Source organism: Somniosus microcephalus, chromosome 4, assembly GCF_052327205.1.
Source record: "Somniosus microcephalus isolate GS21.2 chromosome 4, FLI_Smic_1.0, whole genome shotgun sequence".
NCBI lineage: Eukaryota > Metazoa > Chordata > Chondrichthyes > Squaliformes > Somniosidae > Somniosus > Somniosus microcephalus.
The window spans coordinates 68,393,727-68,465,815 of NC_140990.1; the positions used below are offsets into that span (position 1 = coordinate 68,393,727).

Genomic DNA, 72,089 nt, shown 5'->3' on the forward strand with positions numbered 1-72,089 from the left:
CGTTGGTACCAACATGGACCACGACAACTGGATCCTCCCCCTCCCACTCCAAGTTTCTCTCCAGTCCAGAGGAGATGTCCTTAACCCTGGCACCGGGCAGGCAACACAGCCTTCGGGACTCTTGCTCTCGGCTGCAAAGAACTCTATCTATCCCCCTAACGATACTATCCCCTACCACTACAACATTTCTTTTAACTCCCCCCACTTGAAAGGCCCCCTGCTCCACGGTGCTGTGGCCAGGTTGCTCATCCTCCCCGCAGTCCCTGTTCCCAACCCCACAGGGAGTAAGAGCCTCGAACCTGTTGGACAAGTGCAAGGGCTGCGGCTCCTCCAACACTACCTCCTGGATCCCCAAACCTGCCTCACTTCTAGTCACACCATCCTGACCCTGGCCACGGACTACATCTGAATTAATTAATCTAATTGGTGTGAATACCTCGTGATACACAGAGTCCAGGTAACTCTCCCCCTCCCTGATGTGTCTCAGTGTTTGAAGCTCGGACTCCAGCTCTTCAACACGGAGCCGGAATTCCTCGAGCAGCCAACACTTACTGCAAATGTGATCACCGTGAGCATCAATGGTGTCCACCAGCTCCCACATATTGCAGCAGCAACACATCACCTGATCTCCCATTCTATGTAATTAATTAAATTTATTAATATTATTCTTAAATACCCTCTGCCCCGATTCTAGATGGTGAATATCACACCTTAGAAACTATAAACCAAAGAGATTTAAGCTTCAAAAGGGAGAAATACTCACCAACCAATCACTTACCCGCTTTCTGGTGACGTCGCACTTGGATTACTTTTTACCTCTCTTCTTCCCTCCGAGTTCCCAGACTGGAGACTGGTAGGCCTTAGCTGGTCTCTGGGACTTTAATAGCCCCGCTCTGCCGCTCGAGATTCCCGCCGACACTGTGAGGCCTTAGCTGGTCTCTGGGACTTTTATAGCCCCGCTCTGCCGCTCAGGATTCCCGCCGACGCTGTGAGGCCTCAGCTGATCTCTGGGGCCTTTTATAGCCCCGCTCTGCCGCTCAGGATTCCCGCCGACGCTGTGAGGCCTTACCTGGTCTCTGGGGCCTTTTATAGCCCCGCTCTGCCGCTCAGGATTCCCGCCGACGCTGACTAGCCCTCACTGACCTAGCCCTACTCTGACTCTCCACTGCACACTCGCCTCCTTCATCCGTCAGTGACCTAGCCCGTCCCTGAATCTCCACTGCACACTCGCCTCCTTCATCCCTCAGTGACCTAGCCCTACCCTGACTCTCCACTGCACACTCCCCTCCTTCATCCCTCAGTGACCTAGCCCGACCCTGACTCTCCACTGCACACTCGCCTCCTTCATCCCTCAGTGACCTAGCCCTACCCTGACTCTCCACTACACACTCGCCTCCTTCATCCCTCAGTGACCTAGCCCTACCCTGACTCTCCACTAAACACTCGCGTCCTTCACCCCTCAGTGACCTAGCCCTACCCCGACTCTCCACTGCACACTCGCCTCCTTCATCCCTCAGTGACCTAGCCCGACCCTGACTCTCCACTGCACACTCGCCTCCTTCATCCCTCAGTGACCTAGCCCTACCCTTAATCTCCACTGCACACTCGCCTCCTTCATCCCTCAGTGACGTAGCCCGACCCTGACTCTCCACTGCACACTCGCCTCTTTCATCCCTCAGTGACCTAGCCCGACCCTGACTCTCCACTGCACACTCGCCTCCTTCATCCCTCAGTGACCTAGCCCTACCCTGACTCTCCACTGCACACTCCCCTCCTTCATCCCTCAGTGACCTAGCCCGACCCTGACTCTCCACTGCACACTCGCCTCCTTCATCCCTCAGTGACCTAGACCTACCCTTAATCTCCACTGCACACTCGCCTCCTTCATCCCTCAGTGACCTAGCCCGACCCTGACTCTCCACTGCACACTCGCCTCCTTCATCCCTCAGTGACCTAGCCCGACCCTGACTCTCCACTGCACACTCGCCTCCTAGCCCTACAGTGACGCACAGAACACGTGTCCGGTTTCTTCCCACTGTGAATGATGCGATGTTTTTTCAGGCTGTGCAACTGGTTAAAGCTTTTTCCACAGTCAGTGCACTGGAACACTCTCACTCGGGTGTGTGTGTCTCGGTGCTTTTCCAGTCACACTGATGTTTGAAATCTTTTCCCACAAACAGAACGACAAACATTTGTCCTTCCACATTCAAAGGCTGATGATATTCGGGTCCTGATGAATGGAGTGACTCTGTCAGATCTTGATGTGATGTTTGGTTTGAGTTTCCCGTCTGTAAATCCTCCCCTTCTAATACCCTGTGAAAGGAGTTTACAAAAATCATCACTGTAAGTACAGGATAGAAATTCAGAACAGACAATTCTAGTTTCTGTGGAACATTCTTTCCTCTTTTGTTCCCCCAAAACTGTAAATTCCCATCCCCCACACGCTTCCCTCCTCCCTGTGCTGAAATCCAATCCCATTGCACCATCTCCAACATTTCTTTCCTCCACTCCCAGTTTCCCCCTCCCTCTACTCTGGTTGGGTTCAGTTCTACACCCGCTGTGTGCAGAGTGAGAATAAAATCAATGAGTCAATGATTGTCTCTCCTGGTCACTGGGGCCATGAAGCCCCGCCCACTCTCGGTTCCTGGCCAAGATGACCGTGCATGCGCCGTGACTCCGCCCTGTGCAAAATGGCGGCCAGTGACCCCGCTGACCCGGGCAGCCGGGCCTGTCACCGCGGGGCAAACCCGGGGCCTGTGGGCTCTTATTCGAGGACTGAGGCCTACACCGGGTGTTTATGAAGCTTCCCAGCCCACCTGCGGGTCCAATTCCTCCCCGCGCCCACAATCTCCTACCGCCTCCTGGGACAGTCTCGACCGCCGCAGACCATCGCCGACACAGGCACTGCGCATGCTCAGTGCACCGCCCAGTCCCGCGCCTGCGCACTGGGCTCCTGTGGTCATTGATGGGGCACATTCTGGCACGCGGGGTATTCTGGGAAACCACCCCGCCATTGAAAGCTGTAATTAGTGAGCAGAATGTTTTTTAAATCATTCCATCGAGATTGGGGCCGGAGAGGAAATAAACAAAATCAATTAATAAATTATACAGAAACCCACATGCCCGGGCCCTCCGCCATCGTGTGAAGTGGCCGCCACTTTTCAGTTATTAACTCGTACCTCAGGCCCCGCCCAGTCTGCTTTATTTGCTAAATATTTACCAACTGTGTTTTCTAACTTCAGTGCAAACCTGTTATTTAGAGGGAAACTTTCGAGGCACCATTTTTTGTTTCCTACATAAGCTGTTAATGGCTTTAATAAGCTGGCAGCAATTTTTTTCAAGGTGGAAAGAGGTGAAAAACACCACCAGCGACCCACCAAAACACACGGGATAGAGAAATCCACTTCATCAGTGCGCCTGCCACAATATCTATCCCCTCCAACGTTGATGCAACATGTCTGCAGTATGTACAGTCCACAAGATGACCAAAGTCAGGCTGTGTGGGGTCAACGGTCAGGTAACAGAATGGATGGAAAGATGGCCACAAAACAGAATTCAGAGGGTAGGATTTAAGGGTGTGGATTAATGCTCGGGCCTTCGGGGCCTTCCCCCAGGGATGGATTAATGCTTGGGACTACAGAATCCTTACCCAGGAAGTGGATTAATGCTCAGGCCGAGGGAATTCTTCCCCGGGGACGGTGGATAAATGCTCGGACCTCCGAGACACTTATCCAGGGGTGGGTTAATGCTCGGGCCTAGGGAACCCTTACCCAGGAAGTGGATTAATGCTCGGGACTACAGGATCCTTTCCCAGGAAGTGGGTTAATACTCGGGCCTCCAAGACTCTTATCCAGGGGTGGGTTAATGCTTCGGCCGAGGGAGCCCTTACCCAGGAAGTGGATTAATGCTCGGGCCTAGGGAACCCTTATCCAGGAAGTGGATTAATGCTTGGGCCAAGGGAGCCCTTTCCTTGGGGGCGGTGGATTAATGCTCGGGCCTACGAGGCCCCCGCCACTCTCTCATCCCCGAGCGACCACCTCCATCCCTTTCCTGCCGACTGTCTGAGGCTGAAACAGATTGTTCACAACCTCGACATCCCATTTGACCCTGAGCTGAGCTTCCGACCACATATTCTCTCTGTTACCAACACCTCCTCCTTCCAGCTCTGTAACATTGCCTAACTCCACCTCTGCCTCCGCCCATCTGCTGCTAAAACCCTCATCCCTGCCTTTGTTGCCTCCAGACTCGACTATACCAATGCTCTCCTAGTCAGCCTCCCATCTTTCGCCCTCCATAAGCTTCAGCTCCTCCAGAACTCTGCTGCCCATCCCCTGACTCACACCAAGTCTCGCTCACCCTTCATCCTTGTGCTCACCGACCTACACTGGCTCCCTATCCGGCAACACCTCAAATTTAAAACATTCATCCTTGTTTTCAATTCCCTCCATGGCCTTGCTCCTCCCCATCTCTAAAACCTCCTCCAGCCCTACAACCCTCCAAATTATCTGTACTCCTCTAATTCTGGCCTCTTGAGCATCCCCAATTGTTATTGCTCCACTATTGGCGGCCGTGCCTTCAGCTGCCGAGGCCGCAGGTCTGGGATTCAGAAAACCTACCTGCCTCTCTCCTTCTTGAAGATGATCCTTAAAAACTATCTCTTTGACCAAGATTTTTGCCTCTCCTAATATCTCCTTATGTGGTTTGGTGTCACGTTTTGTCTGATAACATTCTTGTGAAGAGCTTGGGAACATTTTACTACAGTAAAGGCGCTATATAAATGCAAATTGTTGTTGACTCAGAAGCAGGTAGAGAAGGATCATCCACTCGACACTTCTGACTGAAGATTGTTACAAATGATTCAGCCTTGTCTTTTACACTTATATGATGGTCTCCGCCATCATTGAGGATGGGGATGTTCATGGAGCCTCCTCCTCCTGTTAGTTGCTTACTTGTCCACTACCATTCGTGACTAGATGTGGCAGGACTGCAGAGCTTTGATCTGATGCTTTGATTGTGAGATTGCTTGGCATGCTGCTTCCTCTGTTTAGCATGCATGTAGTCCTGTGTTTTAGCTTCACCAAGTTGGCTTCTCATTTTCAGGTACACCTGGTGCTGTTCCCGACGTGCACTTCTGCACTCCTCTTTGAATCAGGGTTAGTCCTCTGGTTTGATGATGATAGAGGAGTGAGGGGTATGCTGGGCCATGAGGTTATAAGAACATAAGAATTAGGAGCAGGAGTAGGATATATAGCCCTTCGAGCCTGCTCCCCCATTCAATAAGATCATGGTGTGGAGATGCCGGTGTTGGACTAGGGTGGACAAATGTAAGAAGTCACACAACACCAGGTTATAGTCCAACAGCTTTATTTGAAATCACAAGCTTTCGGAGCGCTGCTCCTTCGTCAGGTGAAGTGGAGAAATGCATAAAGACACAGCTTATATAATCAGAGAATAATGTCAGATGTTTACAGGTAATCTTTCTAACTGCCATTTATCACACCTCGGCAGAGAGATAATCACAGCAATCAAAGGTGTGAATGGTGTCCAAACAGGTCAGTCAGGAAAACATTACATCAAAGAACAATGAGGTGGGGTCACAAGGGGTCAAATGTTACAGATGCTGGGGTCTGTATGAAAAACAAAAAAACAGACAAAAAACATTTTTTTTGCTGGAAATCACAGCAGGTCTGGCCGCATCTGTGTAGAGAGAACAAGCCAACGACGACTCGAGTCTGGATGACCCTACGTCAGGTGGGGTTACATGTAGCGTGACATGAACCCAAGATCCCGGTTGAGGCCGTCCTCATGGGTGCGGAACTTGGCTATCAGTTTCTGCTCGACGATTTTGCGTTGTTGTGTGTCTCGAAGGCCGCCTTGGAGAATGCTTACCCGAAGATCAGAGGCTGAATGTCCTTGACTGCTGAAGTGTTCCCCGACTGGGAGGGAACACTGGCGATTGTTGCGCGGTGTCCGTTCATCCGTTGTTGCAGTGTCTGCATGGTCTCGCCGATGTACCATGCTCCGGGGCATCCTTTCCTGCAACGTATGAGGTAGACAACGTTGGCCGAGTCACATGAGTATGTGCCATGTACCTGGTGGGTGGTGTCCTCACGTGTGATGATGGTATCTGTGTTGATGATCTGGCATGTCTTGCAGAGGTTGCTGTGGCAGGGTTGTGTGGTGTTGTGGTCGCTGTTCTCCTGGAAGCTGGGTAATTTGCTGCGAACGATGGTCTGAGGTTAGGCGGCTATTTGAAGGCGAGTAGTGGAGGTGTGGGGCTGAACCCAGTTGAACCAGGAACACTCCTCGCCATGATGGACGTCTCGGCACTCTACACCAGTATCCCCCATGATGACGGCATCGCTGCAACAGCCTCAGTACTCAACACCAACAACAGCCAATCTCCAGACGCCATCCTACAACTCATCTGCTTCATCCTTGACCACAATGTCTTCACCTTCGACAACCAGTTCTTTACCCAAACACACAGAACAGCCATGGGGACCAAATTCGCACCCCAATACGCCTATATCATCATGCACAAGTTCGAGCAAGACTTCTTCGCTGCACAGGATCTCCAACCAACGCTGTACACCAGATACATCGACGACATTTTCTTCCTATGGATCCACGGTGAAGAATCACTGAAAAGACTACACGATAACATCAACAAGTTCCATCCCACCATCAAACTCACCATGGACAACTTCTCAGAATCAGTTTCATTCTTGGACACACGAATCTCCATCAAAGACGGACACCTCAACACTTCACTCTACCGCAAGCCCACGGACAACCTCACGATGCTCCACTTCTCCAGCTTCCACCCTAACCACGTTAAAGAAGCCATCCCCTATGGACAAGCCCTGCGAATACACAGGATCTGCTCAGACGAGGAGGAACGCGATGGACACCTACAGACGCTGAAAGACGCCCTCGTAAGAACGGGATATGATGCTCGACTTGTCGATCGACAGTTCCGACGGGCCACAGCGAAAAATCGCATAGGCCTCCTCAGAAGACAAGCACAGGACACAACCAACAGAGTACCCTTCGTCGTCCAGTACTTCCCCGGACGGAGAAACTACACCATGTTCTTCGCAGCCTTCAACATGTCATCGATGACGATGAACACCTCACTAAGGCCATCCCCACGCCTTCAAACAGCCGCCTAACCTCAAACAGACCATCGTTCGCAGCAAATTTCCCAGCTTTCAAGAGAACAGCGACCAAGACACCACACAACCCTGCCGAGGGAAACTCTGCAAGACATGCCAGATCATCAACACAGATACCATCATCACACGTGAGGACACCACCCACCAGGTACATGGTACATACTCGTGAATCGGCCAAAGTTGTCTACCTCATACGTTGCAGGAAAGGATGCCCCGGAGCATGGTACATCGGCGAGACCATGCAGACACTGCGACAACGGATGAACGGACACCGCGCAACAATCGCCAGGCAGGAGCGTTCCCTCCCAGTCGGGGAACACTTCAGCAGTCAAGGACGTTCAGCCTCCGATCTTCGGGTAAGCATTCTCCAAGACGGCCTTCGAGACACACGACAACGCAAAATCGTCGAGCAGAAACTGATAGCCAAGTTCCGCATCCATGAGGACGGCCTCAACCGGGATCTTGGGTTCATGTCACGCTACAGGTAACCCCACCTGACGTAGGGTCATCCAGACTCGAGTCGTCGTTGGCTTGTTCTCTCTACACAGATGCGGCCGGACCTGCTGTGATTCCAGCAAAAAAAATGTGTTTTGTCTTTTTTTGTTTTTCATACAGACCCCAGCATCTGCAACTTGTGACCCCACCTCATTGTTCTTTGATGTAATGTTTTCCTGACTGACCTGTTTGGACACCATTCACACCTTTGATTGCTGTGATTATCTCTCTGCCGAGGTGTGATAAATGGCAGTTAGAAAGATTACCTGTAAACATCTGACATTATTCTCTGATTATATAAGCTGTGTCTTTATGCATTTCTCCACTTCACCTGACGAAGGAGCAGCGCTCCGAAAGCTTGTGATTTCAAATAAAGCTGTTGGACTATAACCTGGTGTTGTGTGACTTCTTACAATAAGATCATGGCTGATCATTGACCTCAACTCCACTTTCTTGCCCAACCCCATAACCCTTGATTCCCCTAGAGTCCAAAAATCTATCAATCTCAACCTTGAATATACTCAACGACTCAGCCTCCACAGCCCTATGGTGTAGAGAATTACAAAGACTCACAACCCTCTGAGTGAAGAAATTCCTCCCCTTCTCAGTCTTAAATGGCCGACCCCTAATCCTGAGACTATGCCCCCTAGTTCTAGACACTCCAGACAGGGGAAACAACCTCTCAGCATCTACCCTGTCAACCCCCTCAGAATATTATATATTTCAATGAAATCACCTCTCATTCTTATAAACCCCAGAGAGTATAGGCTCAAACTACTCAATCTCTCCTCACATGACACCCCTCTCATCCCAGGGATCAATCTAGTGAACCATCGTTGCACCGCCTCCAAGGCAAGTATATCCTTCCTTAGATAAGGAGACCAAAACTGTGCACAGTACTCCAGGTGTGGTCTCACCCAGGCCCTGTACAATTGTAAAACTTCCTTACTCTTGCACTCCAACCCCCTTTGCAATAAAGGCCAATATGCCATTTGCATTCCTTATTGCTTGTGGTACCTGCATGCTAACTTTTATAGAATCATAGAATGGTTACAGCACAGAAAGAGGCCATTCGGCCCGTCGAGCCCGTGCCGGCTCTCTGCAAATTCACTTCAGCGAGTCCCACTCCCCGCCCTTTCCCCGTAACCCTGCTCATTTCTTTACTTCAGGTACTTATCCAATTCCCTTTTGAAAGCTGTGATTGAATCTGCCTCCACCACCCTTTCAGGCAGTGCATTCCAGATCCTAACCACTCGCTGCGTAAAAAAGTTTTTCCTCATGTCGCCTTTGGTTCTTCTGCCAATCCCCTTAAATCTGTGTCCTCTGGTTCTCGACACTTCCGCCAATGGGAACAGTTTCTCTCTCTCTACTCTGTCCAGGCCCCTCATGACTTCCTGTGTTTCCTGTACGAGGACACCTAAATCTCTCTGAACACCAACATTTAATAGTTTCTCACCATTTAAAAAATATTCTGTTTCTCTATTCTTCCGATCAAAGTGAATAACCTCACATTTCCTCACATTATACTCCATCAGCCACCTTATTGCCCACTCACCTGTTTATACCCCTTTGCAGGCTCTTTGTGTCCTCCTCGCAGCTTACTTTCCCAGTTGCAGTTTGTGGTGGAATACATTCTGCAACTGCTGATTGCCCACAGCGCCTCGTGGCTGCCCAGTTTTGAGCTGTTAGGTCTGTTCTCAGTCTATTTCACTTAGTACAGTGGTAGTGCCGCACAATACAACGGAGGGTGTCCTCAGTGTGAAGACTTGGTATCAGCTGCAAATTTCGGCAACATGCCTCCAATTTTTGAGTCCATATAACAGTGAACAACACGGGTCCCAGCACAGATCTTCACACTTTCTGCCAGTCCGAGAAACTTCCCTTAGCTCTTACTCTCTGATTTCTGTTTTGTAGCCATCTTTTCACCAAAACATGCTACTTGGCCCTTGACTCCACACGGCCTGACCTTTGACTCCACAAAATCTGACCTTTGGTCATCTTGTAGACCGTACACACTGCAGACAAAGTGCAACAGTGAGGGAGGGGATCGATATTGAGTCCTGTGGCAAGTGTGCTGCTGAAGTGAACTTCTCTGCCCCGAGTGTTTTGATGGATCGCTAGTGGCATTTTTCACCTATTTTCACCTTGGGGGAAAAAAAATTGCTGCCTACTTATTAAAGCCATTAACAGCTTCTCAGGTAAGACTTACAAAAGAAAAGGACTGCAATGAAATAAGAAAACATTTAGCAATTAAACCGGACTGGGCGGGGCCTGAGGTACGAGTTGGTAACCGAAAAGTGGCGGCCAACGTACTTACATAGAAACATAGAAGGCAGGAGTGGGCCATTCGGCCCATCGAGCCTGCTCCGCCATTCAATGAGATCATGGCTGATCATCCAAATTCAGTACAATTGTGTCTTAATGCGAGGAGCATTTGTAATAAGGTGGATGAATTGGCTGCGCAAATAGAAGTAAACAAATACGATTTGGTTGGGATTACGGAAACGTGGCTCAAGGAAGGCCAGGACTGGGAACTCAACATCCAGGGGTATTCGATATTCAGGAAAGATAGGCAAAAAGGAAAGGGAGGTGGGGTCGCATTACTGGTTAAAAAAGGGATTAACACAATTGTAATGAAGGATATTAGCTCTGATGAGGTGGAATCTGTATGGGCAGAATTGAGAAATACTAAGGGGAAAAAAACGTTAGTGGGAGTGGTTTATAGACCTCCAAACAGTAACGCGGAGGTTGGGGATGGCAAAGAAGCGTGCAATAAGGGCACAGCAGTCATCATGGGTGACTTTAATCTACATATAGATTGGGCCAACCAAATGAGTAACAATACTGTGGAGGAGGAATTCCTGGAGTGTTTACGGGATGGTTTCTTGGACCAATATGTCGAGGAACCAACCAGAGATCAGGCCATCTTAGACTGGGTATTATGTAACGAGAAAGGATTAATTAGCAATCTTGCTGTAAGAGGCCCCTTGGGTCGGAGCGATCATAATATGATCGAATTCTTCATTAAGATGGAGAATGAAGTAGTTGACTCGGAGACTAGGGTCCTCAATTTAAATAAAGGAAACTATGATGGTCTGAGGAGTGAGTTGGGTAGGATTGATTGGGGAATGGCACTCAAAGGGTTGCCGGTGGATAGGCAATGGCAAACATTCAAAGACCGAATGGATGAACTACAGAATTTGTTCATCCCAGTTTGGCATAAAAATAAAACAAAAAAGGTGACCCAACCGTGGCTAACAAGGGAAATTAGGGATAGCATAAGGTCCAAGGAGAGGGCATATAAATTGGCCAGAAAAAGCAATAATCCTGAGGATTGGGAGCAGTTTAGGATTCAACAAAGGAGGACAAAGGGATTAATTAAGAAAGGGAAAATAGAATATGAGAGTAAGCTTGCAGAGAACATAAAAACTGAGTGTAAAAGCTTTTATAGATATGTGAAGAGAAAAAGATTGGTGAAGTCAAGCGTAGGTCCCTTGCAGTCAGAATCGGGGGAATTTATAATGGGGAACAAAGAAATGGCAGACCAACTAAATACATATTTTGGTTCTGTCTTCACAAAGGAGGACACAAATAACCTCCCAGAGATGCTGGGGAACATAGGGTCTGATGAAAGGGTGGAACTGAAAGAAATCAGTATTTGTAGGGAAATGGTGTTAGGATAATTGATGGGACTGAAGGCCGATAAATCCCCAGGGCCTGATAATCTACATCCCAGGGTACTTAAGGAAGTGGCCCTAGAAATAGTAGATGCATTGCTGGTCATCTTCCAGAACTCGATAGACTCTGGAACGGTACCCATGGATTGGCGGGTAGCTAATGTTACCCCACTATTCAAAAAAGGTGGTAGAGAAAAGGCGGGAAATTATAGACCGGTAAGCTTGACATCGGTAGTGGGGAAAATGCTCGAGTCCATTATAAAAGATGTAATAGCAGAGCACTTGGAAAGCAGTGACTGGATCGGACAAAGTCAACATGGATTTACAAAAGGTAAATCATGCTTGACTAATCTACTGGAATTTTTTGAGGATGTAACTGGTAAAATAGATAAGGGAGAACCAGTGGATGTGGTGTATTTGGACTTTCAGAAAGCTTTCGATAAGGTCCCACATAAGAGATTAGCGTGTAAAATTAAGGCATATGGGATTGGGGGCAAGGTATTGACTTGGATAGTGAACTGGTTGGTGGACAGAAAGCAAAGAGTTGGAATAAACGGGTCATTTTCCGAGTAGCAGGCAGTGACTAGTGGGGGTACCGCAAGGATCGGTCCTAGGACCCCAGCTGTTCACAATATATATTAATGATCTGGACGAGGGAATTGGATGTAATATCTCCAAACTTGCAGACGACACAAAGCTGGGGGGGAGGGTATGCTGTGAGGAGGATGTCGTGAAACTCCAGCACGATTTGGACAGGTTGGGTGATTGGGCAGAAACATGGCAAATGCACTATAATGTGGATAAATGTGAGGTTATCCACTTTGGTGGCAAAAACAGGAAGGCAGATTATTATTTGAATGGTAATAGATTGGGAGAAGGGGAAGTGCAAAGAGACCTGGGTGTTCTTGTACACCAGTCGCTGAAGGTAAGCATGCAGGTGCAGCAGGCGGTTAAGAAGGCAAATGGTATGTTGGCCTTCGTAGCAAGAGGGTTCGAGTACAAGAACAAGGATGTCTTGCTGCAGTTGTACAGGGCCTTGGTGAGACCACACCTTGAGTATTGTGTGCAGTTTTAGTCGCCTTACCTGAGGAAGGACGTTCTTGCCATGGAAGGAGTACAGCGAAGATTCACCAGGCTGATACCTGGGATGGCAGGAATGACGTATGAGGAGAGATTGTGTCGATTGGGCTTATACTCACTGGAGTTTAGAAGATTGAGAGGGGATCTCATCGAAACCTATAAAATTCTGTCAGGCCTGGACAGACTAGATGCAGGAAGGATGTTTCTGATGGCCGGGGAGTCCAGAACCAGGGGTCATAGTCTAAGGATAAGGGGTAAGCCATTTAGGACTGAAATGAGGAGGAATTTCTTCACCCAGAGAGTGGTGAACCTGTGGAATTCTCTGCCACAGAGGGCAGTGGAGGCCAGTTCATTAAGTATTTTCAAAAACGAGTTGGATATATTTCTTAAGGCTAACGAGATCAAGGGATATGGGGAGAAGGCAGGGACCGGGTACTGAATTTGGATGATCAGGCATGATCTCATTGAATGGCGGAGCAGGCTCGAAGGGTCGAATGGCCTACTCCTGCTCCTATCTTCTATGTATCTGTCCCAGCCTTCTCCCCATATCCCTTGATCCCTTTAGCCATAAGAACTATATCTAACTCCTTCTTGAATATATTTAATGAATTGGCCTCAACTGCCTTCTGTGGTAGAGAATTCCACAGCTTCACCACTCTCTGGGTGAAGAAATTCCTCCTCATCTCTGTCCTAAATGGCTTACCCCTTATCCTTAAACTGTGACCCCTGGTTCTGGACTCCCCCACCATCGGAAACATCCTTCCTGCATCTAGTCTGCCTAGTCCTGTTAGAATTTTATACGTTTCTATGACATCCCCTCTCATTCTTCTAAACTCTAGTGAATATAAGCCTAATTGACTCAATCTCTTCTCATACATCATCCCTGCCATCCCAGGTATCAGTCTGGTGAATCTTTGCTGCACTCCCTCCATGGCAAGAACATCCTTTGTCAGATAAGGCGACCAAAACTGCACACAATACTCAAGGTGTGGTCTCACCAAGGCCCTGTACAACTGCAGCAAGACATCCTTGTTCCTGTACTTGAATTATCTCACTACGAAGGCCAACATACTATTTGCCTTCTTAACCGCCTGCTGCACCTGCATGCTTACCTTCAGCGACTGGTGCACAAGGACACCCAGGTCTCGTTACTCCTCCCCTTTTCCCAATGCATTGCCGTTCAGATAATAATTTGCCTTCCTGTTTTTGCCACCAAAGTGGATAAACTAACATTTATCCACATTGGGCAAATGCATGGCAGATGCAGTATAATCACCCAACCTGTCCAAATCACACTGGAGTTGCTCTGCATCCTCCTCACAGCACACACGCCCACCAGCTTTGTGTCATCTGCAAACTTGGAGATATTACATCTAGTTCCCTCATCTACATCATTAATATATATTGTGAATAGCTAGGGTCCTAGCACCGATCCCTGCGGTACCCCACTAGTCACTGCCTGCCACTCGGAAAAAGACCCATTTATTCCAACTCTTTGCTTCCTGTCTGCCAACCAGTTCTCTATCCAAGTCAGTACCTTACCACCAATCCCATGTGCTTTAACTTTGCATGCTAATCTTTTATGCGGGACCTTGTTGAAAGCCTTCTGAAAGTCCAAATACACCACATCCACTGGTTCTCCTTTATCTATTCTACCAGTTACATCCTCAAAAAATTCCAGATTAGTTAAGCACGATTTACCTTGTGTAAATCCATGTTGACTTTGTCTGATCCTGTCACTGTTTTCCAAGTGCTCTGCTATTACATCTTTTATAATAGACTCTAGCATTTTCCCCATTACCGATGTCAGGCTAACTGGTCTATAATTCCCTGTTTTCTCTCTACCACCTTTTTTGAATAGTGGGGTTGCATTAGCTACCCTCCACTCCATGGGAACTGTTCCAGAGTCTATTGAATTTTGGAAGATGACCAGCAATGCATCTACTATTTCTAGGGCCACTTCCTTAAGAACCCTGGGATGTACTTCACACAATGGGGGAGGGACCGGGCATGTGGGTTTCTGTATAATTTATTTATTAATTTTTTTGATTGCCCCTCCGGCCCGAATCTCGATGGAATAATTTTTAAATGTCCTCTACCCCAATTGGATCTTTCAATGGCGGGGTGTTCACCCAGAATCCCCCGTGCGGCAGAATGTGCCCTATCAATGACCACAGGAGCCCAGTGCGCAGGTGTGGGACCAGGCAGAGCTCTGAGCATGCGCAGTGCGAGTGTTGGCGATGGACTGACGCGGAAGAGACGGTTCCGGGCGGCGGTAGGAGATTGTGGACTCGGGGAGGAATTGGAGCCGCAGCTGGGCTGGGAAGCTTCACAAACACCCGGTGTAGGCCTCAGGCCCCGGGTTTACCCCGCGATGACAGGCCCGGCCGCCTGGGTCAGCGGGGTCACTGGCCGCCATCTTGGGCAGGGCGGGGTCACTGGACGCCATCTTGGGCAAGGCGGATGAAAACCAACAGAACCAACAAAGAAATGATCTGTTACGACAGCAAAATACTGCGGATGCTGGTTATCTGAAATAACAACAGAAAATGCTGGAAACAGATTTTAAGCAGGTGCAGAGGCCGGGGGAGGGGACGACGGAACAGTCTGTGCTAGGGTAGGAGGCAGGAGAGAGAAAATGTTGCAAATGGGGACGGCAAAACCATAAACAGCCTGAAAAATGGGGGTAGGGGTTATAGTCTGAAATGGTTGAACTCAGTTTTGAGTCCGGCATGCTGTAAAGTGCCTAATCGAAAAATGAGGTGCTGTTCCTCAAGCTTACGTTGAGCTTCATTGGAACAGTGTAAGAGGCCGAGGTCAGAGTGGGAGTGAAGCGGAGAATTAAAGTGACAGGCGACCGGAAGCTCGGGGTCACCCTTACGGACTGAACGGAGGTGTTCCGCAAAGCGGTCGCCCAATCTGTGTTCACATCTCTCGCCTTCTCCAGTTCTGATGAAGGGTCCCAGACCTGAAACGTTAACTCTGTTTCTCTCTCCACGGATGCTGCCTGGCCTGCTGAGTGTTTCCAGCATTTTCTGTTGTTATTAAAGAAATTATCTTCCTTGGTTATCGATCATTTCACTAAATTTAAACGGAACACCAACAACAACTTACATAGAAACATAGAAGATAGGAGCAGGAGTAGGCCATTCGACCCCTCGAGCCTGCTCCGCCTTTCAATGAGATCATGGCTGATCATCCAACTTCAGTACCCTGTCCCTGCCTTCTCCCCATATCCCTTGATCCCTTTACCCTTAAGAAATATATCTAACTCCTTCTTGAATATATTTAATGAATGGCCTCAACTGCCTTCTGTGGTAGAGAATTCCACAGGTTCTTGCACTTGTTGCTAAGCAACAGGGATGCTTGGTATGTGGCAAGGGTTCCTGCAGCTGTTGCTAAGCAACAGGGAAGCCTGGATTTGTTGCTGTGTACGGAGCTCTCGTAACTTTTAACTATATCTCTCCGTAATCCGAACTTTTTGATAAACCGGCACCACGCTGGTCCTGTCGGTGCTGGATAAAAAAGACTTTCCTGTATTGTGAATAGCTGGGGTCCTAGGACTGATCCCTGCGGTACCCCACTAGCCACTGCCTGTCACTCGGAAAAAGACCCATTTATTCCAACTCTTTGCTTTCTGTCTGCCAACCAGTTCTCTATCCAAGTCAGTACCTTACCACCAATCCCATGTGCCTCAACTTTACACGCTAACCTCTTATGCGGGACCTTATCGAAAGCCTTCTGAAAGTCCAAATACACCACATCCACTGGTTCTCCCTTATCTATTTTACCAGTTACATCCTCAAAAAATTCCAGTAGATTAGTCAAGCACGATTTACCTTTTGTAAATCTATGCTGACTTTGTCCGATCCTGTCACTGTTTTCCAAGTGTTCTGCTATTACATCTTTTATAATGGACTCTAGCATTTTCCCCACGACCGATGTCAGGCTTACCGGTCTATAATTTCCCATTTTCTCTCTACCACCTTTTTTGAATAGTGGGGTAACATTATCTACCCTCCAATCCATGGGAACTGTTCCAGAGTCTATAGAATTTTGGAAGATGACCAGCAATGCATCTACTATTTCTAGGGCCACTTCCTTGAGTACCCTAGGATGTAGATTATCAGGCCCTAGGGATTTATCGGCCTTCAATCCCATCAATTTCCCTAACACCATTTCCCGACAAATACTGATTTCTTTCAGTTCCTCCCTCTCAATAGACCCGATATTCCCCGACATCTCTGGGAGGTTATTTGTGTCCTCTCTTGTGAAGACAGAACCAAAGTATGTATTTAATTGGTCAGCCATTTCTTTGTTCCCCATTATAAATTCCCCTGATTCTGACTGCAAGGGACCTACGCTTGACTTCACCAATCTTTTTCTCTTCACATTTATATAGAGCCTTTAAAACATCCCAAGGCACTTCACAGTAGCGCAGTCAGACAATAATCGACACACATACTTTGTTTGTGGTCCAGTGCACTGACACACGGTTCCTTCACAACTGTAACAATTTTATTTCGGTTGCTGTGAAGGCTGCGCTCACTCTGCTCGTACACCTGGTCGCCAAAGGAGGCAAAACAGGACTAATGCTGCCGAGCTCAGCTCTTTTTGATCAGAAAATATCAACTGTTTAGCCTCGCCAGGAAATGCACAGAAGAGGCAGCAGTGCTGATTGGCTGCCCAGGAAAGTCCTCTTTAGATTAAACTCCTTCACCCAGAGAGTGCTGAGAATATGGAACTTGTTGCCACAGGGAGTAGTTGAGGCGAAGAGCATGGATGTATTTAAGGGGAAGCTGGATAAACACATGGGAGAAAGGAATAGAAGGAGATGCTGATAGGGTGAGATGAAGAGAGATGGGAGGACGCTCGTGTGGAGCATAAACACCGCATGGACCAGTTGGGCCGAATGGCCTGTTTCTGTGCTGTACAATCTATGTAATTCTATGTAATAAGAGAGGAAAGAATGTTCCCTAGAAACTAGAATTATCTGTTCTGTAGTTTTATCCTGAACTTAGTGATGTCTTGTGTAAACTGCTTTTACAGGGAATATTGTAATGTCCGTGTGTAATTGAGACACGGACTGCAGAAGTTGGTTATAACAGGTGTTTACTGAATGGAGACAAAACTGGAACTACTATACAGGCTTATATACAGGGGTGGTCACTACTGGTACTGCAGTATACAGGGGCTGCAGAATATAGTTCCTTCTTCAAGGTACATACACTACAATTCCTCCCCTTTTAGCTAAACAGTACATAACATTCGATTAATAATTAAATAACATATTTACAATTACAGTTGCTATATACATTAGCTGAAGTTAATCAATTATAAATTCAGTCTTTGAGGAGACTTCCTGATTCTGTCCGGATAACGCCTCTTTGGGGTATCAGGTTCTTCTGGGAAAGTTGATTCGGGATCAACGTCGTTGTTTGGTTCGTCTGCTTCCAATATCACCGATTCTGAGGTAGATGCAATTGGTACTTCGGTTTCATCACCAGGTGTATAGGATCGTGGTGTAGATTTGACGTTTTCCAGTGCCTCTGGAATCTGGTCAGCATGGCGTCTTACAATGCTCTCTCCAACGTCCACGGTATACATTAGAGGTCCTTGCCGTGTGCAGATCGTTCCTGGTTGCCATTTCTCTGTGCGGTAGTCCCGGGCCAAAGCTGGTTGACCTATCGTGAAACTCCTGGTTGGCCTTTCATTCATATTCTGAAACTGCCTGTTCTCCACATCTCTTCTGATGTTTGGCTTAACCAAATCCAAGCGGCATCTTAGTCTTCGATTGAAGAACATCATGGCTGGAGTTTGGTTGGTAACCGCATGTGTCGCATTCCGGTAGGCAAACAAGAAGTTATCCACCTTGTGTTGTAGGGGTATGTCTTCATTACACATTGCCTTGATAGCCTTCTTGAATGTTTGAACGAACCTCTCAGCCAATCTATTGGTGGCTGGATGATATGGGGCGGATGTGTAATGCTTAACACCATTGTTCTTTAAGAACCTCCAGAACTCTTCAGACACAAACTGTGGTCCATTGTTGGAGCAAATCTGTTCAGGCAGCCCATTTCTGGCGAATATGGTTCGTAAGACTGTGATAGTTTTTTCTGTGGTGGTTGAGGACATTTTTATTACCTCTGGCCACTTTGAATGTGCATCCACCGCAATTAAAAACATCGAGTCCATAAAGGGACCAGCAAAATCAATGTGTACCCTTTGCCATGGAGATGAGGGCCACTCCCACGGATGTGGAGGGGCTTGTGGTGGGGCGTTTTGGACCTTCTGGCATCCTGTACAGCTCTTGGTCATCTCTTCGATTTCTCTATCGATTCCCGGCCACCACACAAACGCTCTGGCTAAGTTCTTCATTTTTACCCCTCCCAGATGACCCTCATGAAGCTCATTGAGCACTCTATCCTTCAATTTGGGTGGAATTACTACTCTGGATCCACACATCAAGGTTCCTCGGCACACTGACAGCTGTTCTCTTCTCGGCGAGAATGCTGGCAACAGTGATTCGCCATGTGCTGGCCATCCCTTCACCGTTAAATCATACACCCTGGAGAGTGTCGGGTCATTTCGTGTTTCCTTTTCTATGTTTGCATTCGTCACAGGTAGACATTCGACTATGGTCGAGTGGAATATCTCCACAGGATCCACTGCAGGTGCTTCTTCCACCGTCGGCAACGGTAGGCACGACAATCCATCAGCATTCCCATGCTGTTTAGTTCCTTTGTACTTTATGTCATATTGGTGTGCCCCTAGGAAAAGGGACCACCTCTGTAGCCGTTGTGCTGTCATTATCGGGACGCCCTTCTTAGGGCTGAAAATGGAGACAAGAGGTTGATGATCAGTTAGTAGAGTAAATTTCTGTCCGTGCAGGTAGTGATTGAACTTCTTCACCCCCCACACCAGGCTGAGGGCCTCTCTGTCAATCTGGGCGTAGTTACGCTCGGCTGCAGTTAACGAGCGTGACGCAAAAGCTATCGGCCTCTCTGAACCATCAAGGAATTTACGTGACAGTACCGCTCCAACGCCGTAGGGAGATGCATCACACGCCAGTCTTATCGGTAGTGATGGGTTGTAGTGAGCCAGTACTTCTCTTGAAGTGATCAGGCCTTTACACTTCTGAAAGGCCCGCTTACATTCATCGCTCCATTTCCATGCTACTCCAGTTTGTGGCAGGGCGTTCAGTGGGTGCAGAATTGTGGACAAATTCGGCAAAAACTTATGGTAGCAATTCACCAATCCGAGGAATGACCTCAGTTGCGACACATTTTCAGGCGCTGGAGCCTTAACTTACCGCTTCAATTTTGTCAGGGGACTTATGTAACCCCTCTTCATCAATCACGTGACCACAATACGATATTTGTTTCTTAAAAAACTCGCACTTGGGGCGATTGGCTCGTAGCCCATGTTCTCTTAGTCTAGTGAGCACCTGCTCTAGGTTGGCAAGGTGTTCACTGTCATTTTCACCTGTCACTAGGATGTCGTCCAAGTAACACTGAGTCCCCGGAATCCCTTGCAGGACTTGTTCCATCGCTCTTTGCCATATAGCCGGAGCTGATGCTACTCCGAATACCAGTGGATTTTACTGGCAAAGATCTTTGTGAGTGTTTATCGTGAGATATTTCCTAGAGGATTCTTCAACCTCCATCTGCAAATATGCTTGCGCTAGGTCAATTTTTGTAAAACGTTTCCCTCCAGATAGTGAGGCGAAAATATCTTCTATCCTCGGAAGAGGATACTGTACTGTGTGAAGGACTGGGTTCACAGTCACCTTGAAGTCCCCACAGATGCAAACCTTCCTTGGCTCCTCAGACTTATTGCTTAACGTTTTCTTCATGACAGGAATGATGGGTGTCGCCCACTCGCTCCAGTCTACCTTAGATAACACGCCTGCATTCTCCAGATTCTCCAGCTCTGCCTCGACGGCTGGGTGAATTGCATACGGTACCAGTCTTGCTTTGAAAAACTTGGGAATTGCATTCTCTTCTATTTTTATCGAGGCGGTTACGCCTTTAAGAGTTCCCAGTCCTTGTTGAAATACCTCTTTAGCGTTAGCTAAGATTTTTGACAATCGTCCAGGTGTGACGTCGTCATCCTTTTTACCAGCCACAGTCAGTGCCTGAATGGAGTGCCAGTCTAATCTTATCTTTCTGATCCATTCACATCCCAATAACGGTGGTCCGCCATCTTGCAGTATGTATAGATACAATTTCTCTATTTCCTTGCCGTTGTATTCGACAGGCACCCTTATTTTCCCTCTGGGGTATACTTTCTGCCCCGTATATGTCTTCAAGACAATGGATGTGTCTTTCAAGGGTATGTGTGAGAATAGCCGCTCGTAGTCTCGTCGATTCATGACGGTCAGGGCTGATCCTGTATCCAATTCCATTTTGACTTGGGACCCTGCTATTGTGAGGGTGACCCAAATGGTTCGGTGATCCTCTTTTGCGATTACGTTGTGTAGTTTGAGACAGCTTAGTCTCTTGTTCCCGGATTCACTATCGCTCTTCTGGTCTTCAGAACTACTGTCCGTCATCTTGTGTACTTTCCTGTACTTTTTCTTAGTAGCCTTTTTGTTGTCGTTAGTCTTCTTCCCGGACCTGCAAACTCGTGCAATGTGTCCCATCTTTCCGCATCGCCTGCATGTTTTGTCCTTGAACCAGCAGTCCTTCTGGTCATGGGTTGTTCTGCGATAACATTTTTCAAATCCCCGTGTCATTTCATGGGTGCCATATTCCTGTGGCTTTTGCTGTATTTCCACAGCTCCCCTTGCTGCTGCTTTGTACGATACTGCCACGCTGAAAGCCTTATCTAGCGTCAGCTCTTTCTCTGAGAGTAACCTCTTCTGGGTTCCTTCACTCAGGAGTCCACAGACAAATTTGTCTCGTAGGGTATCTGCCAGTCCTGCTCCGAACTGGCAGTGCTTTGATAGCTTGCGTAGTCCCGTAAGGTAATCAGCATTGCTCTCATCTTTATGCTGATTTCTCTTGTGGAATTTAAATCTTTCTGCTATCAGCAGCGGTGTAGGATTTAGGTGTTCCTGTAGGATATCAACAATTTCGTTAAAACTCTTCTCCATCGGTTTGACTGGAGTGATCAGGTTCCGCAATAGGCCGTACGTTCTTGCGCCCATTAAGTTTAGTAGTACCAATGCCTTTTTCTCATCGGCTACTTCATTTGCCTTGCAATATACTTCGACTCTTTCCACATACGTGGTCCAGTCTTCTATTTCATTATCGAAGGCAGTGATATTGCCAGTCTTCAGCATCTTGGAGATCTAAGATGGCGCCTCCCGCGCTTTGCCTTCTTCCCCGATTGAACAAAATGGCGCCTCCCGCGCTTTGCCTTCTTCCCCGATTGAACAAAATGGCGCCTCCTGCGCTTTTCCTTCTTCCCCGCTGGATTAAGATGGCACCTCCCGCACTTTCTGTCTTTTCCGCTGCTGCCAAAGCTGTTGCTGGCGTTTTTATGCCTTGATGGCGATGCCCTATGGTCTTCGCGCGCTTCCCCCCGCGCTGCTTCCAACGCCGCTCCCAACGCCGCTCTCCGTGGTCCCCGTGGCAAACTGCAGCTCCTCGCGGCTTTCTGCGCTTCTAATTTCTTTTTCTTTTATTTTAATTACTGTTCCCGTCGTCAGAGCAGACCCTATGGGACACTTTCCTCCCTCTTCTCGGGTCTGTACGCTGCCCGGCTTCGTAGCACCGGCCGCACCCTGTGTGCTCCACCCTCTCTCTCTTCTCTTCCCGACAACGCTGCTCGGCCCCGTTGAAAAGCCACCCGACCGAGCTCTAGCCCGCCGCAGCCCAGGAAGGATCAGTGTACTACCTGCCACCAGACCGATTAGCTGGAACACCATAGACTGGAGAACCAAACCCAGCTCTCGACAGCCTCTCCTGCAAATCTTCGAATTCGATGAATCAGAGGGCGGTTGCCCACGGTCGACGCCCGTTTCTTCTGTTTGTTTTTTTTTTCTTTTTGGATTTCTTCCTTCTGGCTTCGACCTCTAATAACTTCGCTTCAGGGATGGATCCCCGTGAGGTGGTGCAGAATCGTAGGTAAGTTCGGATCTGTTTGTCGCCAATGTAATGTCCGTGTGTAATTGAGACACGGACTGCAGAAGTTGGTTATAACAGGTGTTTACTGAATGGAGACAAAACTGGAACTACTATACAAAGTTACTACACAGGCTTATATACAGGGGTGGTCACTACTGGTACTGCAGTATACAGGGGCTGCAGAATATAGTTCCCTCTTCAAGGTACATACACTACAAATATCATCAGCCTTTGAATGTGGAAGGAGAAATGTTTGCCTGTTCTGTCTGTGGGAAAAGATTTCAAACATCAGTGTGACTGGAAAAGCACCGTGACAGACTCACCTGAGTGAGAGTGTTCCAGTGCACTGACTGTGGAAAGAGCTTTAACCAGTTACACAGCCTGAAAAACATTGCACCGTTCACAGCGGGGAGAAACCGTACACGTGTTGTGTGTGTGGGCGAGGCTTCAACTGATCATCCTACCTGGAGAGACACAAGGACACCCGCACCACGGAGAAACTGTGCAAATGTGAGGACTGTGGGAAGGGATTCAGCTCCCTGTACCGGCTGGAAACTCATCGACGCAGTCACACCGGGGAGAGGCCGTTCACCTGCTCCACGTGTGGGAAGGGATTCAGTCAGTCATCCCAGCTGGTGAGACACCAGCGAGTTCACACTGGGGAGAGACCATTCACCTGCACTGTGTGTGGGAAAGGATTTGCTCGATTAACCAACCTCACAGAACACCAACTTGTTCACACTGAAAAGAGACCCTTCAAATGTTCTAAGTGTGAGAAGATCTTTAAAAGCATAATAGATCTGCTGAGACACCAGCGAGTTCACACTGGGGAGAGGCCGTTCACCTGCTCCGTGTGTGGGAAAGGATTCATTCGGTCATCCCAACTGCTGAGACACCAGCGAGTTCACACTGGGGAGAGGCCATTCACCTGCTTCGTGTGTGGGAAGGGATTCACTCAGTCATCCAACCTGCTGAGACACCAGCGAGTTCACAAGTGACTGCAGGGGTTGGATTCTGCTGTTATTGCTGCTGTTAATCACATCCAGGACTGAACCATGATCATTCTGACAGGTGAGGTTTGTTCCTGCTGATGAGAATAACTCCTGTAACTGGGCTGGAGTTTAATATTCTGGATAAATGTCAGATGCACAGTGTTGAGTATTTTTTTCCTGCAAGGTAAGAGGAGACTAATTGATGTCCTGTTACCGACTGTTCCATTTTTGGGCCCTTTCTCCTTTCTAACTCCAGATTATCTCAGTTCTAACACCTTCAGTTACTCTCAAGTCCCAGCTCCCCACACCTTCCAGAGAGCCTGTAATAGAAAATGACTGAAGATTTATCCCAGTGTAACTATTGCTGTTATCCAAGGAAAAAGGCTTGTATTTCTATCGCACCTTTCACAACCTCAGGACGTCCCAAAGCGCTTTACAGACAAGGAAGTACTTTTGAAGTGTAGTCACTGTTCTAATGTAGGGAAACCAGCAGCCAATGTGTGCACAGCAAGCTCCCACAAACAGCAATGTGATATTGACCAGATAATCTATTTTTCAATGACGTTGATTGAGGATGGAAGGAGATGTGTAAAGAGATGGTCTGTGTATGGAGATGTGAAAGAAGGAAACGATGTGTGTGTGTGATAGTGACACAGCCTTGTGGTCACAGTCAGAACAATGACAGATATCCTTGTGGTTATGGTTTGGGCAGGGCCAGGTCAATAATGTAGTAAACAAGTTAAATATAAGTATCACCAGTGTAGTCGCAGCTTAGAAACATAGAGAAACAAAAAAATAGGAGCAGGAGTAGGCCATTTGGCCCTTCGAGCCTGCTCCGCCATTCAATATGATCATGACTGATCCACTATCTCAATACCATATTCCTGCTTTCTCCCCATACCCCTTGATGTCTTTTGTGTCTAGGAATCTATCTATCTCCTTCTTAAATATATTCAGCGACTTGGCCTCCACAGCATTCTGTGGTAGAGAATTCCACAGGTGCACCACCCTCTGAGTGAAGAAATGTCTCCTCATCTCAGTCCTAAATGTCCTACCCCGTATTCTGAGACTGTGACCCCTCGTTCTCGACCCCCCCAGCCAGGGGAAACATCCTCCAGTCTGTCTAGCCCTGTCAGAATTTTATACATTTCAATGAGATCCCCTCTCCTTCTAAACTCTAGTGAATACAGACCTAGTCGACCCAATCTCGCCTCATACGACAGTCCTGCCATCCCAGGAATCAGTCTGGTGAACCTTCGCTGCACTCCCGCTATGGCAAGTATATCCTTTCTTAGATAAGGAGATCAAAACTGCACACAGTACTCCAGGTGTGGTCTCACCAAGGCCCTGTATAACTGTAGTAAGACATCCTTGCTCCTGTACTCAAATCCTCTTGCAATGAAGGCCAACATGCCATTTGCCTTCCTAACTGCTTGCTGCACCTGCATATTTGCTTTCAGTGACTGGTGTACAAGGACACCCATGTCCCTCTATACATCAACATTTCCCAATCTATCACCATTTAAATAATACTCTGCCTTTCTGTTTTTCCTACCGAAGTGGATAACTTCACATTTATCCACATTATACTGCATCTGCCATGTATTTGCCCACTCACTCAACTTGTTTAAATTGCCTTGGAGCCTCTTTGCATTCTCCTCACAACTCACAATCCCACCTAGTTTCGTGTCATCAGCAAACTTGGAAATATTACATTTGGTTCACTCATCCAAATCATTGATATATATTGTGAATAGCTGGGGCCCAAGCACTGATCCCTGCGGTATCCCACTAGTCACCGCCTGCCACCCTGAAAAAGACCCATTTATTCCTACTCTCTGTTTCCTGTCTGTTAACCAATTTTCAATCCATGCCAGTATATTACCCCCAATCCCATGTGCTTTAATTTTGCACACTAACCTCTTATGTGGGACTTTATCAAAGGCCTTCTGAAAATCCAAATACACCACATCCACTGGTTCTCCCTTATCTATTCTACCAGTTACATCCTCAAAAAACTCCAGTAGGTTTGTCAAACACGATTTCCCTTTCATAAATCCATGTTGACTTTGTCTAATCCCGTTGATATTTTCTAAGTGTCCTGTTATCACATCCTTCATAAAAGAGTCCAGCATTTTCCCTACTACTGATGTTAGGCTAACTGGTCTGTAGTTCCCTGTTTTCTCTCTCCCTCCTTTTTAAAATAGTGGGATTACATTTGCCACCCTCCAATCTGCAGGAACTGTTCCATAATCTATAGAATTTTGGAAGATGACAGTTGGTAGCACCCTCGCCTCTGAGGCAGAAGGTTGTCAGTTCAAGTCCCACTCCAGAGACTTGAGCACAAAAATCCAGGCTGACACTCCAGTGCAGTACTGAGGCACTGTCAGAGGTGGCGTCTTTCGGATGAGACATTAAACTGAGGCCCTGTCTGCTCTCTCAGGTGGATGTAAAAGATCCCATGACACTATTTCGAGAAAGAAAGACTTGCATTTATACAGTGCTTTCATGACCGCCAGACGCCTTGAAGTGCTTTACAGCCAATGAAGTACTTTTGAGGTGTAGTCACTGTTGTAATGTGGGAAAGAGCAGGGGAATTATCCCTGGTGTCCTAGCCAATGTTTATCCCTCAATCAACATAACAAAAGGATAATACAGGAAACTTCCGTTTAACCGGCACCTCAACATCCGGAACTCTCTAATAACCGGCAAAATTCTCACTCCGAAAATTACAGTATACAGTCGTTTATAAGTTTTGTTTTATTGTTAAGTAATTAAAGAGTTATGGATAACCCTCAACTGGCATTACTGTACTTAATCAAGCATCTTCCACCATCCATTTAACACAACATTCTGTAGGTGAGTACCCAATTATACTGCACATTTCTTGATTTTTTAATTTTTGTTTGTTAAAAATAGCCTCGGTAGATATACCTCTCCGTCATCCAGAATTTTTATCAACCGGCATCATCCCGTCGGTGCCGGATACCAAAGAGTTTCCGTTAGCAAAATACTGCAGATGCTGGAAATCTGAAATAACAACAGAAAATGCTGGAAACACTCAGCAGGCCAGGCAGCATCATAGAGTCATAGAGTCATAGAGTTATACAGCACAGAAAGAGGCCCTTCGGCCCATCGTGTCTGCGCCGTCCATCAAGCCCTCTCCAATCTAATCCCATTTTCCAGCATTTGGTCCATAGCCTTGTATGCAATGGCATTTCAAGTGCTCATCCAAATGCTACTTGAATGTTGTGAGGGTTCCTGCCTCTACCACCCTTTCAGGCAGTGAGTTCCAGACTCCAACCACCCTCTGGGTGAAAAAGTTCCTCCTCAAATCCCCTCTAAACCTCCTGCCCCTTACCTTCAATCTATGCCCCCTTGTTATTGACCCCCCTACTAAGGGGAAAAGTTCCTCTTTATCTACCCTATCTATGCCCCTCATCATTTTGTACACCTCAGTCAGGTCCCCCCTCAGCCTTCTTTGCTCCAAGGAAAACAACCCCAGCCTGTTTAGTCTTTCTTCATAGCTGAGGCGCTCCATCCCAGGTAACATCCTGATGAATCTTCTCTGCACCCTCTCCAAAGCAATCACATCCTTCCTATAGTGAGGTGACCAGAACTGCAAACAGTACTCCAGCTGTGGCCTTACCAGCATTTTGTACAGCTCCATCATAACCTCCCTGCTCTTATATTCTACGCCTCGGCTAATGAAGGCAAGTATCCCATATGCCTTTTTAACCACCTTATCTACCTGTTCCGCTGCCTTCAGGGATCTATGTACATGTACACCAAGGTCCCTCTGACCCTCTGTACTTCCTAGGGTCCTACCACTCATTGTGTATTCCCTTGCCTTATTTGTCCGTCCAAAATGCATCACCTCGCACTTTTCAGGGTTAAATTTCATTTGCCACTTTTCCGCCCATCTGACCAACCCGTTTATATCGTCCTGTAGCCTGAGGCTTTCCTCCTCGCAATTTACCACCCCACCAATTTTCGTGTCATCTGCGAACTTACTGATCATACCTTTTACATTCTCATCCAAATCATTTATGTAGATCACAAGCAGCAAGGGACCCAGCACCGATCCCTGAGGTACCCCACTGGACACAGGCTTTCAGTCACAAAAGCAACCTTCGACCATCACCCTCTGCCTTCTGCCACTCAGCCAGTTTAGGATCCAACGTGCCAAGGCACCCTGGATCCCATGGGCTCTTACCTTCTTGACCAGTCTCCTATGCGGGACTTTGTCAAAAGCTTTACTGAAATCCATGTAAACCACATCCACAGCATTTCCCTCATCCACACACCTAGTCACCCCCTCGAAAAATTCAATCAGATTTGTCAAACATGATTTACCCTTGACAAAGCCATGCTGACTATCCCCGATTAATCCTTGCCTCTCCAAGTGGAGACTAATTTTGTCCCTCAGAATTTTTTCCAATAATTTCCCTACCACAGATGTTATGCTCACTGGCCTGTAATTCCCTGGTTTATCCCTGCTACCCTTCTTGAATAATGGTACTACGTTAGCTGTTCTCCAGTCCTCTGGTACATCCCCTGTGGCCAGAGAGGTTCTGAAAATTTGTGTCAGAGCCCCTGCAATCTCCTCCTTTGCCTCACACAGCAGCCTGGGATACATCTCGTCCGGGCCTGGGGATTTATCCGCTTTTTGGCCTGCTAAAACCGCTAGTACCTCCTCCCTCTCGATGCTAATATGTTCAAGTATATCACAGTCCCCTTGCCCGATTTCTATGTCTACATCGTCTTTCTCCATAGTGAACACAGATGCAAAAAATTCATTTAAAACCCCACCTACATCATCTGGCTCTACACACAGATTGCCACTTTGGTCCCTAATGGGCCCTACCCTTTCCCTGGTTATCCTCTTGTCCTTAATATACTTATAAAACATCTTAGGATTTTCCTTTATTTTGCTCACCAGTGTTATTTCATGGCCCCTCCTCGCTCTCCTAATTTCTTTTTTAAGTATGCCCCTGCACTTTTTATACTCCTCTAGGGCTTCCTCCGTCTTTAGTCTTTTGTAACTGCCAAAAGCTCCCCTTTTTTTCCTAATGTATTTTTGTATATCCCTTGTCATCCAAGGTTCCCTTTGCTTGTTGTTCCCACCCTTGACCTTTACGGGAACATGTTGGCGTTGTACTCTCTCTATTTCCCTTCTGAAAGTCTCCCACTGCTTTGATGTGGATTTTCCTATAAGTAGCTGCTCCCAGTCCACTTTGGCCAGATCCTGCCTTATCCTATTAAAATCGGCCTTCCCCCAATTTAGAACCCTTATTTCCGGGCCGTCTTTGTCTTTTTCCATGACCACCTTAAATCTCACCGAATTATGGTCACTGTCGCCAAAATGCTCTCCTACTGACACTTCCACCACTTGCCCGGCTACATTCCCTAGAATCCATGGAGAGAGAAACAGAGTTAACAAAATGATAGATTATCTGGTCATTATCACATTGCTGTTTGTGGGAGCTTGCTGTGCGCTAACTGACTGCCGCATTTCCTACATTACAACAGTGACTACAGTTCAAAAGTACTTCATTGGCTGTAAAGCGCTTCAAGACAACTGGTGGTTATGAATGGCGTTATATAATTGCACCAGCGACCGCTTCTGGCTGATGGTTGATTGACAGCCGAGAGTCCACGCATGCGCACACGGAGTGGCGGTTTGGGCCGAGTCCGGCACAGCGACCCCTCCCGGTCACCAAGGGTAACAACGCATGCCCAGAGGACACCAATCCCCCGTCCCCACTCGGAGCTGCGCCTGCGCACTCGGATCCTGCCAGACAGAGTCGGCATGGGGCATTCCGGGGAAAGGCCTTGGTGTCGGTTACAGAGTCGCGATCGGTGACACAAAGTGAGTTTTCTCTGCTCCGATTGGGTGGAGAATCGCGCGGGGTGGGTGGAGGGGTGGATCGGGAGAGAATAAAGAGAAATAGAAAAACCTGAGAGTCCGCGAGGCCCCGGACCGAGCGGCGTCAGTTGGACGGAGCACGTGATCTCCTCGGGGACATGTGACCCAGGCCCGCGGCCTGATTGACGGGAGCTTCCGACCAATAGGGAGCGAGCGGGGTGGGGCTGGAGGAGCGAGCTGGCGGCGGGTCCTCCAACCAATCAGGGAGCCCGAGGGGCAGGACTAGTGCCGGCTAATTGATCCACAGGGCAGCGAGTTTCTCCAGTCCCTTGTACAATAGCAAAATACTGCAGATGCTGGAAATCCGAAATAACAACAGAAAATGCTGGAAAACTCAGCAGGCCAGGCAACATCCGTGGAGAGAAATTAGATTCAACGTTTTGGGTCAAAACCCTTTATCAAGACTATAGTAATCTGGGATGTAATGTTTAAGTTATCCACCAGATGGAGTCAAATATCAAGTGTTCACATTCACCAGTATTTAAGGTAATGGGCCATGTATTCAATGTCCTGATACACCAGTTTATACGGTAATGTGGCATTGCATTATGGGTATGACTCAGAAGTGAATCTTCCATCTTGTGATCGTGCAGTAAGAATTGTGTGCTTTGCTTGCAGCCTGTAAGAGATGTTTCTCTGCTACACCAGGTAAATAAACAGTTGGGTTTTGTTCCTAATATCTCGCTTCTCACAGTTTCCAACCTTACCACTCGGATATCACATATTGGCGACGAGGATAAACAGATCACATCTTGACGAAGAAAAAAAAAAGAAAAAGAGTACTGAATAACGGATCATGGCTGCTACGGTAGGAATGATCTCTGCTTTTGATGTTCAGACGCAGACCTGGGATGAATACTGCGCGGTGTTGATGCATTTCTTTGAAGCAAATGATATAAATGATGTCGGAAAAAGGAGAGCTATTTTGCTCACTTCCATGGGAAGTCAGACATATAGTTTAATGAGAAACTTATGCAGCCCTGAAAAGCCTGGAGACAGATCATTTGCTAACTTAGTGGCCTTGCTAAAGGACCATTTCAATCCCAGACCGAGTGAGATTGTACAGCATTTCAAATTTAATTCACGGAACAGAAAACCGGGAGAAACTATTGGATTATGTAGCGGTGTTGAGGAAATTGGCACACGATTGCAATTACGGGAACAACCTGAAAGACATGCTGAGAGATAGGCTAGTTTGCGGGATAATGGATGATCGAATGCAGCGGAGATTATTGTCTGAGACTGGGCTTACGTATGAAAAAGCGTTGGAACATGCTCAAGCCATAGAGACAGCGAACCAAGATGTAAAAGAAATACAAGGTTCCGACTGGGCTACTACAAAGCAAGTTGCAGGTCAGGTTGTTGTGCACAAGTTCAATATGCGTCAGAAACCACAACGTGTGCATGTAAAGGCATGTTATAGATGCAATGGCGATCACCTGGCGAGGGAATGCAAGTTCCTGGAGGAAAAGTGCCACAAGTGTGAAAAAAAAGGACATATAAAACGTGCATGCAGGGCAAAAGCAACTGTGGAGGAATACAAACCAAAAGGGGGAGGAAAGCAAAACCTAGGAAGAGAAGTGAAAAAACAGGGAGCACATCACATCAGTGGAGAAGCTGAGAAAGAAGACGACATGTTCATAATGCATAGTATGGTAGAGAACATTCCAAAAGTGGATCCTATCACTTTGCAACTGACAGTAAATGACTCTAAGGTCAACTTTGAAGTGGATACAGGATGCGGTGTGACCATAATGAACAGGGAGGAGTACTCAAAATTGTGGAACCGTGCAAAAGTTCCAGAGTTTAAGTCTTGCTCTATGCAGCTTAAAACATATACCAGTGGACGAGTGGCGACATTGGGTACAGCTACTGTAACTGTGCAACACAGGGACACCGTGGAACAGCTACCTGTAGTTGTAGTATTGGGTTCCGGACCAAACTTGTTAGGTCGGGGCTGGATACAAGAACTTAAATTAGATTGGGGAGCAATAAATCAAATAGAGGGAGGCAAACAGTTGTCTTTGCAAGATGTGTTGATTGAACATGAGAACGTGTTCAAGGAAGAACTTGGCACATTTAATGGCCCCCCAGCTAAGATTTATGTAGACAAGGAGGCACTGCCAAGGTTTTTTAAACAACGACCTGTGCCGTGTGCCATGAAACCGAAGGTAGAGGTTGAGCTTGAGCGTCTTTTGAGAGAGAACATACTGGAACCCGTGAAAGGTTCAGAATGGGCAGCTCCCATTGTACCTGTTTTAAAACCGGACAATTCGGTAAGACTCTGTGGAGATTATAATTTGACTGTAAATAGGGTGTCTAAACTAGAACAGTATCCTATTCCCAAAACAGAGGATCTCTTTGTGAACCTGGCTGGAGGGAAGAAATTCACAAAGCTGAGTCATGCATACTTGCAGATTACACTAGATGAGGAATCCAAGAAGTATGTAACCATAAATACACACAAGGGTTTGTTTACCTATAACCGCTTACCATTCGGTGTCTCATCTAGTCCAGCTATTTTCCAGAGGACTACCGAGGGAGTACTGCAAGGGATCCCACATGTTTCAATCTATCTGGATGACATTCTGGTGACGGGAAGAACCGACCAGGAGCATCTGAGCACTCTGAGAGAGGTACTACAAAGATTGGATAAGGCTGGGTTACGGCTCAAGAGGAGTAAGTGCGCTTTCCTGGGGAATGAGGCCGTGTTCCTGGGACACAGAGTGGACGCCACCAGGCTCAATCCAATCAAGGAGAAGGTACAAGCACTGCAGGAGGCCCCAGCTCCTACCAATGTGACTGAGTTAAAAGCTTACCTGGGACTGCTAAACTATTATAACAGATTTTTACCAAACTTGGCAACAGTGTTAGCACCTCTTCACAGACTTCTGCGCAAGAAGACACAGTGGCAGTGGGAAGAGGAACAGAGGGTTTCATTTGAACAGTCCAAGAAACTGATGCTGTCCTCGGATGTGCTGGTTCACTACAATGCAGAGAAAGACATCATTCTCTCTTGTGATGCTTCACCTTACGGGGTGGGGGCGGTTCTTTCACACAGCTTGGAAGATGGAACAGAAAGACCAATAGGGTTTATGTCTCAAACTCTGACACCAGTGGAAAAAAACTATTCCCAGTTAGATAAAGAGGGGTTAGCAGTACTGTTTGGGTTACAGAGGTTTCACAAGTACATATATGGCAGGAAATTCACCATATGCACCGATCATAAACCTCTTCTATCTCTTTTTAATTAAATGAAAGCAGTACCACAGATGGTGTCACCCTGGATCCAGAGTTGGGCAGTGACATTAAGGGCATATGAGTATGTCATCGTTTACAAGGCGGGCAAGTACCATGGGAACGCAGATGCCTTGAGCCATCTTCCACTGCCAGGTACATCTATCCGTGCAGCTCCAGAGGACAGAGTTTTGATGTTGGAGGACACGGACACGGCAATTGTGACCGCAGAACAAGTAAGGACATGGACCGGTAAAGATCCAGTACTGTCTAGAGTCCGAGGATATGTGATGAGGGGTTGGCCACAGCATCCGGAAGGGACTGATTTCACACCTTACAGTGTCAGGAAGACAGAGCTGAGTGTGCAGGATGGTTGCGTGTTGTGGGGAACACGAGTGATTATTCCACAACCAGCACGACAGTCTATCCTAGGGCAACTACATCAGTGTCATCCTGGAGTTTCGCGTATGAAAGCCTTGGCAAGGAGTTACTTGTGGTGGCCAAAGCTAGATGAGGAGATAGAAAATCTAGTCAAGACATGCAGCATTTGTCAAGTACACAGGAAGGCACCAGCAGCGCCTCCTCTCCAGCCCTGGGAGTGGCCGGATAAACCATGGAGAAGATTACATGTAGATTATGCGGGTCCATTCATGGGAAAGATGTTCCTCATAATCATTGATGCCCATTCCAAATGGATGGATGTTTATCCTGTAAATTCTGCTTCATCTACTGTTACTATAGACTGCCTGTGTAGGAGTTTTAGTAATCAAGGGTTACCGGAGATCGTAGTAAGTGACAATGCCACGTGTTTTGTGAGTACAGAAACAAAAGAGTTCATGAGAAACAATGGCATAGTGCACGTGACCTCAGCTCCATATCATCCGTCTTCAATTGGACTTGTGGAGAGAGCTGTACAAACATTTAAGGAGATGATGAAAAAAAGTGCGGAAGGGAGTTTGGCAGCCAAGGTGTCATGAGTTCTGTTCAGCTACAGAATAACACCTCAATCTACCACAGGACTCTCTCCTGCTGAGCTGTTGTTAGGACGTCAACTACGCTCCACTCTTGACCTGGTTCACCCAGACCTAAAAAGGAAGGTGGAAAACCGACAAATCAAACAAAAGGAGAACCCTGACAGAAGGACAAAGAGCCGCAGTTTTGGAGAAGGAGATGCGGTCCTTACCAGGGATTTCAGTTGTGGTCCAAAATGGATTCCTGGCATCACAGACTCAATGACCGGTCCAGTATCATATACGGTCATGGTGGGAACTGGTCAGGTAGTACGCAGACATGTAGATCAGATACTGACCAGACAAGGGGAAATAGAACTGGAGGTTCCAGAGGAGATGTCGGAGGACAAGTTGGCCCCCAGTTATCCAAATGCATCGGTGGTACCACCACCACGAACAGAGCCAGTTCCACCTGGACCCCTTCGTCAAGAGGAAGCCATCGTAGCAGAGTCAGATACTCTAAGTACTGCTCAGGAGCAGCAGGTGGCTCTACCACAACCAAGCAGGGACTTGACTGTAAGACGTTCACCAAGGTCTCACAAGCTGCCAGAGAGATTGATAATGACCTGCTAGATTCGTTCAGTATGGACTATCGTTAAAGGAGTTTCCTTATGGGACTTTTAAAGAATGTTGTTAAGAAATTAATGTTCAACTTAAGAGGGGAGGAATATAGTAATCTGGGATGTAATGTTTAAGTTATCCACCAGATGGAGCCAAATATTAAGGGTTCACATTCACCAGTATTTAAGGTAATGGGTCATGTATTCAATGTCCTGGTACACCAGTTTATACGGTAATGTGGCATTGCATTATGGGTATGACTCAGAGGTGAATCCTCCATCTTGCCATCGTGCAGTAAGAATTGTGTGCTTTGCTTGCAGCCTGTAAGAGATGTTTCTCTGCTACACCGGGTAAATAAACAGTTGGGTTTTGTTCCTAATATCTCGCTTCTCTCAGTTTCTGACCTTACCACTCGGATATCACAAAGACTAAAGAGGCACAGGAAATGAAATAGATTGAGAGGCTGGGCTGGGAGAGAACAAACGAGGCAGCACGGTGGCATAGTGGTTAGCACTGTTGCCTCACAGCGCCAGGGACCCGGGTTCAAATCCGGCCTCGGGCGACTGTCTGTGTGGAGTTTGCACATTCTCCCCGTGTTTGCGTGGGTTTCCTCCGGGTGCTCCGGTTTCCTCCCACAGTCCAAAGATGTGCAGGTTAGGTTGATTGGCTATGATAAATTGACCCTTAGTGTTAGGGGGATTAAATACGTGGGGTTACGGGGATAGGGTGGGATATGTGTCGGTGCAGGCTCGATGGGCCAAAATGGCCTCTATCTGCACTGTGGGGTTTCTGTGATTTCTGTGAAGAGACGTTAAGAGGTATTCAAAATGAGACGAGATGGTGATAGGACTAGTGGAGACAAAAGACAGCTCTAGATTAGGTGTGAAATGCGCTGGCAGAATGGGAGACAGCTGCCATGTGGGAGAGAGAAAAAAAAGGAAAGGGGGGGGAAACCAAAACAAAGGTGTGGATAAAAAATATAAGTAAAAATGTAAGAGGGGCCGAGGTTATGATCTGAAATTGTTGAACTCGATATTGAGTCCGGAAGGCTGCAACGTGCCTAATCGGAAGATGAGGTGCTGTTCCTCGATTTTACGTTCAGCTTCCGTGGAACAATGCAAGAGGCCAAAGACGGTGAGGTCCAAGTGGGAATGGGGCGGTGAATTAAAATGACAGGCAACCAGAAGCTTGGGGTCACCCTTACGGACTGAACGGAGGTGTTCCGCAAAGTGGTTACCCAATCTGTGTTTCTACTCTGTCCAGACCCCTCATGATTTTGAACACCTCTATCTCTACCTTCTCTGCTCTAAGGAGAACCACCCAGCTTCTCAAGTCTATCCACATAACTGAAGTCCCTCATCCCTTATCCCTGGAACCATTCTTGTAAATCTTTTCTGCACCATCTCTAAGGCCTTCACATCCTTCCTAAAGTGCGGTGCCCAGAATTGGACACAATACTCCAGTTGAGGCCGAACCAGTGTTTTATAAAGGTTCATCATAATTTCCTTGCTTTTGGACTCTATGCCTCTATTTATTAAGCCCAGGATCCCGTATGCTTTTTTAACTGCTTTCTCAACCTGCCCTGCCACATTCAACGATTTGTGCACACATACCCCCAGGTCTCTCTGTTCATGCACACACTTTAGAATTGTACCCTTTAGTTTATATTGCCTCACTTGGTTCTTCTTACCAAAATAGATCACTTCGCACTTTTCTGCGTTAAATTTCATCTGCCACATGTCCGCCCATTCGACCAGCCTGTCTATGTCTTCTTGAAGTCTATCACTATCCTCCTCACTGTTCACTTTACTTCCAAGTTTTGTGTCATCTGCAAATTTTGAAATTGTGCCCTGTACATCCAAGTCTAAGTCATTAATATATATCAAGTAAAGCAGTGGTCCTAGTACCGCCCCCTGGGGAACACCACTGTGTACCTTCCTCCAGTCCAAAAAACAACCGTTCACCACTATTCTCTGTTTCCTGTCACTTTGACAATTTCATATCCATGCTGCCACTGTCCCTTTTATTCCATGGGCTTCAACTTTGCTGGCAAGCCTATTATGTGGCACTTTGTCGAACGCCTTTTGGAAATCCATGTACACCACGTTAACCGCATTGCCCTCATCAACCCTCTCTGTTACCTCATCAAAAAACTCAATCAGAATCAGAGCGGTTGGGCCCGGCGGACGTGCGGCCAGGGCCCCGGCACCAGGAAACCCAAGGTGCAGCGCCTCCCCCATCCGAGCCGCCGCTTCCCGGTTTCTGCAGCCGGTTCCACCGAGTCTGACTCGGGACAAAGGACAGGCGCCAGGCTCCCAGAATGGCCCGCGGCCCCGGGGAGCATGCGCACTCTCAGCGGGGAAATCAGCACGTTGGATAGAACGGTTTCTGGGGCGAGGGGAATTGTGGGTGCTGCGGCCGCCATTAGCCAGTGGCTGTGGGGAAGAGTTTTATTGCAGGCTGACGGAAGGTAGATCCCTGGCCGCCTGTGTAGGTCTTTTTGTTGCTTCATTGTTGAGGATGTAACTAGTAAAATAGATAAGGGAGAACCAGTGGATGTTGTGTATTTGGACTTTCAGAAGGCTTTCGATAAGGTCCCGCATAAGAGATTAGCGTGTAAAGTTAAGGCACATGGGATTGGAGGCAAGGTATTGGCTTGGATAGAGAACTGGTTAGCAAACAGAAAGCAAAGAGTTGGAATAAACGGGTCTTTTTCCGAGTGGCAGGCAGTGACTAGTGGGGCACCACAGGGATTGCTCCTTGGACCCCAGCTATTCACAATATATATTAATGATCTAGACAAGGGAACTAGATGTAATATCTCCAAATTTGCAGACGACACAAAGCTGGGTGGGCGTGTGTGCTGTGAGGAGGATGCCAAGAAACTACAGAATGATTTAGACAGGTTGGGTGATTGGGCAGAAGCATGGCAGATGCAATATAATGTGGATAAATGTGAGGTTATCCACTTTGGTGGCAAAAACAGGAAGGCAAATTATTATTTGAATGGCAATAGATTGGGAGAAGGGGAAGTGCAACGAGACCTGGGTGTCCTTGTGCACCAGTCGTTGAAGGTACGCATGCAGGTGCAGCAGGTGGTTAAGAAGGCAAATGGTATGTTGGCCTTCGTAGCGAGAGGGTTTGAGTACAGGAACAAGGATGTCTTGCTGCAGTTGTACAGGGCCTTGGTGAGACCACATCTTGAGTATTGTGTGCAGTTTTGGTCACCTTATCTGAGGAAGGATGTTCTTGCCATGGAGGGAGTGCAGCGAAGATTCACCAGACTGATACCTGGGATGGCAGGAATGACGTATGAGGAGAGATTGGGACGATTGGACTTGTACTCGCTAGAGTTTAGAAGAATGAGAGGGGATCTCATTGAAACTTATAAAATTCTGACAGGACTGGACAGACTAGATGCAGGAAGGATGTTCCCGATGGTTAGGGAGTCCAGAACCAGGGGTCAGAGTTTAAGGATAAGAGGTAAGCCATTTAGGACAGAAATGAGGAGGAATTTCTTCACCCAGAGAATGGTGAACCTGTGGAATTCTCTACCACAGAAGGCAGTAGAGGCCAATACATTAAATATATTCAAGAAGGAGTTGGATATATTTCTTAAGGCTAAAGAAATCAAGGGGTATATGGGGAGAAAGCAGGGACCGGGTACTGAATTTGGATGATCAGCCATGATCGCATTGAATGGCAGAGCAGGCTTGAGGGGCCAAATGGCCTACTCCTGCTCCTATCTTCTATGTTTCAGTTTGAGCTGGAGTGGAGATGGAGGAGAAGCTGCTGGGTTTAACCCCCAGTATTTCTGAGCCCAGGAGGACCCAACAATTTCCAATGTGAGACTGTCAAGGGAGGTGGATTCTGGGGGAGATTAGGTTGTTACACAGACACTGTCCGTACAATGTAAAAGAGTATTGTTTTAGGAACACGTATTTCTGTACAGGCTTTTAATCCAGTTTACATCTGCAGATTTGTTTTAACTCATTCTTGGGATGTGGGCGTAGCTCGCAAGAGCAGCAAATATTGCCAACCCCAGCTTCCCGTTGAACTACTGCAGTCCGTGTGGTGAAGGTACTCCCACAATGTTGTTCAGTGAGGAGTTCCAGGATTTTGATCCAGCAACGATGAATATGTCTAAGTCAGGATGGTGTGTGACTTGGAGGGGAACTTGGAGATGATGGTGCTCCCATGCAACAGCTGCCCTTGTCCTTCTAGGTTGTGCAGGTTGCGGGTTTTGGAGGTTCTATCAAAGTTCTGGTCGAGTTGCAGATGTATAAAGTTCCTTTCCTTCGCCCACTCCCCCTCCCACTCCCACCTCTCTCCCTCGCTCCTCCCATAGAGGCCAGAGTCTTGTGTAGGCTCAGACCAGGTGGCAGATTCCCTTCCCTGAGGGACATCAGTGAATCAGTTGGGTTTTTACGACAATCCAGCAGCTTTCATGGTCACTTTTTTCTGGTGCCGGCCCCACAATTGACCAGATTCATTGAGCTCAATTTCACAACCTGCCTTTGTTTTCTTGTGGGTTGTCGCTCACGCTCCCTGTTTTAAATTAATTTTACAGGGCATTAGAAGAGGAGGATTTACAGACGGGAAGCTCAAACCAAACATCACATCAGGATCTGACAGAGTCACTCGACTCATCGGATCTGAATATCATCGGCCTCTGAACATGGAAGCAAAAAGCACCGTTCACAGCGGGGAGAAACCGTACACGTGTTCTGTGTGTGGACGAGGCTTCAGCCAACCCTCTGGCCTATCGAGACACAAGCGCATTCACACCGGGGAGAGGCCGTTCACTTGCACTGAGTGTGGGAAGGGATTCACTCAGTCATCCCACCTACTGAGACACCAGCGAGTTCACACTGGGGAGAGGCCGTTCACCTGCCCTGTGTGTGGGAAGGGATTCACTGAGTCATCCAACCTGCTGAATCACCAGCGAGTTCACACTGATGAGAGACCTTTTAACTGCTCGGACTGTGGGAAGTGCTTTAAAAGTTCCAGGGAACTGACATGCCATCAACGTGTTCACACTGACGAGAGGCCGTTCAGGTGCTCTCACTGCGGGACTGGGTTTAGGCAGTCATCTGACCTCACTGTACACCTGCGCACTCACACTGGGGAGAGGCCGTTCACCTGCTCCGTGTGTGGGAAGGGATTCACTCGCTCATCCCACCTGCTGAGACACCAGCGAGTTCACACTGACGATAGACCTTTCAGGTGCTGTCACTGTGGGACTAGGTTCAGGCGATCATCTGACCTCACTGTACACCAGCGCACTCACACTGGGGAGAGGCCGTTCACCTGCTCCGTGTGTGGGAAGGGATTCACTCAGTCATCCAACCTGCTGAGACACCAGCGAGTTCACACTGACGAGAGACCTTTCAGGTGCTCTCACTGTGGGACTGGGTTCAGGCGATCATCTGACCTCACTGTACACCAGCGTACACACACTGGGGAGAGGCCGTTCACCTGCTCCGTGTGTGGGAAGGGATTCAGTCAGTCATCCACCCTGCTGACACACCAGCGAGTTCACACCGGGGAGAGACCGTTCACCTGCTCCGTGTGTGGGGAGGGATTCACTCGTTCATCCCACCTGCTGAGACACCAGCGAGTTCACAAGTGACTGTAGGGGTTGGATTCTGCTGTTATTGCTGCTGTTAATCACATCCAGGACTGAACCATGTTCATTCTGACAGTTGGGGTTTGTTTCTGCTGATGTTAATAACTCCTGTAACTGGGCTGGAATTTAATATTCTGGATAGATGTCAAATAACCCAGCTTTATTTTAAACACATTGTTGCAGATTTTTGTCTTTCCCACCTGAGTATTTAGCATCACCTGGCTGGAGCTCAGAAAGGACAATCTGGGGGAGGATCGTACGGTGGGAACAGAACTTCAGCCTGGACACAGTCCTTCAGGGCCACACTGAGAGGGGCAAACGGCACTTTGGTCTTTCTCGTCTCTCTTCACTGACAGCAAAGGCTCCGTGTGGGTTAATCTCGAGGCGTGTGAGAAACGTGTCCCAGCCGCTCTCTGCCATGGTTCAGAGCTCCTAGGCACAGAATAGAAGGATCCTTTAGGAATGTACCCCAGTGCTTTTTTTTTAATGGCCTTATTAACCTGTGTCACTACTTTTAGTGATTTGTGTATCTGTATCCCGGGATCCCTCTGCTCCTCCAGCCCATTTAGACTCATAGGGGGAAAAATTTGGTGGCACCCCCTTTGGGTCGCTAACATCGCCGGGGCTAATTTTAGCCCCCCGAAAAATTTAGCGCCCCCGTGCCTTAAATTTAGTGGTAGCGCCCCAAGCAGGAGGTGGGGTGCTACTAAAAGTGCTCCCCTCCCTCTTGAGGCGCTACCAGTGAATTTTGCGGTGCTTCGTGCAACAGCGCCACGCCCGTCAGCACATAGCACCGCGTCATAGCAGACCTCCCTCCCTGATTAAAGGGGAGGGGCCTAGCACGGCGCACACCGGGGCCCTGCTGGACCACCAGGCAGCGGGGTGTCGGATCAAGAGGAGTGCCGGGCTGAGCGATCGCGGCCGACACCCCGAAGAAAGGGGAAGGGGGCAGGTGCTGGCAGTCGGCCAAAATAAAAGTTGCCGCCCGACACCTGCCCTTTAAGTGGCGCCGCCGTGGCTGCAGTAACGACCCTTGACCCTGTCGGACATATGGTCCGGTGATAGGTCAGGGGTCGCAACCCAAGGTTGCAGCTGGGGCGCTGCGCATGGCGTTGACCTCATTGCCAGCAGTGCAGTGCCACGGGGCGCTACTGGCTACCGCCGCCGCTAACCTCCCGCTGAATATCGCAGGAGGCACAAAGCAACCCAATTTCACCCCCTTGTCCAAGTAGTGTGTGGTCTCCTTATTCTTCCCACCAAAACACACCACCTCACACTGATCTATAGTGACATTCATTTGCCAATTACACCCCCATTCTGAAATTTATTAACATCTTCTTGCATTTTCTCTTCCTCAGTATTAACTCTACCTCCCAATTTGGTGTTATCGACAAACTTTGAAATTGTACTTCTGATTCCCGAGTCCAAATCGTTTAATAATAATTCAACTTTATTGTCATTGTACAAGTACATGAACAACGAAATGTGATCTTGCAAGCTCCCATGAGTCCAGTACAAATAACATTAACATTAAATGTAAATAGCACCGTCCTGGGAGAAACAAAGCTGCTGCGTCTGTGCGCGCCGCCATTCCATTTCCACCATTCCTCCTGTCCAACAATCTTCAGCCCAACGCCCTGGGCTTGCTCACCAGCCGCCCCTCCCAGGGCTTTTTCCGTGACCTTCTCACCAACCGCCCCTCCACGGGGCTTCCGTGACCTTCTGCACCTGGTTTTACCCTGATGGTCACTCCTCCAGGTACTAACCAGGCCTGGTTTTGCTTAGACTTTCAAGCCTTGCCAGTGAGCCTGTCCCTAGTCCCAGGAACAGGGCTATTTATGAACAGCAGTGATCCCAGCACCAATCCCTGTGGAACACCACTTCCCACCTTTTGCCAGTCTGAGTAGCCACTCCTAACCCCATCTCTCTGTTTTCTGTTTTGTAACCAGCTTGCTATCCAAAAACAGTATGTAAGATAGACAAGATGACCAAGGTCAGGCTGTGTGGAGTGAAGGGCCAGGCAGCAGAATGGATGGAAAGGTGGCTACAAATTAGAAATCAGAGGGTTGGAGTTAAGGAAGTTTGTTGCGATCTGTCCATCCATTCTGCTGCCTGTCCCTTGACTCCACACGGCCTGACCGTGGTCATCTTGTAGTCCGTACATACTGCAGACACAGTGCACCAGTGGTGGAGGGGGTGGATATTGAGTCCTGTGGCAGGGGCGCCCCTGACATAGTCACAGACCCTTCAGCCACCGGAGAGACATGGAGAGCTGAGCTCGGCAGCATTAGTCCTGTTTTGCATCTTCCCTCCACCCATCTCTCACCTGCTGCCTCACCCACAGTCGCCACTGCCACCCGCGTATGCTCAGCTCACACTGCCCGGGTGATTGACGGGAGCTCCGGACCAATAGGAAGAGCGGGGTGCGGCGGGAGGACCGAGCCGGCCGTTGGTCCTCCAACCAATCGGAGTGTGTGAGGGGCGGGGCTTGCGGCACCCAGTGGGCGGGGCTCAGCCCGGAGCTCCCCCATTGGCTGAAACTCTGCATCATTTTCAAACCTGATTTCTCTCAAACTCCCGGAGAAAACTGGACCTTTCTGTTGTGGCTTTAAACTGATGAAACCCTGTGGTGTGGAGCAAACATTGCAACATTTGGTAGTGAAATGGATTCATTCAGGACGGACAGCAGGGATTATTTCAGGAAATAACACAGTGTAGTGAGAAAGGAAATGCAGTGGATGTTGTGTAGATGGATTGTCCAAAGGTGTTTGATAAGATGCCAGACAGGAGGCTTGTTGATCAAATTAAGGCTCACGGTATTAAAGGGAGTGAGGCAGCGTGGATAGGAAGTTGGGTAAAGGGCAGAAAACAGAGAGTAGTGGTTAATGGATGTTCTTCAGACTGGAGGGATGTAAACAGTGATGTCCCCCAGGGTCAGTGTTGGGACCGCTGATCTTAATGTAAACAAATGATCTCGGCTTGGGTACATGAGGCACAAGTGATCGGTAGCATAGTGGTAATGTCACTGGGCTAGTAATCTAGAGACCTGGCAGAAAAGAGAGAGTAGTGGTTAATGAATGTTCAGACTGGAGATATGTGAGGTGATAGATTTTAGGAGGAAGTAAAATGTAGGAAATTTACATGAATAGGTAAAACTTTGAAAGGAATAGAGGAGCAAAGACATAGGAGTATAAGACTTTAGCTAACACCTTGTCCTATTAATTTGCAGGTTCAAGTGTCCAGTGTCACCAACTTTAATACTCTATTAAGAAGCTGATGGGTTTATATTCTACCATCTTTGGGTTAAATGTTGTGATCATCAAGGTGAGCACTACAAGTCCCATCAAACTATCTCCAGTCAGCTACAGCACGGGTTAGATACAGAGTAAAGTTCCCTCTACACTGTCCCATAAAATACTCCCAGGGCAGGTGCAGCACAGGATAGATACAGAGTAAAGCTTCCTCGACACTGTCCCATCAAACACTCCCAGGGCAGGTACAGCACGGATTAGATACAGAGTAAAGCTCCCTCTACACTGTCCCCATAAAACACTCCAAGGGCAGGTACAGCATGGGCTAGAGGCTGAGTAAAAATCCCTCTGTGAATGATAATGAGGCTGTGATTCTGTAATTATTTACACAGGAGATTCCCATTACCCACATTCCCGACTATCCACTACAATTTTCACAGGGCAAGACCTTGCAGGAGACGTCCTTAGATTTACACTAATCTACTGTCTGATATAAATCAACTCCACAGTCACTGACACCAATCTCCTCCTGTTTGATATAAACCGACCCCACAGTCACTGACACAAATCTCCTCCTGTCTGATATAAACCAACTCCAGTCACTGACACCAATCGCCTCCTGTCTGATATAAACCAACCCCACAGTCACTGACACCAATCTCCTCCTGTCTGATATACATCAACCCCATAGTCACTGACACCAATCTCCGGTGTATGTCAGACTGAAGTTATTTACAATCCTGATGAGCTTTTACGCTATTCCTAGTTGAGTTCGAGATCTCCAATGAAACACTCCACACACCTTAATCCCCGAGCACAGGCTGTCACGGGGCCGTGCATTCACGGGGCCGTTTTGCTGGGGTTTCGGTAGTAGACCCAAGTGCAGGAAACCTATCCAAGGACTCAAGACCGGATAGAACTTGAAAGATGCTTCCTTGAGACTCGAGAACATAGAAACATGGTAACACTCGAAAGGAGATTCACTTGAGACTCGAAAACACAGAGACATAGTAACACTCGAAAGGCGATTCCTTGAAACTCGAAAACACAGAGACTCGAGCGAGCTGCTACCTGCAGGCAGGCAGACCCAGGACTGAGCCAAGAGGACAGGAAACAGGAAGCTTAAATACAGGCCAGAGTGGTCACGTGACATAATTAATCAAATGAGACAGGAGACAAATACATTAACAACACACAGGTGAGGCCAGAGGCACAGAGGACAAGACAAGGACAAACCCAACAGCTTGATTCATTCTCTGCCTTGCTCTCTGTGCTGCTGGTTCATCCTAAGGAGAGTGGAAAGTGGTGGTCTCCTTGACCAGGGAGTGGAGGAGAAGGAGAGACCCCAGACCACCACTACCACCTACCAGCAACATCATCTACTGAGGTGCCTGGAGAGAGAAGAGGAGAGGGAAAAGGGAGGCCAACATCTGCAAGAGGAGAGGCCTTTCCACCACTGCCTCCCCAAATTGGCCTCCATTCCGGGAGAGGGGAGAGGAACAGCATTGACACCAGCTGCTTGGAAGGAGGGAAGGAGCAACTTCTTCAACTGAACATGTGCAGGTGGGTGTCATTTGGTGCATTCCCCAAAAGACTTTGTATTGTAGATGGGGGGTGGAAAGAAGACTGGCCGGAACACCAAGGGGTGTCTGTGTGTGTGTGGCTCTTGTAGTATACCAGGCCACGCACACCACTAATAGGCACCCCTTCCATTGCCTGGCCTGGGACAGCTGGAGCTGCCTAGGTGAAGGCTTTAAATTATTTATTACATCATTAAGACCTGGTGTAGGGCTGAGCCTGGGCATTCTCCAGCTTTCCCAGGTGAAGACATCTTCTCCCCCTGCCTGAAGACCACCTTTTCAGAGACTTTATTTTTCCATCGGGGAGTGCACCCCTGCCGACACCCACCCACCTACCATCCTGAATGGCGACCCTGCCTTTGCGGCCTCCCTCCTTCCCAACCCCCTCTCTCTCTCTCTTTGTCTCTCTCTTTGTCTCTCTCAAAGGGCACCTCTTTTTCCACCTTTATTATTAATTGCCACTTGAGCAGAGGGGAGAAGGCCCCTCTCCAAATTACTTCCAACAAGGGGAGAGGTGTGCCTTTAATTTAACAGCTCCCTCTGCTCAAGGGAAGACTTTAATTAAAAACCGGAGGCCATTAACTCCATAAGGCCTGTGACTTGGGGTGGGTGTAGCCCTTTATAAGAGCCACCCCATAATGGCGTCTACTTCTTCGCCGGTGGCAGGGCTGGCTAGGTCATATGTGGTGGTGGCAGCCACAGCCACGGCTGCTCCCACTGCTTCTGCCGCCCCATCACCATTCTCCTTAATAACTAAAAAGCTTGGGGTGAAGAGCTACACCCACCCCACCATGACAATTGAGGCGTGCGTAAAGGCCATGGCTGGGGTTGTCGGCCCTTCAGCCATCCTCGCCGCCTCAAAAATGTACGGGAAGGCTGTGTTCTTCCTGGGGTCGGAGCGGGCGGTGTCCCTGGCCGTCAGCAAGGGGCTCACCGTGGGCGGGACCTTCCTGCCGGTGGATCCTCTTGAGGCCACCGCGCGGAGGATCGTTATTTCCAACGTCCCACCCTATATACCTGCTGAGCTCCTCCTCCCCCACTTGCACCAACCTGCGAGGTGAGGTCGGGGATTACACCCATCCCGCTCGGCTTCCGGGAAGCCAGCCTTCGGCACGTCTTCTCCTTCCGGCGCCAGGTCTTTATTCAGCTGGCGCGGGAGGAGGACACCGACGGGGCTTTTGTCGTCCTCCATGAGGGGACCACCTACCGCGTCTTCTGGACGTTGGACGGTGTGCGGTGCCACGCCTGCAAGGAGGTGGGGCACATCAGAAAGAACTGCCCCGCCTCCAAGGCCGCCAGATCGTCTGGTGCGGCTGAGGCTGGCGCCGGCGCTGCTCCACTCCCCGGGTCTGGCCGCGCCCCCCAAACAACCGATGCACGGTCGTCGGAGGAGGCCTATGCCATCAAGGCCTCCGGCGGGGGGGAGGGAGTGCGTCCGGGCGGAAGGAAGGCGCGGGGGAAGCCAAACACCTTAGGGTGGGTCCCCCTGCGGAGGGTGAGCCCTTGAACCTAGAGCCCCTGACACCCGCGCTCATTGCGGAGTTGGTCAGGGCAGACGAGGGTGGGAGGGACCTCGTGCCCAAGCCTGTGGTCGCGACCGCCGAGGCGGAAACGCTAATACCTGCGGCCGGGCTCGGGCCCGAGGGACCCGACAAACCTGCCCCGCCGGAGGGAGCAGAGGAGGGGGCCCCTGCAGACATGGAGGTCTCCCTCGCTCCCTCCGCATTAAAGAGAAGGCACGACCCCCTGGAAGAGGAGGAGGATCGGGAGGAGGAAGGTCCCTCTGAACAGGGGGAGTCGTCGCCCGCCGTGGGTACTGCACCCCCCCCACCACTGTCACCATCACCGGCGATCGGCAGGGGTCGCCTGTCCCTCGGGAGGCTGAGGCAGATGTGTCTGTCCAGCACGTGCCTCCCGGGGATGGGGACGAGGCCCTGCCCATGGGGGGGTCGCGGAACAACCCGCGGCGGAGATTGATGTTCTTTTGGTACCGTTACCCCTCGATGGGTCGGGCGGCCTGGGGTCTGGGTCGGGCGAGTTCGAGGAAAGTGAGCTCGCCCAAAGCATCCCGGACATTTCCCAGGGGCTGCTCGACCTGGTCGAGGTTTTAGTTAAGGACACCCCATCTGCTGGGTCGGAGGCCAGTGGCGGGGAAGAGGAAGGCCCTCTGACTGTATCTCCGGCGCCGGACGTCCTGGAGGAATTCAGATTTGTTTTTTCTCCGATTTCTCCGGTCGTTCTGGCGTCTGAGGCGGAGGGGGGCTCCGAACCGCCACCGTCTTCTGGCCCGGCGCCCCCAGAAGAGCCCAGGGAGGATTCCTCCGCCACCGATCCTGGGGGTAGGATCCGGGCAGAGGCGGGGCCAGCCGATGCGGCTGAGCCGTTCGCTGCGCACTGCGCGACGGATGGGTCGGCCGCCGGTGGCGACCCCCCGGAGGAGGACGGGGACTCGGTGATGGGCGCGGAGGACGAGTTGGATTCCATCGCCGACGAGGCGATGGATGACCTCGTGCCCCTCGCCGAGTCTCCCCTCATTCCCGTCAGGGAACTCCGGGATTTTGTGGCCGTGTGCCAGGGTCGTCAAAACAAGACCCGGTTGGCCCTCGCCAGGTGGTTGAAGCTGGCGCTGCTCATCGGATCTGTCTGCGCTGCCGTGAAGACCATGGGCGCGAACGCGGACGTGAGCCCGCTCGAGCTGAGTTGGCTCAGGTTGTTCCTCACTGGGCTGCTGAGGGAGTGGCGGTCAACTAGCGGCTGCGCTCCCTCCCCCCCGTTAGGTGTAGGTAGAGGTTGCACTATGCTTCTGAGATGAAGATAACCATAGCCAGCCTCAACATCAACGGCAGCAGGGAGGCTCGCCGCAGATTTAATAACCTTTCGGTCCTTCGGGACGGGAAGTATGCGGTGTGCTTCCTGCAAGAAACCCACACCGTTCCGGGAGACGAGGCCACGTGGCTCCTGGAGTGGCAAGGAGGGGTCAGCATGAGTCACCTCTCCAGCGTTTCCAGCGGGGTGGCTATCTTGCTTGCTCCGCATTTTCAGCCGGAGATCTTGGGGGTCAAGGAGCACGTGCCAGGCCGCTTGCTCCAGGTCACTGTTCACCTGGGGGGCGTGCCGCTCTATCTAGTGAATGTGTACGCCCCTCAGGCCGGTGCGCAGCAAGTGCGCTTCTTTGAAGAAGTGTCCGCTCTTCTGGGCTCCATCGACGCGGGCGAGTGCGTCATCCTCGAGGGGGATTTTAACTGCACCCTCGAGGCGAGGGACCGTTCGTCCCCCCAGCGATGCCCGGCGGTGATGGAGAAGTTGAGGGACCTGGTTGGGTCCTTCGACTTGGTGGATGTCTGGTGACATCTCCACCCCGACTCCAGTGCCTTCACTAGCGTGAGGTCTGGAGGAGGATGGTCCAGAATCGACCGCCTTTATATTTCCCGGGCGTATGTCTCCTGCGTTCCGGCAGCTTCCATGCGGCCGGTGCCGTGCACGGACCACCACCTGGTGTGGGCGGAGCTCGTTCCGCTGCGCGCGTGGGGGGTGTCCACATACTGGCATTTTAACAACCTGCTGCTGGAGGACGCGTGGTTCCGGGATTCGTTTTGTCGTTTCTGGGCCGACTGGAGAAGGACGCGGAGGGGGCTTCCCCTCCTTGAGGCTATGGTGGGACGTGGGCAAGGCTCACGTCTGTCCCTTCTGTCAGGAGTACGCGAAGGGGTCGACCAAGAGGCGGGAGGCCCGGGTCAGGCAGTTGGAGAAGGAGGTGCTCGACCTGGAGTCCCGTCTCGGTCAAATCGTTGAGGACCCGGCCCTGTGGAAGGTGTACAAAGAGAAGAAGGGCGCGCTGAGGGACCTGCAGCTCATCGGGTCCCAAGGCGCGTACGTGAGGTCACGGATCCAGCTCCTGCGGGACCTGGACCACGGCTCCCCCTTCTTCTGCTCGCTGGAAAAAAGACGGTGGGTTCGTAAGCAGCTCTTGGGGCTGCTGGCCGACGACGGATCTCTGGTCTCGGATCTGGAGGGAATCAGCGCGGAGGCCCGCACCTATTATGGGGCCCTGTTCTCTCCGGATCCGTCCAGCGAGGATGCGCGCAGAGTTTTGTGGGAGGACCTGCCGAAGGTCGGCCTGGAGGGCGCCGAAAAATTGGACGCTCCTCTGAGTCTGGAGGAGCTGACCGGCGCCCTCCACCAGCTCTCTAGGGGAAAGTCCCCGGGGCTGGACGGGCTGACCGTGGAGTTCCACAGGGCGTTCTGGGACGTCTTGGGGGGCGACTACGCGCGGGTCCTGGGGGAAAGTTTGGTGACTGGGGAGATGCCCCTCTCTTGGCACAGGGCGGTTATTGTCCTGCTGCCTAAGAAGGGCGATCTCCGCCTCCTTAAGAACTGGCGCCCGGTCTCCCTCCTCAGCACAGACTACAAAATTTTTGCCAGGGCCATGTCTGCTCGCCTAGGCGCCGTGCTGGCCCACATGATCCACCCCGACCAGTCCTACACGGTCCCGGGCCGGACCATCCACGATAACATCCATCTGGTCCGGGACCTGGTCCACCATTCCCAGAGGGCTGGTCTGTCAGTCGCCTTCCTTTCCCTGGATCAGGCGAAGGCGTTCGACAGGGTAGATCACGAGTATCTCTTCGGGACTCTGCGCGCATTCGGGTTCGGGACGCATTCTGTCGCCCGGATCCGACTTCTGTATGCTGCCGCAGAGTGTCTGATTAAAGTTAACGGGTCCTTGATGGCGCCCCTTCGCTTTGGGAGGGGGGTGCATTAGGGATGCCCCATGTCCGGCCAGTTATACGCCATTTGCGTAGAACCTTTCCTGCGCCTCTTGCGGAAGAGGTTGACGGGACTGGCTCTGCAAGGGCCGGGCGTGGAGGTGGTCCTCTCGGCTTACACCGATGACGTGCTCCTCACGGTCATGGATCCCGCTGACTTGCGGAGGATGCGGGAATGCCAGCAGATTTACTCGGACGCATCCTCCGCCAAGGTCAACTGGGAGAAATGTTCCGGACTCCTGGTGGGTCAGTGGTGGGTGGACTCCCTGCCGGAGGAATTCAGGCCCTTCTCCTGGAGCACCACGCACCTCCTCTACTTGGGAGTCTACCTCAGCCCTGCCGAGGACGCCTGGCCGGCGAACTGGCAAGAGTTGGAGGCCAAAGTCACCACTCGCTTAGGACGCTGGACAGGACTGCTCCGAGTGTTGTCCTACAGGGGTCGAGCGATGGTCATAAACCAACTGGTGGCCGCCATGTTGTGGTACCGGTTCGTCACTTTGATCCCTCCCCCTGCGTTTGTCGCCAAGATACAGAAGAAGCTCGTTGACTTCTTCTGGGACAAAAGGAAGCACTGGGTCTCTGCCGCGATTCTGAGTCTCCTGCATAGGGAGGGCGGTCAGGCGCTGGTGTGCTTCCGCACCCAGGCTGCGACTTTCCGTCTTCAGACGCTGCAGAGATACCTGTATGTCGAGAATCCTCCGAGATGGTGTGCGCTGGCGACGTATTTTTTCCGCCAGCTGCACGGCCTCAATTACGACATGCAGCTCCTGTTTTTGGAAGTGGGCGGCACGCATGCCAGCCTGCGGGAGCTGCCTGTCTTCTACCAGGAACTGCTATGGGTTTGGAACTACGTCGCCTCCAGGCGGAGCTCTCCCCCATCAGGAATGGCGGCTGTCCTTCAGGAGCCGCTATTAAGGAATCCGCACCTCCACATCTATGGGTTCGGGTGGTTGGCGGAGGGCAGGGCTGTGCCTGGCAAGGTGACTAGGGTCGGGGACCTGCTCGATGGCAGAGGAGCGGGCTGGATGGCGCCGGAGGAGTTGGCGCGGTGCATGTCTTGGGCCAACGTCCAGCTCGCGGTCAATGCCATCGAGTCGGTGAAAGCGACGCTGCGCGCCGGCACCACGAGGTGTATCGAGGCGGCTCAGGTGCGTGTGGCGATCCCGTCCGAGCTTTCCCCCGTTCGGACGGAATTCCTTATCGGCGCCCAGCCCCGAAACCCCCCTCGGGAACCGGCGCCTCACAACTTGAGCCGTCTCGAGGAAATACCTTCCGTGCCTTTTCATTCCGCACGGAGGGGTTTCCTGTACAGGCTGCTCCTGCACACTTTCCACTTTGTCATCTTCGCCTACCGTCCGGACACGCCGTGGCGTGCTGTCTTGCCTTCCGGCAGAGGCGGAGGTCCCCAATGGAGGGCTCTCTATGCGGGAGTCCTCCCTTGTTCTATTGGGGACTTGGCCTGGAGGGTATTGCATGGAGCAGTCCCATGCAATATATTATTAAGTAGGTTCATGGACTCCCAGGCCGCCTGTTTGTTCTGCAGCCTGGAGGAGTCCGTTTTTCACATTTACACAGAGTGTGAGAGGTTGCAGCCCCTCTTCCATTATTTGAAGGGGCTGCCCCTCGAGTTTTGGTTGCACTTCAGTCCCACGCTCTTGATCTACAGTCACCCAGTGCGGAGGGGAGCGGGCAGGTTGGAGGACCTCCTCGTGGGTCTGCTGCTGGGCCTGGCTAAGAAAGCCATCAATTGGTCCAGGCAGCGGGTGGTCGAGGGGGTCGTCCAGCCAGATTGCCTCCCTCTCTTCCGCGGCCATGTTTGCGTCCGGGTGGCCCTGGAGATGGAGCACGCGGTGTCCGCCGGCGCGCTCGAGCACTTCCGTGACCGATGGGCGCCGCGGGGACTGGAGTGCATAATTGGATTGGACAACCAAATTTTAATTTGATTTGCTAAGGTTTATTTAAAGTTTTAGATGTTTAATTACAGTTTATTTGTTTAATTTACTTGGTTCTTTTTTAAAAGTGGGACAAAAGAGGGACAAGACAAGGACAAACCCAACAGCTTGATTCATTCTCTGCCTTGCTCTCTGTGCTGCTGGTTCATCCTAAGGAGAGTGGAAAGTGGTGGTCTCCTTGACCAGGGAGTGGAGGAGAAGGAGAGACCCCAGACCACCACTACCACCTACCAGCAACATCATCTAGTGAGGTGCCTGGAGAGAGAAGAGGAGAGGGAAAAGGGAGGCCAACATCTGCAAGAGGAGAGGCCTTTCCACCACTGCCTCCTCAAATTGGCCTCCATTCCGGGAGAGGGGGAGAGGGGAGAGGAGCAGCATCGACACCAACTGCTTGGAAGGAGGGAAGGAGCAACTTCTTCAACTGAACATCTGCAGGTGGGTGTCATTTGGTGCATACCCCAAAAGACTTTGTATTGTAGGTGGGGGGTGGAAAGAAGACTGGCCGGAACACCAAGGGGTGTCTGTGTGTGTGTGTGTGTGGCTCTTGTAGTATACTAGGCCACGCACACCACTAATAGGCACCCCTTCCATTGCCTGGCCTGGGACAGCTGGAGCTGCCTAGGTGAAGCCTTTAAATTATTTATTACATCATTAAGACCTGGTGTAGGGCTGAGCCTGGGCATTCTCCAGCTTTCCCAGGTGAAGACATCTTCTCCCCCTGCCTGAAGACCACCTTTTCAGAGACTTTATTTTTCCATCGGGGAGTGCACCCCTGCCGACACCCACCCACCTACCATCCTGAGTGGCGACCCTGCCTTTGCGGCCTCCCTCCTTCCCACCCCCCTCTCTCTCTCTCTTTGTCTCTCTCTTTGTCTCTCTCAAAGGGCACCTCTTTTTCCAGCTTTTTTATTAATTGCCACTTGAGCAGAGGGGAGAAGGCCCCTCTCCCAATTACTTCCAACAAGGGGAGAGGTGTGCCTTTAATTTAACAGCTCCCTCTGCTCAAGGGAAGACTTTAATTAAAAACCGGAGGCCATTAACACCGGAAGGCCTGTGACTTGGGGTGGGTATAGCCCTTTATAAGAGCCACCCCATAATGGCATCTACTTCTTCGCCGGTGGCGGGGCTGGCTAGGTCATAGGCGGCGGTGGCAGCCACAGCCACGGCTGCTCCCGCTGCTTCTGCCGCCCCGTCACCATTCTCCTTAATAACTAAAAAGCTTGGGGTGAAGAGCTACACCCACCCCACCATGACAATTGAAGCGTGTGTAAAGGCCATGGCTGGGGTTGTCGGCCCTTCAGCCATCCTCGCCGCCTCAAAAATGTACGGGAAGGCTGTGTTCTTCCTGGGGTCGGAGCGGGCGGTGTCCCTGGCCGTCACCAAGGGGCTCACCATGGGCGGGACCTTCCTGCCGGTGGATCCTCTTGAGGCCACCGCGCGGAGGATCGTTATTTCCAATGTCCCACCCTATATTTCTGGTGAGCTCCTCCTCCCCCACTTGCGCCAACTTGGGGAGGTGAGGTCGGGGATTGCACCTATCCCGCTCGGCTGCCGGGAAGCCAGCCTTCGGCACGTCTACTCCTTCCGGCGCCAGGTCTTCATTCAGCTGGCGCGGGAGGAGGACACCGACGGGGCATTTGTCGTCCTCCATGGGGGGACCGCCTATCGCGCCTTTTGGACGGCGGACGGTGTGCTGTGCCACGCCTGCAAGGAGGTGGGGCACATCCGGAAGAACTGCCCCGCCTCCAAGGCCGCCAGATCGTCTGGTGCGGCCGAGACTGGCGCCGCCGCCGCTCCTCTCCCCGGGTCTGGCCGCGCCCCCCGAACAACCGATGCACGGTCGTCGTCGGAGGCCGATGCCATCAAGGCCTCCGGCAGGAGGTAGGAAGTGCGTCTGGGCAGAAGGAAGGCGCGGGGGAAAGCCAAATACCTTAGGGTGGGTCCCCCCGTGGAGGGCGAGCCCTTGAACCTGGAGCCCCTGACACCCGCGCTCATCGCGGAGTTGGTCGGGGCAGACGAGGGTGGGAGGGACCTCGTGCCTGAGCCTGTGGTCACGACCGCTGAGGCGGAAACATTAATACCTGCGGCCGGGCTCGGGCCCGAAGGTCCCAACAAACCTGCTCCACCGGAGGGAGCAGAGGAGGCGGCCCCTGCAGGAATGAAGGTCTCCCTCACTCCCTCCACGTTAAAGAGAAGGCGCAACCCCCTGGAAGAGGAGGAGGACCGGGAGGAGGAAGGTCCCTCCGAACAGGGGGAGTCGTCGCCCGCCGCGGGCACGGCGCCCCCCCCGCTGTCACCATCGCCCGCGATTGGCAGGGGTCACCTGTCCCTCGGGAGGCTGAGGCAGATGTGTCTGTCCAGCACGTGCCTCCCGGGGATGGGGACGAGACCCTGCCCGTGGGGGGGGGTTTGCGGAACAACCCGCGGTGGATATAGACGTTCTATCTGTACCGTTACCCCTCGACGGGTCGGGCGGCCTGGGGTCTGGGTCGGGCGAGTTCGAGGAAAGTGAGCTCGCCCAAAATGACCCGGAGATTTCCCAGGGGCTGCTCGACCTGGTCGAGGTATTAGTTAAGGACACCCCATCTGCTGGGTCGGAGGCTGGTGGCGGGGAAGAGGAAGGCCCTCTGACTGTGTCTCCGGCGCCAGACGTCCTGGAGGAATTCGGATTTGTTTTTTCTCCAATTTCTCCGGTCGTTCTGGCGTCTGAGGCGGAGGGGGGCTCTGAAGCACCGCCGTCTTCTGGCCCGGTGCCCCCAGGGGAGCCCAGGGAGGAATCCCCTGCCACCGATCCTGGGGGTGGGATCCGGGCAGAGGCGGGGCCGGCCGATGCGGCCGAGCCGTTCGCTGCGCACTGCGCGACGGATGGGTCGGCCGCTGGTGGTGACCCCCCGGAGGAGGACGGGGACTCGGTGATGGGCGCGGAGGACAAGTTGGATTCCATCGCCGACGAGGCGATGGATGACCTCGTGCCCCTCGCCGAGTCTCCCCTCATTCCCATCAGGGAACTCCGGGATTTTGTGGCCGTGTGCCAGGGTCGTCAAAAAAAGACCCATCTGGCCCTCGCCAGGTGGTCGGAGCTGGCGCTGCTCATCGGGTCGGTCCGCGCCGCCGTCAAGACCATGGGCGCGGACGTGAGCCCGCTCGAGCTGCGTCGGCTCAGGTCATTCCTCACTGAGCTGCTGAGGGAGTGGCGGTCGACTAGCGGCTGCGCTCCCTCCCCCCGTTAGGTGTAGGTAGAGGTTGCACTATGTTTCTGAGATGAAGATAACCATAGCCAGCCTCAACATCAACGGCAGCAGGGAGGCTCACCGCAGATTTAATAACCTTTCGGTCCTTCGGGACGGGAAGTATGCGGTGTGCTTCCTGCAAGAAACCCACACCGTTCCGGGAGACGAGGCCACGTGGCTCCTGGAGTGGCAAGGAGGGGTCAGCATGAGTCACCTCTCCAGCGTTTCCAGAGGGGTGGCTATCTTGCTTGCTCCGCATTTTCAGCCGGAGATCTTGGGGGTCAAGGAGCACGTGCCGGGCTGCTTGCTCCAGGTCACTGTTCGCCTGGGGGGCCTGCCGCTCCCTTTAGTGAACGTGTATGCCCCTCAGGCTGGTGCGCAGCAAGTGCGCTTCTTTGAAGCCCTCCGCCAGCTCTCCAGGGGAAAGTCCCCGGGGCTGGACGGGCTGACCATGGAGTTCCACAGGGCATTCTGGGACGTCTTGGGGGGCGACTACACGCGGGTCCTGGGGGAAAGTTTGGCAACCGGGGAGATGCCGCTCTCTTGGCGCAGGGTGGTTATTGTCCTGCTGCCTAAGAAGGGCGATCTCCGCCTCCTTAAGAACTGGCGCCCGGACTCCCTCCTCAGCACGGACTACAAAACTTTTGCCAGGGCCATGTCTGCTCGCCTTGGCGCCGTGCTGTCCCACATGATCCACCCCAACCAGTCCTACACGGTCCCGGGCTGGTCTATCCACGATAACATCCATCTGGTCCGGGACCTGGTCCACCATTCCCAGAGGGCTGGTCTGTCGGTCGCCTTCCTTTCCCTGGATCAGGAGAAGGCATTCGACAGGGTGGATCACGAGTATCTCTTCGGGACTCTGCGCGCATTCGGGTTCGGGATGCATTTTGTCACCCGGATCCGACTTCTGTACGCTGCCGCAGAGTGTCTGATTAAAGTTAACGGGTCCTTGATGGTGCCCCTTCGCTTTGGGAGGGGTGTGTGTCAGGGATGCCCCATGTCCGGTCAGTTATACGCCATTTGCGTAGAGCCTTTCCTGCACCTCTTGCGGAAGAGGTTGACGGGACTGGCTCTGCAAGGGCCGGGCATGGAGGTGGTCCTCTTGGCTTACGCCGATGACGTGCTCCTCACGGTCACGGATCCTGCTGACTTGCGGAGGATGCGGGAATGCCAGCAGATTTACTCGGACGCATCCTCCGCCAAGATCAACTGGGAGAAATGTTCCGGACTCCTGGTGGGTCAGTGGCGGGTGGACTCCCTGCCGGAGGAGTTCAGGCCCTTCGCCTGCAGCACCACGCACCTCCTCTACTTGGGAGTCTACCTCAGCCCTGCCGAGGACGCCTGGCCGGTGAACTGGCACGAGTTGGAGGCCAAAGTCACCACTCGCTTAGGACGCTGGACAGGACTGCTCCGAGTGTTGTCCTACAGGGGTCGAGCGTTGGTCATAAACCAACTGGTGGCCGCCATGTTGTGGTACCGGTTGGTCACTCTGATCCCTCCCCCTGCGTTTGTTGCCAAGATACAGAAGAAGCTCATCGACTTTTTCTGGGGCAAAAGGATGCACTAGGTCTCTGCCACGGTTCTGAGTCTCCCGCTTAGGGAGGGCGGTCAGGCGCTGGTGTGCCGTCACACCCAGGCTGCGACTTTCCGTCTTCAGACGCTGCAAAGATACCTGTACGTCGAGAATCCTCCGAGATGGTGTGCGCTGGCGACGTATTTTTTCCGCCAGCTGCACAGCCTCAATTACGACATGCAGCTCCTGTTTGTGAAAGTGGGCGGCACGCGTGCCAGCCTGCGGGAGCTGCCTGTCTTCTAACAGGAACTGCTATGGGTTTGGAACTACGTCGCTTCCAGGCGGAGCTCTCCCCCGTCAGGAATGGTGGCTGTCCTTCGGGAGCCGCTGTTCAGGAATCCGCACCTCCATGTCCGTGGGTTCGGGTGGCTGGCGGAACGCAGGGCTGTGCCTGGCAAGGTGACTAGAGTCGGGAACCTGCTCGATGGCAGAGGAGCGGGCTGGATGGCGCCGGAGGAGTTGGCGCGGCGCATGTCTTGGGCCAACGTCCAGCTCGCGGTCAATGCCATCGAGTCGGTGAAAGCGACGCCGCGCCCAGGCACCACGAGGTGTATTGAAGTGGCTCAAGCGCGTGGGGCGATCCCGTCCGAGCTTTCCCCCATTCGGACGGAATTCCTTATCGGTGCCCAGCCCCAAAACCCCCCTCGGGAACCGGCGCCTCACAACTTGAGCCGTCTCGAGGAAATACCCTCCGTGCCTTTTCATTCTGCACAGAGGGGTTTCCTGTACGGGCTGCTCCTGCACACTTTCCACTTTGTCATCTTCGCCTACCGTCCGGACACGCCGTGGCGTGCCGTCTTGCCTTCCGGCGGAGGTCCCCAATGGAGGGCTCTCTATGTGGGAGTCCTCCCTTGTTCTATTGGGGACTTGGCCTGGAGGGTGTTGCACGGAGCAGTCCCGTGCAATATATTTTTAAGTAGGTTCACGGACTCCCAGACCGCCTGTTTTTTCTGCGGCCTGGAGGAGTCCGTTTTTCACATATACGTACAATGTGAGAGGTTGCAGCCCCTCCTCCATTATTTGAAGGGGCTGCTCCTCGATTTTTGGTTGCACTTCAGTCCCACGCTCTTGATCTACGGTCACCCGGTGCGGAGGGGAGCGGGCGGGTTGGAGGACCTCCTCGTGGGTCTGCTCCTGGGCCTGGTTAAAAAAGCCATCAATTGGTCCAGGCAGCGGGCGGTCGAGGGGGTCGTCCAGCCAGATTGCCTCCCTCTCTTCCGCGGCCATGTTCGCGCCCGGGTGGCCCTGGAGATGGAGCACGCGGTGTCCGCCGGCGCGCTCGAGCACTTCCGTGACCGGTGGGCGCCGCGGGGACTGGAGTGCATAATTGGATTGGACAACCAAATTTTAATTTGATTTACTAAGGTTTATTTAAAGTTTTAGAGGTTTAGTTACAGTTTATTTGTTTAATTTACTTGGTCCATTTAAAAGAGGGACAAAAACGAACAACTTTATTAACTAGCCCAAATACTCTGATGAGATCAATTACTCAAGAAACAGGTGAGGAGAGGGGCCCAAAGGCACAGCAGCAGCGCACCAAAGCCTCAAAAACCACCCTCAGGCGGCAAGCAGAGGGAAGTGCCGCTGAAGCCGCTACACAGGCTTTATTTTTAATATGTAGATTCTACAACAATACAACTCCTGTACTAAATGAGTGCAAAATATTCATATGGGAGATGCTACAAAGGAATACTTATTGTAACATTCTTACAATATTACAGTTATATAGCAAGACTCATAATCTAACAAGCTGTATCCATGAACTGAGACTTTGATCATTGCCAAGCCTGGGAGGCACGAAAGGATGTTCGACTCTTTTAAAATGCCAATTAGAATGACACTGTTGTAGGAACTGGGGTTCCTAGCCGAAGAATTGAGATCGACTCAGAGAATCAAAAACAATAAAATTTAATGAACAAACGAAGCTGTACAGGAAACTGTAGGATACAATGCTAATAGGTCTGGTCTGCTTGAAAGCCTCTCTGGAACTGCTAGAAGGTTCCGAGCTCAACTGCTAGCAGGTTCCGAGCTCAGCTGCTAGAAGGTTCCGAGCTCTGACATCATGATGTTCTTCCTGCCGTTGAGAGATCACGTGACGGATGGCATGACGTCATCATGCGGAGTACAGTAAAGAAGCCCTAGTACAGTTAACAGTTACATTGCTGTAAAAGGAATTATATACAATTGTCCGTAATCCTCTGGTGGTTCCGCCACATGTGCCCCCCCAGAATTGCTTTTAACAGAGAAGATAAGGCGAGAAGGGGGTCTGACGAGTCTGTCCGACCGACTGCGATACCCTGGCAGCTGGAACGGAGCGCTAGAAGATGAACTGGCCGTTGGCTGTGGTCGACCCGGTGAGGCGGGCACTGGCGACTCGGCAGATGACTGTGGCTGTACTGGACCGGCAGTCGACGGTGGACGACCACGACGAGGCGGCTGAGCGGTGACGACTGGTTCGCTCAGAACCAGATGCGCTGGTTTCAACCGGTCAATGGAGATGTGGCCAGACTTACCGCCGACGTCGACTGTGAAGGACTTGTCACCTGACGAGATGACGCGGAACAGACCTGTGTAAGGTGGTTTGAGTGGGTTTTTGCGAGCATCTTGCCGAATGAACACGTATTCTGCGCTCTTAATATCCACCGGGACATGGGAGCACTGCGGGTCATGATGCGACGTAGGCACTGGGATGAAATTCCTAGCCGCTTCCTGGTGGCTGACGAGCTGCTGAGCTGGGGACCAGGGTTCCGTGTGAGGAGGAAGAAAATTGCCAGGCACTCTGAGTGGTTGGCCGTAAACCAGCTCTGCTGAAGAAGAATTCAGGTCGTCCTTAGGCGCCGTGCGAAAACCTAGCAGCACCCAAGGGAGCCTGTCCACCCAACTAGGCCCATGGAGACTAGCACACAGTGCGGCTTTAAGGGACCTGTGGAATCTTTCACACAGACCGTTCACCTGTGGATGGTAGGCGGTGGTACGATGAAGCTTGGTACCCAAACCTTGAACTACGGCGTTCCAAAGCTCAGAGGTAAATTGAGGCCCCCGGTCGGTGGAGATGTCAGCCGGTACCCCGAACCGAGCTACCCACGATGAGATGAAGGCTCTGGAGACGTCTGCCGCTGTGGTGGCAACCAAAGGAATTGTCTCTGGCCACCTGGTGGTGCGGTCTACCACGGTGAGGAGGTGAGTGCACCCGCGAGAGGAAGGGAGAGGACCAACCAGGTCCACGTGCACATGGTCGAATCGGCGCTCCGGAACCGGAAAAGTGGCGACTGGGGCCTTAACATGGCATTGTGTCTTGGACTTCTGGCAACTCACGCAGGTATTGGTCCAGTCACGGACGTCGAGATGCATGCCCTTCCAGACGAATTTCTTTGCCATGAGTCATTGTGACGCTCTCATGCCAGGGTGTGACAACCCGTGGATAGTGTCGAAAATTCTCCTGCACCATTCGACTGGAATGATTGGACGTGGGACGCCCATCGAGATGTCACACAGGGGTGTGGGCCCTGCGGCCTGGAAACTGACATCAGCCACTTGTAAGCTGGAAGGTGTGGTCCGGTACGCCTGCACTTCAGGGTCTGCCTTCTGTTCTTTTGCCAAACCAACATAGTCGACTCCCAGGTGTACTGCGTGGAGCTGGGCGCGGGAGAGACAATCCGCCACCAGGTTGTCTTTGCCCGAGACATGTTGTATGTCAGTTGTAAATTCAGATATGTACGTAAGATGACGTTGTTGCCGTGCCGACCATGGTTCCGCTGTCTTGGCCATCGCAAAAGTAAGTGGCTTTTGGTCTACAAAAGCCGTGAATGGGCGTCCTTCCAGTAGGAAGCGAAAATGGCAGATGGCCAGAAACAATGCCAACAACTCCCTGTCAAAAGTACTATACTTGCGTTCGTTCTTCCGCAATTGGCGGCTGAAGAAAGCCAGTGGTTGCCGTGTGCCATTGACCCACTGCTCCTGTACTGCCCCGATGGCATAATCAGATGCGTCGGTGGTAAGGACAATGGCTGCGCCCGGAAGGGGATGTGCCAACATGGTCACAGCAGCCAAAGCGTTCTTAGTGTCGAGGAAAGCCTGGTCCATCTGGGGTGTCCAATCGATCGGGTCTTTGCCGGATTTACCTCTGAGGGCCTCGTACAAAGGTTTCATCAACAATGCCGCCTTGGGGATGAACCGATGATAAAAGTTGACCATTCCCAGAAATTCCTGGAGGGAACGAGGTGACTGCTTCCACCTTCATGACCAGCGGGACGGCGCCTTCTGAGGTGATTCTGTGTCCCAGAAAATCAATGCTGTGCAACCCAAACTGGCACTTGCCGGGTTGATAATAAGGCCATGTTGGCTGAGACGAGAAAAAAGGGTAAGTGCGTAATGTGTTCTTTCATGCTGTTACTGGCAATAAGGATGTCATCTAGGTAGATGAAGACGAACGGCAGATCGCGCAACACGGAATCCATGAGACGTTGGAAGACTTGTGCTGCATTCTTCAGCCCAAATGGCATACAGAGGAACTCAAAGAGCCCGAAAGGTGTGATGACGGCAGTTTTGGGGACATCCTGAGGATGCACGGGCACTTGATGATAGCCTCGGACGAGGTCTACTTTGGAAAAGATGAAATTCCCTGCCAGATGGGCCGAAAAATCCTGAATGTGAGGAATTGGGTACCGATCTGGTGTGGTATCCTCATTCAGGCGTCTGTAGTCACCGCATGGTCGCCATCCGCTGCCCGGTTTAGGAACAATGTGTAATGGTGAGGACCAAGGACTATTCGAACGTCGAATGATTCCTAGGCGTTCCATCGCGGGTCATCAGCATCCTCGAGAGTCCACCGAATGATGGCAAGTACGAAGCTTTAAAAGCACGTTTACTGCAGATTTTCGGTCTGTCCAAGTCGGAGTTCCAGCCTTCGAGCTCTCGCATAAACGGGGGATCCTGTCGTGGTAATGTGGTGCGCCACACCATGCCTCATGACTGAAGAAGAAAATGTGGGCCTGGTGAGCTCAGGGAACTCACTGAGAAGATGAGAGAACTCATTTGGAGATGGGACTGCACAAGCAACTGACCAAGACATCGCGGTGCTTTGGTGGCAGGGGACCGAGTGAAAAGTGGAGGCACTGATTAGCCGGCAGTGTCGGATGTCGATGAGAAACCCATTTGCGCAGAAGAAATCTGCCCCCAGGATGGCCTGTGAGACTTTCGCCGTGATAAACTCCCAAACAAAACGTTGGCCGCCAAAACTCAACTGGACCGTACGCTTTCCGAATGTGCGAATGGCCGCACCATTGGCTGCCTCGAGGGGGGGGACCTTGACCGCTGGATTGAAGATCTAGCTTCGACACTGGTAGGATACTGCACTGGGAGCCAGTATCACAGAGAAAACGTCGCCCTGACAGGGAGTCTGTAATGTATAGGAGTTTCCCTGCGGACCCGACGGCCTTTGCAACTCCGGCGTGTCCCTTAGGCCTTATTGATCTTCTCAGAAACCGCTGGTTTGAGGTAGGTTTTTTTTTTGGTGAGAAACTGCAGGGCAGAAATGGCAATTTCTGGCCTTAGCGCCAAAACGAGCGTGGTATGCACACCAGCCTGCAGGAGGAGGAGTTGGCTTCGCTCTTGTGGGGGATGGGCGCCTCGTGGCTGCACAACATGGCTGTGTGCAGGAGCATATTTTATCCGCCTCTGCGGCGAGTTCAGCACAGTTTTGGCGCCTCATAGCTGCACAAGATTGTTGTGAGACGGTGAATATTTTATCCGCTTCCGTGGCGAGTTCAGCACAATCCATGATCGCGGAATTGGCCAAGGCCGTCTGTACTGGCTGTGGTAGTTGACAGAGAAACAGCTCGCAGAACAGAAAACATTGCGATTCCGAGCCCAAAAGCGTGAGCATTTAGCTCATGAGCTCTGAGGGTTTTGAGTCCCCGAGGCCGGGCATGGAGATAAGTCTGCGAGCATGCTCCGACTTGGACAGGCCGAAAATCTGCTGTAAACGTGCTTTTAAAGCTTCGTACTTGCCATCGTTCGGTGGACTCTCGAGGATGCTGATTACCTGCAAGGCCGTGGCGCTGTCGAGGGCGGAGACCACGTAATAATAACGGGTCGAATTCGCTGCTGCTCCCCGGATTGCAAATTGGGCTTCCGCCTGGAAAAACCACACGGCCGGTTGTTGCTCCCAAAATTGCGGCAGTTTGAGGGTGACGGCGCTCGTGTCTATGATGTAACTTCAATGAAAATTGTTCGAAGAAATCGGGGTCACCAATGTAGGAACTGGGGTTCCTAGCCGAAGAATTGAGATCGACTCAGAGAATCAAAAACAATAAAATTTAATGAACAAATTAAGCTGTACAGGAAACTGTAGGATACAAAGGTCTGCTTGAAAGCCTCTCTGGAACTTCTAGAAGGTTCCAAGCTCAACTACTAGCAGGTTCCGAGCTCAACTGCTAGAAGGTTCCGAGCTCTACTGCTAGAAGGTTCCGAGTTCTGATGTCATGACGTTCTTCCCGCCGTTGAGAGATCACGTGATGGATGGCATGACGTCATCACGTGGAGTACAGGAAAGAAGCCCTAGTACAGTTAACAGATACATTAAAGGTGCAGCCCCCAGCTGTACTACATTGCTGTAAAAGGAATTATATACAATTGTCCGTAATCCTCTGGTGGTTCCGTCACACTGTCATCAATCGATGTCCGATAGAGCCCCCTTTTTAAAGGGGAACAAACAATCAACTCCAAATTAAAATTAAATCCTGACTCCCCAAAGCCTTTCCACCATTTACAAGGCACAAGTAAGGAGTGTGATGGAATACTCTCCACTTGCCTGGATGAGTGCAGCTCCAGCAACACTCAAGAAGCTCAACACCATTCAGGATAAAGCAGCCCGCTTGATTGGCACCCCATCCACCACCTTAAACATTCACTCCCTCCACCACCAGCGTACCGTGGCTGCAGTGTGTACCCTCTATAAGATGCACTGCAGTAACTTGCCAAGGCGTCTTCGGCAGCACCTCCCAAACCCGTGACCTCTTCCACCTAGAAGGACAAGGGCAGCAGCTACATGGGAACACCACCACCTCGCAAGTTCCCCTCCAAGTCACAAACCATCCTGACTTAGAAGTATATTGCCGATCCTTCATCGTCGCTGGGTCAAAATCCTGGAACTCCCTCCCTAACAGCACTGTGGGAGTACCATCACCACACAGACTGCAGCGGTTCAAGAAGGTGGCTCACCACCACCTTCTCAAGGGCAACTAGGGATGGGCAATAAATGCTGGCCTTGCCAGCGACGCCCAGATCCCATAAGCGAATAAAAAAAAGTCCCAGGGTTGGAATGCCCATGCACAGTCCCAGGGCTGGAATCCCCGTGTACAGTCCCAGAATTGGAATCCATGCGTTGGCAATGAGCTTGTGCCCCAGCATATGCTCATCGGAAAACCCAGGCCAAGGGCAAACCCAGCGTGCCCATTCTGAACCCGGTTTGCTGCTCCCTCTGCCCAGCACTGCCTGCACCCCCAGCGCACGGAAATGGAATTTCAGCCTCAGTGTTACAAATTTCATCGGTTACAGGCTGGAGAGAGGAATAATTCAAACTAACCCAGAGCTGTGTGATTGGTTCAGTCTGTATATCACTGATTGGCCCTTTTAAATTTGAGTGGTCAGGTATTTCTTCCAAAATTCTATAGACTCTGGAACAGTTCCCATGGATTGGAGGGTAGCTAATGTAACCCCACTATTTAAAAAAGGTGGTAGACAGAAAACGGGGAATTATTGACCGGTAAGCCTGACATCGGTAGTGGGGAAAAAGCTAGAGTCCATTATAAAAGATGATGTGGAGATGCCGGTGTTGGACTGGGGTGGACAAATGTAAGAAGTTACGCAACACCAGATTATAGTCCAACAGCTTTATTTGAAATCACAAGCTTTCGGAGCACTTCACCTGACGAAGGAGCAGCGCTCCAAAAGCTTGTGATTTCAAATAAAGCTGTTGGACTATAACCTGGTGTTGTGTGACTTCTTACATTATAAAAGATGTAATAGCAGAGCACTTGGAAAACAGTGACAGGATTGGACAAAGTCAACATGGATTTACAAAAGGTAAATCATGCTTGACTAATCTACTGGAATTTTTTGAGGATGTAACTGGTAGAATAGATAAGGGAGAACCAGTGGATGTGGTGTATTTCGACTTTCACAAGGCTTTCGATAAGGTCCCGCATAAGAGATTAATGTGTAAAGTTAAAGCACATGGGATTGGGGGTAAGGTACTGACTTGGATAGAGAACCGGCTGGCAGACAGGAAGCAAAGAGTTGGAATAAACAGGTCTTTTTCCGAGTGGCAGGCAGTGACTAATGGGGTACCGCAGGGATCGGTGCTAGGACCCCAGCTATTCACAATATATATTAATGATCTAGACGAGGGAACGAGATGTAATATCTCCACGTTTGCAGATGACGCAAAGCTGGGTGGGCGTGTGTGCTGTGAGGAGGATGCCGAGAAACTCCAGTATGATTTGGACAGGTTGGGTGATTGGGCAGACGCAGTATAATGTGGATAAATGCGAGGTTATCCACTTTGGTGGCAAAAACAGGAAGGCAGATTATTATCTGAACGGCAATAGATTGGGAGAAGGGAAAGTGCAATGAGACCTGGGTGTCCTTGTGCACCAGTCGCTGAAGGTAAGCATGTAGGTGCAGCAGGCGGTTAAGAAGGCAAATGGTATGTTGGCCTTCATAGCGAGAGGATTCGACTACAGGAGCAAGGATGTCTTGCTGCAGTTGTACAGGGCCTTGGTGAGACCACACCTTGAGTATTGTGTGCAGTTTTGGTCACCTTATCTGAGGAAGGATGTTCTTGCCATGGAGGGAGTGCAGCAAAGATTCACCAGACTGATACCTGGGATGGCAGGAATGACGTATGAGGAGAGATTGTGTCGATTGGGCTGGAGTTTAGAAGAATGAGAGGGGATCTTATTGAAACTTATAAAATTCTAACAGGACTAGACAGACTAGATGCAGGAAGGATGTTCCCGATGGCAGGGGAGTCCAGAACCAGGGGTCACAGTCTAAGGATAAGGGGTAAGCCATTTAGGACTGAGATGAGGAGGAATTTCTTCACCCAGAGAGTGGTGAACCTGTGGAATTCTCTACCACAGAAGGCAGTTGAGGCCAATTCATTAAATATATTCAAGAAGGAGTTAGATATATTTCTTAAGGCTAAAGGGATCAAAGGATATGGGGAGAAAGCAGGGACAGGGTACTGAATTTGGATGATCAGCCATGATCGCATTGAATGGCGGAGCAGGCTCAAGGGGCCGAATGGCCTACTCCTGCTCCTATCTTCTATGTTTATGTATTCAATTTCCCGGTAACTCTAATACCAGATATAAAAGAGGGGAGAGCTGTGATAAATTCAAAGAGTCCCCTTGGAGATTCTCTGAGTGAAGGAACTGGTCAGCTTGAAATTCGAATCAGAAAAATCAGTGAGAAATTTCCAATTAGCAGATTTTGACCATAGAATCAATGGTTACAGCACAGAAGGAGGCCATTCGGCCTGTCGAGTCCGTGCCGAAACAGTGTCGCTCATCAGGACGGGGATTGAACCCGCGACATTGGCGTTATTAGCACCATGCTCGAACCATCTGAGCAAACTGACCAATATCAGCTCCCACACGGATGGGAAATTCTAGAATAAGGAGGAACCGGTCACGATTTGAAAGGTATTAAAGTATTCGAGGGGCCCTTACATTTGGGATCTTTCTTTATTTTGTCCACTCGAGGAGTTAGATAACAGACTTCCTCCTGTGAATGTAGAGCTGGATTATTGGGCCGTGATATGTTTCCTTGTTGATCTTCTGTTAAATACATTTCCTGAGTTAATTTAAATATAAACCAGATTTGCAGGCGTGATGCTCTATTCACTCATCGAAGGTGAGAGAGATACTGTGGGGCACACGCTAAGTCCAGTAGCTGAAAGAGATTAACAGACTTTGTTTAGTGATCCCGGGCGTGTTACCGATACCTTCCCTGGATACCAAGGCTGGGAGAGGCACTCTGGAAGGTTTGGGGAGCTTGGACTTGTCCATGAGAGTAACCAAAGGTATGAGAACTGAAATAATCTAGAGTTAGAAAGGAGAAAAGGCCCAAATCTGCAGCAGTCGGTAACAGGACATCAATTAGTCTCCTCTTGGAGACGTCAAGGACTCGGCACACTGTGTGTTGGAAACAAAGCTGATTTATTTGGCATATGTCTAGAAGATTAAACTCCAGCCCAGTTAGGGAGTTATTAACATCAGAAACAAGCCCCAACCATCAGAATGAACATGGTTCAGTCCTGAATGTGATTAACAGCAGCAATAACAGCAGAATCCAACCCCTGCAGTCACTTTTGAACTCACTGGTGTTTCAGTAGGTGGGATGACTGAGTGACTCCCTTCCCACACAAGGAGCAGGTGAACGGTCTCTCTCCAGTGTGAACTCGCTGGTGTGCCAGCAGCTCATTTTTCCTTTTAAAGGTCTTCTCACAGTCAGAACATTTAAATGGTCTCTTATCAGTGTGAACAAGTTGGTGTGAAGCGAGGCTGGCTGATGAAGTGAATCCCTTCCCACACACAGAGCAGGTGAATGGCCTCTCTCCAGTGCGAGTGCGTTGGTGTGCCAGCAAGTTGAATGAACGAGCAAATCCCTTCCCACACACCCAGCAGGTGAACGGCCTCTCCCCAGTGTGACTGCGCCGATGAATTTCCAGCTCAGATGGGCAAGAGAATCCCTTCCCACAGTCTCCACATTTCCAGGGTTTCTCCGTGGTGCAGGTGTCCTTGTGTCTCTCCAGGTTGGACGATTGATTGAAGCCTCGTCTGCACACAGAACACATATATGGTTACTCCCTGCTGTGAAAATTTTCCTCATATAACAGATTCTACAAACAAATACTAATTATGATATTCATACAATATTATAGTTGTGCAGTAAAGTTCTTCTGACAGGCAGTGTCCACCAACTGAGCAGACCGATAGTTAGCAGATCTGGGAGGCACCACAAGATGTTCCACCTTGACTGCAGCAGTCAGCTTTCTTATCCCCGGGGAACGGACTCTCAACCAAGCTGCTAACTGCCCCTCTATTAAGGCCCGAAAAGTAGAGCCTGCGTGATTCTTGTTACATCTGTGAATCAGATCATCCTGCTGAAGGAAAGTTACAGAACAAACAACCTCAAACTAAACTTACAATTAATGAACTAACAAAGGGCCTCCATCGAACTGCAAGGAATATTACTTCCAGCTGCATTCCTTTTACAGATGTGCTCGCTCTAACTCGATCTTCCATAGACATAGGCTTGGCAAATTGTTTTTGTAACTAACAGCTCCTTCAGTATATTTTCTTCCCACAATTGAGTGTTGTGCCTCAGGAGTTAATTGGAACTATAAACTTCTTAAATTAATAGGTAAGACAGATGGCTTTGCCCGTTGCCTAGACAGCACAATGATGTTTATGGACCTCTCCAACAGGGAAGGTCTCTGTGTAGAGAATAACAACAACTTGCATTTATGTAGCGCCTTTAACATAGTAACATGTCCCAAGGTGCTTCACATCACAGGAGTGTTATCAAACAAAATTTGACACCAAACCGCATAAGGAGATATTAGCGCAAAAGAGGTAGGTTTTAAGGAGTGGCTTAAAAGAGGAAAGAGAGTCGGGGAGTTTGGGGGAACGAATTCCAGAGCTTAGGGCCCAGTAGCTGAAGGCACGGCCGCCAATAGTGGAGCGATTAAAACTGGGGACGTGCAAGAGGCCAGAATTGGAGGGGTGCAGCTATCTGGGAGGGTTGTAGGGCTGGAGGAGGTTACAGAGATCGGGAGGGGTGAGGCCAAGGAGGGATTGAAAAAAAGCTTCAATTCAAGAGTTTCTGGGCAGTTAGTCTTTTAATTCAGAATCTAGCAGCCTCTATGTAAACATACAATAGCAAAATACTGCGAATGCTGGAAATCTGAAATAACGGCAGGTCATGTGTATATGAAATAAAGAAAATCTGTCTTGTGTTTAGAATTTCATTCCAAGTCTAATTTAATCGTGACAATATTTTCATTTTGACAATATTTTCATTTTAATTCACGACTTCTAAAACCCCCTTTCCCACACTCGGCCCCTCCCTATAAACTGTCCCTGTGTAATATTTCTCAGTTTAGGTGAAGGACGCTCCCTGACCAGTCTCCATTTCTCCTCCATTTACAGACACTCCCTGACCAGTCTCCATTTCTGCTCCATTTACAGACGCTCCCTGACCAGTCACCATTTCTCCTCCATTTACAGACGCTCCCTGACCAGTCACTATTTCTCCTTCATTTACAGACGCTCCCTGACCAGTCTCCATTTCTGCTCCATTTACAGACGCTCCCTGACCAGTCACCATTTCTCCTCCATTTACAGACGCTCCCTGACCAGTCACCATTTCTCCTCCATTTACAGACGCTCCCTGACCAGTCACTATTTCTCCTCCATTTACAGACACTCCCTAACCAGTTACCATTTCACCTCCATTTACAGACGCTCCCTGACCAGTCACCATTTCTCCTCCATTTACAGACGCTCCCTGACCAGTCACCATTTCTCCTTCATTTACAGACGCTCCCTGACCAGTCTCCATTTCTGCTCCATTTACAGACGCTCCCTGACCAGTCTCCATTTCTCCTTCATTTACAGATGCTCCCTGACCAGTCTCCATTTCTGCTCCATTTACAGACGCTCCCTGACCAGTCTCCATTTCACCTCCTTTTACAGATGCTCCCCGACCAGTTACCATTTCTCCTCCATTTACAGACACTCCCTAACCAGTCACCATTTCCCCTTCATTTACAAACACTCCCTAACCAGTCTCCATTTATCCTTCATTTACAAACACTCCCTAACCAGTCTCCGTTTCTCCTCCATTTACAGAAGCTCCCTGACCAGTCACCATTTCTGCGGAGTGGGCCTTTGGCGTAGCGGTCGCATCCCCGCTGCTGGGCCAGAAGGTGTAGGGTTTCGAACCCCGCTCCAGACAGTCCCAGGAAGTGGAGTCAGAGCTCCGGCTCTAAATTCTGGGTTGTCATCCAGCGGGATACTTGCGTCTGTGGGTGTGGGTGGCCCCTCCCTCGTATGGGTTGTGGGAGCCCGTAAAACCCTCTCGCCATAGGACTAACCACCCTAATGGCTGGTATGAAGATGGTTACGGTCACGGAAGGAGCGTTAACGCGACCAGAAATCCTTCCACCACTTCATACAGTTCCCCAAAGGGAACAGTGTGAAGACACGTACGACGACACGGTGGCATAGTGACGACACGTAGCACTGTTGCCTCACAGCGCCAGAGACCCGGGTTCGAATCCGGCCTCGGGCGACTGTCTGTGTGGAGTTTGCACATTCTCCCCGTGTTTGCGTGGGTTTTCTCCGGGTGCTCCGGTTTCCTCCCACAGTCCAAAGATGTGCGGGTTAGGTTGATTGGCTATGATAAATTGACCCTTAGTGTTAGGGGGATTAAATAGGTGGGGTTACAGGGATAGGGTGGGATATGTGTTGGGGTTACGGGGATCGGGTGGGATATGTGTCGGTGCAGGCTCGATGGGCCGAAATGGCCTCTATCTGCACTGTGGGGTTTCTGTGTGATTTCTGTGTGTGACGACGACCATTTCTGCACCATTTACAGACACTCCCTAACCAGTCACCATTTCTCCTCCATTTACAGACGCTCCCTGACCAGTTACTATTTCTCCTCCATTTACAGACACTCCTTGAACAGTCTCCATTTCTCCTCCATTTAAAGACGCTCCCTGGCCAGTCTCCTTTCTCCTCCATTTACAGACGCTCCCTAACTCACTTCCTGTCTGTCCCGGAGATTGGTGCTTTGTTGAGATTCGGGCCGGAGTGAAACGGGAACCCGCGGGTGGGAGCGGATAATGTTCACTGCTCTTATAATCGGGCCTGAGGCTGCACTCGGGGTGTGTGAAGCCCGCGTCCCCCCGGGGTTCATTAACCCGCCGCCCTCTGACCTGCTGCAGCCTCGCCACCCGCGCATGCTCAGCTCACACTGCCCAACAATCAGCCTCTCCCGCGCATGCTCCGCTCAAACTGCCCAACAATCAGCCTCTCCCGCGCATGCTCAGCTCACTCTGCCCGACAATCAGCCTCGCCCGCGCATGCTCAGCTCACATTCCGTTGTTCAGGTTTGAAAGTCAAGCCCCGCCCCTCCCACACTCCGATTGGTTGGAGGACCCGCCGCCCGCTCGGTCCTCCAGACCCGCCCCACTTTTCCTATTGGTGCGGAGTTCCGTCAATCACCCGGGCATTGTGAGCTGAGCATGCGCGGACCTTGGCAGCTGCCGCAGACGTATCAGGTGAGCGAGCTCAGTGATAAAAACAGGAAATGCTGGAGAAACTTCGCAGGTCAGGCAGCATCTGTAGAGAGAGAAACAGAGTTAATGTTTCAGGTCGATGACCTTTCGTCAGAACTGGAAAAAAGTAGGAAATGGAACAGATTTTAAGCAAGTTTAGGGGCTGGGAAATGGGGGAGGGGATGAAAGAACAAAATGGAAGGTCTGTGAGAGGATAGAAGGCAGGAGAAGTAAAGAGACATTAAGAGATATTCAAGGCAAGAGGGGATGGTAATGGGACAGGTTAAGAAACAAAGGATGGCTCTAGATGAAGTGTGAATTGTGCTGGCAGAATGAAAGACAGCTGCCATGTGGGAGAGAAGAACAAAAGGCACAGACAAAAAGTGTGGATAAAAAATATATATATGATAGGGGCCGAGATTATGATCTGAAATTGTTGAACTCTATGTTGAGTCCAGAGGGCTGTAAAGTGCCTAATCAAAAACTCCAGTGTGATTTGGACAGGTTGGGTGATTGGGCAGATGGATGGCAGATGCAGGACAATGTGGATAAATGCGAGGTTATCCACTTTGGTGGCAATAACAGGAAGACAGATTATTATCTGAATGGCAATAGATTGGGAGAAGGGGAAGTGCAATGAGACCCGGATATCCTTGTGCACCAGTCGCTGAAGGTAAGCATGCAGGTGCAGCAGGCGGTTAAGAAGGAAAATGGTATGTTGGCCTTCGTAGCGAGAGGGTTTGAGTACAGGAACAAGGATGTCTTGCTGCAATTGTACAGGGCTTTGGTGAGACCGCACCTTGAGTATTGTGTGCAGTTTTGGTCGCCTTATCTGAGGAAGGATGTTCTTGCCATGGAAGGAGTTCAGCGAAAATTCACCAGGCTGATACCTGGGATGGCAGGAATGACGTATAAGGAGAGATTGTGTCGATTGGGCTTGTACTCGCTGGAGTTTAGAAGAATGAGAGGGGATCTCATCGAAACTTATAAAATTCTGACAGGACTTGACAGACTAGATGCAGGAAGACTGTTCCCGATGGTCGGGGAGTCCAGAACCAGGGGCCAAGGATAAGGGGTAGGCCATTTAGGACAGAAATGAGGAGGAATTTCTTCACCCAGAGAGTGGTGAACCTGTGGAATTCTCTACCACAGAAGGCAGCAGAGGCCACTTCATTAAATATATTCAAGAAGGAGTTGGATATATTTCTCAAGGCTAAAGGGATCAAGGGGTATGGGGAGAAAGCAGGGACCGGTTACTGAATTTGGATGATCAGCCATGATCGCGTTGAATGGCGGAGCAGGCTCGAGGGGCCGAATGGCCTACTCCTGCTCCTATCTTTTATGTTTCTATAAGTTCAGCCAGGTGGAGGAGGAGGGTGGTGGTGGATGGGGACTGGTTGGGCCTCTGTTCAAGGAAGAAGCGGAGCGCCCTCAGGCCGTCCTGGTGGGGGATGGAGGTGCAGAGGGATTGTCCGTCCATGGTGAAAAGGAGGCGGTTGGGGCCAGGAAACTGGAAACTG

At 50.5% G+C, this 72,089-nt stretch overlaps 1 protein-coding gene across 1 annotated transcript; it reads left to right on the forward strand.

The window, feature by feature from the left end:
• The first annotated feature begins 3,454 nt into the window (after nt 1–3,454).
• LOC147119133 (uncharacterized) lies at nt 3,455–39,918 on the forward strand. Its single transcript, XM_085984038.1, is given in 4 exon segments — nt 3,455–3,517; nt 5,101–5,153; nt 22,976–23,489; nt 38,803–39,918. Coding segments are annotated over 4 exon segments (1,746 nt in total).
• The last annotated feature ends 32,171 nt before the right edge of the window (nt 39,919–72,089 follow it).